Source organism: Dendrobium catenatum, unplaced genomic scaffold (genome assembly GCF_001605985.2).
Source record: "Dendrobium catenatum unplaced genomic scaffold, ASM160598v2 fragScaff_scaffold_1109, whole genome shotgun sequence".
Classification (NCBI taxonomy): Eukaryota; Viridiplantae; Streptophyta; class Magnoliopsida; order Asparagales; family Orchidaceae; genus Dendrobium; species Dendrobium catenatum.
In genome coordinates, this window is record NW_021319571.1 from 19,108 (window position 1) to 80,851 (window position 61,744).

The 61,744-nt window shown below is 34.1% G+C and overlaps 4 protein-coding genes across 5 annotated transcripts; 1 reads left to right on the plus strand and 3 right to left on the minus strand.

Annotated features, from left to right (window-relative positions):
* Positions 1–1,340: 1,340 nt before the first annotated feature.
* Positions 1,341–3,958, minus strand: LOC110100217 (cinnamoyl-CoA reductase 1-like). The gene is made up of 4 exons (XM_028698570.1): positions 3,686–3,958; positions 2,085–2,254; positions 1,795–1,987; positions 1,341–1,468 (listed from the first exon to the last, which is right to left on the minus strand). The coding sequence occupies exons 1-4, from the start codon at positions 3,810–3,812 to the stop codon at positions 1,341–1,343; spliced, it is 618 nt and encodes a 205-aa protein (XP_028554403.1). The 5' UTR covers positions 3,813–3,958.
* A 32,098-nt stretch (positions 3,959–36,056) lies between these two features.
* Positions 36,057–49,650, minus strand: LOC110100218 (cinnamoyl-CoA reductase 2). Its single transcript, XM_020827639.2, has 6 exons — positions 49,369–49,650; positions 48,968–49,137; positions 48,655–48,840; positions 41,435–41,597; positions 36,632–36,824; positions 36,057–36,545 (listed from the first exon to the last, which is right to left on the minus strand). Exons 1-6 carry the CDS (start codon positions 49,538–49,540, stop codon positions 36,392–36,394), a joined length of 1,038 nt encoding a protein of 345 aa, XP_020683298.1. The 5' UTR covers positions 49,541–49,650; the 3' UTR covers positions 36,057–36,391.
* A 5,753-nt stretch (positions 49,651–55,403) lies between these two features.
* LOC110100216 lies at positions 55,404–56,324 on the plus strand. The gene has a single exon (XM_020827637.1). It carries the CDS (start codon positions 55,404–55,406, stop codon positions 56,322–56,324), a length of 921 nt encoding a protein of 306 aa, XP_020683296.1.
* Positions 56,325–57,193: 869 nt separating this feature from the next.
* LOC110100221 (alpha-humulene synthase-like) lies at positions 57,194–60,435 on the minus strand. 2 transcript variants are annotated; one of them, XM_020827641.2, is made up of 7 exons: positions 60,269–60,435; positions 59,679–59,931; positions 58,846–59,215; positions 58,526–58,744; positions 58,293–58,431; positions 57,769–58,017; positions 57,194–57,655 (listed from the first exon to the last, which is right to left on the minus strand). In XM_020827641.2, exons 1-7 carry the CDS (start codon positions 60,395–60,397, stop codon positions 57,356–57,358), a joined length of 1,659 nt encoding a protein of 552 aa, XP_020683300.1. In that variant the 5' UTR covers positions 60,398–60,435; the 3' UTR covers positions 57,194–57,355. The 2 variants fall into 2 exon arrangements, with proteins under 2 accessions (XP_020683300.1, XP_028554402.1); XM_028698569.1 differs by having other exon boundaries at positions 60,248–60,411.
* Between the last annotated feature and the right edge of the window lie 1,309 nt (positions 60,436–61,744).

The following is a 61,744-nucleotide window of genomic DNA, read 5'->3' on the forward strand; positions in this document are numbered from 1 at the left end:
AAGGTACATGGATGCTTTGGTTTCAAGGTTCTACGCTTGGTGGTCCTCTAGTTGATAAATCAATCTCAACCGCTTTCCCTTCCATTCAAAGGAGTAGGTGTTGACTCTTCCATTATAAATAGCACCGATATCAAATTGCCAAGGCCAACCCAAAATCAGGTGGCAAACATTCATATCCAACATGTCACAAAGTACTTCGCAAGTGTAATGTTTCCCTATAGAGAATATAATTTCGCACTACAATGTCTATTCCCTTCTTCACCCAGCTTAATTTGTACGATTGTGGTGCTTGGTTGTTTTAAGGTGGAGGGCTTGTACCACATCATGCGATACTATATTTTTAGTACTTCCGCTATCAATAAGAAAGTTGCAAACCTTGCTATTAATGGTGCAACGTGTTCGAAAAATGCTATGGCATTGAGAGTTGTTTGGCTTTCGTGACGCTAGTAGTAGATTCTCTAGGACACGGATAAGTGGATCTCCCTTATCGCCTTCCAAGCCTTTGACATATGTTATTTGATCTTCTTCCTGGTTACCATTGTCTTCTTCTCCTTATACATTCAATAGTTTAAATTGTTGATGATTGGGGCACACATTGAACTTATGCCCCACTTGGAAACACTGAAAACAATAGATGACTTGTATTGGTGCAACAATTTTTTGGCTAGAATCTAGGCTCGGGACTTGGCTGGATAGAGCTCATGGGTGGATTACCTTTAGGCTTTACTTGAGTTTTTTTGGTGACCAGAGGTGTTTGTTTAGTAGCATAAATGTCGTGATCTTGGAAGGGGCGTCTTTCCAATTGCATCTCTACTTTAAGTACAAAGTTTACTCCCTCTGACAACGACCATATGGAGTTCAGCTCTAGCTTGTCCCAGATGCCGTCCTTCATCTCACCTACAAAACGGGCCACTAGCTAGTTGGAGGTCTCGTTAAGATCATTTCTAGCACATAACCTATAGAATTTTTTTGTATACTCGCTCATAGAACGACCACTCTATATATGAGCATTGTTGGTCTTTCATATAAAGCTATCATTCGTAATCAGTAGGGAGGAAGTGTGTCCGTAATATCTGTTTCATGTGTGCCCATCTATGCACTCCACCTCAACCTTCCCTTCTTCTAGATTGCAGCACCTGTGACCACCATGCACTGGCGCCCCCGCACACCCTACTAGCAACGTATTTGACTTGCTTATTGGGCTCTATATCCATGTATTCAAAGAAATTCTCCACAGCCCTCTCCCAATCAAGATAGTCCTCATTGTGTAATCTCCCTTCAAAGAAAGATATATCATGCTTCACCCAGAACCCAGGCCGTTGTCGGTCGTGAGCCATGGGTCACGGATACTGCAGTGCCATATTATCGCCATCCGACTCGTGGAAAACATCCGAAACATAGTCTCCACCCTCATCTTTTGAATCGAAGAACTCCTGTAAGATGGGAACTCGCCTTCTGATGTGATATACTATGGAAAAGCATGTTAGAGCAGGGAAATACAAAATGGAGAACCTACAAACCTTCTGTAATATGATATTTCCAAAGGTGTCATTCCTCCTCACAAAGGATAGATAAAACGCATAATGTCATGAGGTTTTCCTCATGTTGAAAATGGTTAAAACAGCAAGGGCTATTCTATACTATATTGCCTGAAAGAGCAACTAAGATAGTGGAGTAAGTATCAGATAACGGTAAACTAAGGAAGAGTAAATTAGAGTAAAATAAGCTATAGTTATTAGTTAACTATGATGCGCAGCATCACTCATCATATCCAAATTTTAAAAAATTGAGAACAAATTACCTCAGTCGACCTACAAAACTCCTCATTTGACCAACAGCTTTCGTCCATTATAGTTCCTTGTGCCCAATCTGGATTAAACATTATCGCAGCAGCAGAAGAAACAACCACAACTCGTTTCACACTTGTCTCTGAGCATGCTTTGAGTACGTTTTTAGTCCCCAATAGAGCTGGGCTTATTATTTCTTCCTGAGGTAGAATTTTTGTTAAAAATTTTGTCATTTGGCCTACAAATTCATAGAATTACTAGAATTGATATAATATAAATCTAACTCTAAATTACTACCTCTGGATTTGAAGCTCCACTTAAAATAACAGGACTAGCAACATGAAATACTCCTTCACAACCAGAAATGGCTTCCACAATAGCATTGTAATCAAGCAAGTCAGCCTTAAAGAGTTGCAGATTCTTTGTAGCCCGATCCAACTTCTTCAAATGGGCGTTCTTTTCATTACCTTAGACAATACATAATGTTTATCAAAATAATATACACTTTTAAATAAGAGACAGAGAGAGAGAGAGAGTGTGTCTAGAGAGAGAAGATTTTAACAAGTTATTTTCTCAGCATAAATCCTTTACTTCATACCAAAAATAATATTCATTTTCTAATAGCTAATGCAATCATCTAATAAATATTGTTTATCAACTTTTTATCTCAATTTTTTTAATAAAGATTATAAAGCATAATCATTTATACTACTTAAAAAAAATAGAATGTGATTCTACTCATTTATGATTCTTATTTTTATGTTTTAAAAAATAAACATAATTATTAATATGTTTAAGCAAAATGAATTATAATAGTTGCTTATAATTCTTATTGTTTGAATTCAAAGTGTAAAGAGTTATTCTACCTTCAAAATTTTTAATTGAAGTTATTTCTTTTCTTCTTATAGCTTGATTTCAGACTTTTGTATGTAGTATTATAGTCGACTTTTAGATGTGGTCATTTTTAAAAAAAATTCTTTTTGAATTAATTTCTTGTTCAATGCTTTCAATTGAATATCAAATCTTACTAAATTAAGAAATAAATGTATGGCCTAAAATTTCTTTCAGTGGTTTGTATAGCATTGAATTAATAAAATCATCATAAATAATTTAAAAAAATGAGTTTCTTTGTCAAAATTTATGAAAGACAAATTTCTATAAGAAAAAAAGATTTAAGAAAATAAATAGTTCATACTAACATCCATCAACCCCTTAATATCTTGGATCTTAAAAGGGAATTTTGAAATGGTAGAAGTATATAAACAAGTCAGAGAAGACAAATTTTAGCGTACGAAAGTTTAGTATTACATAGATTAAAAAATCTTTATAAGATGTCAAACTTTCAATTATGAAAAAAAAAAAAAGAATTTATGACAGCAAAATATGTTAACATTTTAATAATTTACATTATTATAATTTAATAAATAGGTTTTTTTATATATTATAATTTATTTCAACACAAATTATTTTATTTAATTATTGCAAATGAAAAAGACTGATCTTATCTTGTTTGATGGTGCTTCTGTGGTGCATAATCCATCTTCTCGATGATTAAGATTTTTTTAGGATGATTTTTTTAATAATTATTTAAGAAAAAAATAATATTTTATCTTTACTTATTTTCAACTTATCTTACGTTTGACGAATTTATTGCTATTCCAATAGGATGTAATATAATAATTTTGAAATACCTGTCAATGAAAACATAGAAAGAGATCCTAACAAAAATAAAAAAAAAAATAAAATAAATAAAATAAATAAAATAAAAAAAATAATAAAAAAAATAGAAAGAGATCCTAACATAAATATTTTTCAGAAGCACATAGATAACCTTTCAGCTTTCAAGGCTGAGAAGAGATCATGAGATAGAAAAAGGAAGAGATAAGCAGGAAGAGTACTTGGATCTCTGACGGTGCCATGAACCTTGTAGCCCTCTGAGAGGAGAAGCTTCACAAGCCAGGAACCAATAAAACCTCCTGCTCCAGTAACACAAACTCTTCTCAACTCGCTCATTTGTTCCTCCATTTTCAGCTCTCTCTTTCTCTCTAGCTGCTGTATCTCATATGGATTCGGATGCGATGAGGGTAAATCTGTTGGAAATGATCCGAATCCTATTCATGTCTTTATCAGAATAAGATTGAACGGTCATCCTTATTCGTATCGTACATTGCGAGTTTCGGTGTATGACAGTGTAGCACAGACTGTCTCGTCCTTACGTTAGTCACATAATTATTGTAGGCATTAAAAATAATAGCATCTGAATATTCCAATGAATTTTACCTTTGTTGAGCCCTTAACATTCACAGCAATAGAAAAATATAGAGTTTAACATTCAAATTTTGTATAAAAATCTAATACACCTATAGAGAAAGTGGTGCAAGAGTTATTAGAGATACTATAATTTTTACATGAAAATTTCTGAAAAGGAGAAAAAACCGAGGTTTTACCCAGTTGAAATAAATTCATTAGTATTTGTTGTTGATTTCAAATGATGCTCTTCCTTGCAGAAAGGCATTGGCAAATCATATAGAGCACATTAAATAGTTCAACTTAGAAGAATTCAAAGGCATAAGAGCTGTTCTCAAGAGAATATTGACATGTTCATTTGGTCAGTTGGAACATCGTAGACAGACAACGGAAGTCGATAGGACCATAGTCAGCAGACAACGGAAGTCAGAGTGACCATGTTGGCGATCGACAGTGGTTAGAGGACTATAGTCTGTGGACAACGTAGGACGTCGGAGAGACCATAGTCCATAGGATCGGAGAAAGATGCAGAGATGGCCACCGGACCGAGGTTCGATGATGATGTTTAGGTAGAGGTCCAGCAACAACGATCTGGTGGCAAGGGTTTGTCTAAAGTGGTGTTGAGGTGGATCTCAAGGATGCTTCAAGCCCTAAAACTCTTTTGAGTCTCTAGCCTAGGGTCTAAGTTTCAAAAAATACAAGTCACTCTTCATGTGAGAATAGGGGATCTATTTATAAATTTTGATAGTGACATGCTCCGTAAATATAGATAAGATCTATGATAAATTCAAAGTGGTCTATCGGATGACTCATACTAATTCCCTTGATCATGAAGTATTTGTTCAAAAATAAATTTCTTAATGACATATATATATATTTAAGACTACAATAATATTTGATGATATATATTATTCTTACCCATTTGAGAAGTTTTTATATGCACTTTTTAGTATGCTCTAACAATTTTTAAAAAATAAAGAGTAGATTATATAATTCTTGTAAACTAATTTTTTAAATGATATATTAATTTTGTTTTGTAATACTTTCATACACACCTACTAACGCTTCAATCATGAGGCTATTTGGCCTTAACTTAAGATTGTCTCAAAATAATTTGATCATATCTTATGCTGGGGTAGAACCAGCCAATTCATCCTAGGATGAAATGTCCTCTATAAAAATTTCGTCCATATGAACTCATATTCATCCCAGGACGAAGCGAACCGACTCTTAAAAATTTCGTGACTTCATACAGATTTTAGAACCGACCTATGGTATAACCGCTCGTACCAGACGAACCTTGTTTGTACGGGACGATTAACTTGTACGAAGTCAGTCCGTACCAATATACATTTGTTTCGTTTCCAACTGAATTAAGTAACATCGTCCGGGACGATCCACAATCGTACGAGACGATCAACTGCTGACATACTTGAATTTTAGCAGTTTTTGAACGCTTTTTTGTGTCTTTCCTATATAAAGTCCAATATAAACTACCACTTAATCTTTTTGCCTACTGATCTTCATGCCAATTGAAAGGAGAGTCAAGGAGAGAGTGTGAGAGAGTGTTTTAAGAAGAATTCTTACTACTGGAGTGTGAATGTTTCACTTGGTACTCAAAGGTAAGAGTCTCTACTTTTAGTTTTTGATTACTTCACTCTTTTCTCTCTTCCTTCTAGATTTCTTGTGAAGAAGATCTGTCAAGGAAATCCGGTTCTCTGCCGACACTTGGAGAGTGTGAATATCCGAATGGTTCTCTGCCGACACTTGGAGAGTGTGAATATCCGAATGGTTCTCTGCCCACACTTGGAGAGTGTGAACAGCTAAAGGGTTCTCTGTCCATACTAGGAGGGTGTGAAAGGATGAAGGGCTCTCTGCCTACACTGGGAGAGTGTGAAAGGATGAAAGATTCTCTGCCAACACTGGGAAGAGTGTAAAAGGATGACGGTTCTCTGCCATACCGGGTAGTGGTGGAAGAGAGTTTTGTAAAGGCTTATCCGCCTTGCTGTGGGTGCAAAAGGAGAGTCACTAGTGGTATTGGTGCAATACTCGGACGGTGCCTCCGAAGAGTGGATGTAGGTCGTATTTGATCGAACCACTATAAATCTCATTTCTTTTCTTTTTCCGCTGCTTTTTATTTTTGTTTTACTATTTCTAACTTGTGGTTGAAAAACGTTTTCTATAAAATTCACTAAATTTAATTTTATTGGTTCTAAATTTTGAAGAGGGATAAAATTTTTTAATTACCAATTCACCCCCTCCCCTTTTGGTTAGCCGCTGGGACATAAGCGTAGGTTTAACAACTTAATTCATATTGATCAAGTATCAACAGGAGTAGCTCCATTAGAAGATAAGATTAGAAGAAAAACATTTTAGAAATTCCAAAAATATTTATAACGGTGAAGAAAATGTCTTATAATTATAGAAAAAACATAATTAAGCGTTTGTGGTTAGAAGGAGAGTAGACGGGCGATGAAAATCGGAAGGATCGTAGTCAAGTTGTCAAGTTGCCAACTATTATCATCTCCTTACTTACATTATCTAACATCCATTACTCGATTTACGTCTGTCAATAATCTTTATATGACCATTGTCATAAAATCATTATAATCCATTAATTATCTACTCTATATTATATGAAGGTTATGGATATTAGAAATAAAAAAAGTTGGATGAATAACCGATTGGCGTAAGGACGAAAGATATTAACAGATAAATTCATTAATGGGGTGAACATTTTCATTCAGATAGCGAAACAACTACCCAGCTTCATATCACATAGAATGTTTTGATGTCCATATTCTAAACATAAAACTCTATTGCACCTAAAGACCAGATGATGTAATTATTGATCTGTATCATAGAGGGTTCATGCCATAAAATTGGTATTGGACTTCTCATGGTGAGTACGAGCCACATTTGGATTCTCAATATGGTCCATCTATCAGTAGTAATATAGCTGATGATGAAAATATTCGTCCAAATCTTAAGGAATTAGTTATTGATGCAACTGGAATATAATGTGAATAATATACAAAAGAGTTACCAAATCAGGGAGGTACAAAATTTTTATAATTTATTGCATGCTGTCCAACAACTAATATAGAAGGGGTGCACCACTCACTCAGAGTTATATATTGCTCTGAAGATGTTAAGCATCTAGGCATAATATAATATTGCTCATGAATATTTTAATCAATTCATTGGGCTGCTTAAGAAAATCAACCCAACAGATAATATAATTACAACAGATCTATATTGGATAAAGAAGTTAGTTTTCAAACTTGATTTGACATACACAAAAATAGATTGTTGTGTCAATGGATGCATGTTATACTTTAAAGATGATTTATTAGAGATTACATGCCGTCATTGCAATGCACCAAGATTTAAACCAAAATATGAAAATAAAATAAAGCTGAAGGAAGCACCTATTAGTAAGATGTTTTACTTACCACTAATTCTTAGACTACAGCGGTTATATGCATCCATGAGATTTGCTGCACATATGAGATGGCATAATGATCACATTTTGCAAGAAGGATTTATTACACATCCATTAGAATCATAGGCTTGGAGTCACTTTGATCGTATATATCCCACATTCACGGCAAAACTAAGAAATGTAAGATTAGGTTTATGCATAGATGATTTTACTCTATTCAGTTAGTCTGCTTCACCTTACTCATGTTGGCCCGTGATACTCACCCCTTACAATCTTCCTCCAGAGTTGTGTATGACTACTCATTATATGTTTCTGACACCTATCATTCCAGGGCCACATAATCTAAAAATAAAGATTGATGTATTCTTATAACTATTAATTAATGATTTAAGTTTATTATGGGAAGTGGGAGTAAGTACATATAATATCTCTATCAAATAGAACTTCATAATGAGAGCAGCATTACTTTGGACAATTGGTGAGTTTTCTGCATATGGTATGCTCTCAGGTTGGAAAACTTCTGGCAAGTTAGCTTGTTCATATTGTATGAAACATACAAAATCATTCAGTTTAGCATGTTCATATTGTCATAGCATGTTTTTACATCCAAGTCATCTTTTTAGGCGAAATAAAGATGCCTTTATTAAAAATAAAATGGTGATGTTTCAACCTCCTTCAAGATTAAATAGTGAAGAAATATTTGAAAGAGTAATGTTCATGCCCATAATAATGGATTCTCTAATATTAGCTGAGTGCAGATTGCCAGGATATGGTGTCAACCATAATTGGACCAAGAAAAGTACTTTTGGTCATTGCCATATTGGAGAACAAACTTTATTAGACATAATTTAGATGTCATGCATGTAGAGAAAAATATTTTTGATAATATTTTTAATAAAGTAATGGACATCAAAAATAAATCTAAAGATAATATAAAAGCATGGATGGGCTTAAAGGAGATTTGTAAGAGGAAAGTATTAGAATTAAAGGATGGTGGATGTGAAAAACTTCTCAAACCAAAAGCTCCATTCACATTAAATTTAGGACAAAGATGAGCAATTTGTGAATGGGTAAAGACCCTACAGGAACCTGATGGATATTCTTTAAATCTAAGTAGGTGTGTAGACATAAGATCAGGGAGATTATTTGGATTGAAAAGTCATGATTATCATATCTTCATGCAATATCTATTACAAACTGCTTTTAGTTATCTGCAATATCAAATTTTAAAGCCCTTGATCGAGCTAAGTGTCTTCTTCAAACATTTATGCTCTCCTAAATTAAATGTAGAGAGAGTAGCAAATTTCTTTCATTCTGTGTCAACTTGAGAAAATATTTCCTCCTAGAATTTTTGACTCTGTGGAGCATCTACTAGTGCATTTATAATATGAGGCTATAGTCGGTGGACCTATTCAATATAGATGAATGTATTCTTTTGAGAGATATTTAAATAAACTTAAGAAGACTACTAAGAATAAAGCACATCCTAAAGGCTCTATATGTGAAGCATATTTAATGTTTGAGACAACTCAGTTTTTCTCGTATTACTTTAAAAAAACATTACAATCAAGTAGATGTACTACACCTCAAATTGTTAGCAAATCCTCTAATATATTTATATTCAGTGAAAATGGTGAACCCGTAGGTCCTAGCATCGTACGCTATTTGACTGATAAGGAGATGATAGTTGACACATTGTATATCTTACATAATTGTGATGAAGTTGAGCTGTTTCTCAAGTAAGTATGAGTTAGTTTGTTCATATATTTATTATTCTTAACTTTATTCTAATCTCTAAAATTTTTAGGAGGTTCATTGATGGTTTAAGTACATTAGAATTAAGAGGTCCAAAAGATAGTGGAGAAAAAATTCACTACTTAGTTTAAAAATATGGTATATTTCTTGACTATTCATTTTGAATAATTTATCTTAATTAGTTAATACTACATATAATAAATATGCTAATAATATAATCTTGTTCATTGAGAGGTTCACACTGAAGACAGTGATTCGCAGTATCTAGGGCTACTTGACCTAGCTTGGGGACCAAATAGATTAGTTAAATGTTATCAAATATTTTTGATTAATTGTTATAAATTTCAAACAAAAAATTGGTGTGAAGGAAGGAAGACAAAAAATTCAGGTGTATGTTTAAGAGGGAACACCCATATAAGGGATGATTCTGAGTACTATTGGGTATTACATGAAATATTAGAGATGGAATATCCTGGTCACAAGAATATTGTGTATCTATTCAATTGTGAATGGTTTGGTCCAGTATAAAATAGAGGCACAAGAGTACATCAGATTTACGGTATAATAGAAGTAAAGCGGGGTAGGAGATATGCAAAGTTTGACCCATTCATCATTGCTAGTTAGGCATGCTAAGTCTATTATGCTAACTATCCAAGAAGATTACAAGGCAAACATGATTGGCTTGTACTTATGAAGACAAAACTAAGGGGAGTAATTGAGAAAATCACTTCAATACCATCAGCACATCAAAAAGAGTTTATGTCAAATTTAAAAAATCTTCATATCAATGTGGATAAACAAATTCAAATTAATGAGAGCTAGTTGCAGTTAAAGGAAGTAGATTTAAATATAGAGGAAATTCATGAGGAATCTGATAGTGCTGAAAATATATCATCATATAAAAGTGAATCAACAAATGATGAGTTAACATAAGGTAAATTTTTTTAACATTTTTATTTTATTATTGCTGCACTGTATTTAATTATTTACTATGTTATTTTATATTATATTTTTATTATAATTCATGTTTATAATATTTCTTATTTTTTCTGTGTGATGGGTTCAGGTGAAGAGCCTAACAGAGAATTGGTTAAAAATATTTTTAATAGGCACAACAAGAAGATCACTACAGCTGGACCATCTAGGCATGTACGTACTGAGGAGACCACATCATCTCAGCCTAGCACACATAGTCAACCTTCCACTCATAGTCAACCTACCACTCATACTCAGTCTACCACTCATACTAAGCCTACCACACCTTTACCCACTCTTAGAGCCAGTAGCCCGCATATGCAGAGTACGCCTTTTTACCCCTACTACCCACCCCCACCTTATGGTGCCTGCCCCTCCTTATCCATATCCACCATATATTCCACCATACTATCCCCCACCATCTCCTCAGCCCACTACAAGTGGACCTTCGACCCCAGCTTCACCAGAAAAGGTAATAGATGGTCGAATGTTGGTTGCACATGACAATAACACATACGTACATTCTGTTTTACTTAAGCTCACAAACATATTTTTTTATATTATATATTTTCCTCACCTAACATATTTTTTATAGGTTCTACCTGTCAAAACAACTAACACATAAAATATGGGACATAATATGGAGCATGTATGACAATCGTAATGTTTCTTAGAAGAAAGTCCTGAAAGATGTTTGAAAAATGTGGTTTAGAGAGTTTAATGTATTTGTATTTAATATATTTTTTTTATGTCTAAATAAATAGTATATTCTTTATTACTTAAGCTAATAAATATATATATTTTATATTATATTTTTTAAAATATAGAAAGATTTTTATTGGTTGCCCCAGCATAATGACCAAATTAGAAAAAAATTTGAGAAGCATGGGTCCACTCGGATGCATGACATGTTTACAGACATGAGAAAGACTAACGAGCAGTCATTGTGGATTGGAGAGACTATATGGGCTGAGTTGAACGCTTCTTGGGTAGTTCCCTTCATACTGGGGGCTCAGTTCCATATACTAAGCACATACAACGTTTGGTAATGAATTTTAAAAGTTTTTAATTTTTTTTAAAGAGAAATATTAATAGAATTTTATTATAGAAAGAGATGCTGGGTAGAGAACCAACTCCTGTGAAATTATATAGTCACACCTATAAGCGAGAGGAAGACCAACAATGGGTTGATGAGTGAGCAAGAAAAGCCCATATAAGTATCTATATTTAATAATTTTTTATTTTATATCTAAAGAAATTGCTTAAATTTTTATTAACTTTTACATGAGGAGTATACACGGCTTCGAGAGAGTCAGGCCGCAGTAGGTGAGGGTTCTTCTGGCGACTCTATAAAGTATTATCAGTACCACATCTGGTCGCAAGCCATAAGAGGGATGCAACATGACAGTGTTTATGGTTTAGGTTTGCAAGCCCAGACATATGAGGGGATGACCTCTACTGGATCCAGCTTTATAGCAAGTTCACATGAGTCCTTACATAATCAACTAATAACTACCCTTCAAGTAGAGCTAGAACAAGTAAGGAAATCATAAGTTGATTGGCAAGTGCAGTTGTAGGCACAGATATAGATGCAGGAGCAACACAATCAATTGTTGGATGAAATACACAAAATGAAAGAGAAGTTGAGTGGAAAAGAGGTAGTTCCAATTGAGGATGAGTCGACAGATTTAGAGTAGTTATTTAATTTTTTCAATTTCATTTAATCTTTTATTAGTTAACGAACAATTTGGTGAATTTTATGATGTTAATAAATAATTTGTGATGTTTTTGAATATTTATTTATATTAATGAATAATTTGTAATATTTATGTTTATATTTTTTAGTATTTGCTGAAGTTATTGAAATCTATACTGTGAAAATCTGTGCTATTGAGTAGTTTTTTCTAATTAGTGCTTGAAATATTTGAAATCTGTGCTGGAACTTTTTTTAATTATTTGTAGGTGTGGAAATCTAATTGCTGCTTGGGAAGGTTTTTTTTTGCTACAGGTTTCTGGCAGATAAATTGCCAGTAATCTACCAGAAATGATAATACAATAAATTTCATAATCATTTATGGCATCTTGGTTACGCCGATATTTCTGGTGGATACTGCGATGGATACCTTCGTCGTTTATGTTGCAGCGTATATAGCAAAATTTGTTCTGCTAATATTTTTGACGAAATAATACGCCAATAATTTTGGCGTATTTAATGCTGGAATAAGTTAATTTAAATCGATGTAACTAGCACCCACTTTTCTGCCAATTTTGCATCGGAAAGTATGCCAGAAAGTGTTCCGACATATTATTTATGTCAAAAATATTTTTTCAAGACATGAAAAACTGATGTATGAAATTCCGTCGGAAATTCAACATAAACATCCTCTTTCTGTCAGAATTTTCATTTTACCGGTAAATTTTATCCGTCGGTAATGACGGGTTTTCCTGTAGTGTTGTCTCATTAGTCCTATGATTAACCCACCTGGAATTGATCTCATTAGCCATGTCTCATTAGTCATCAATCATCGGTCTAATTTATCATCAATTTTATCATTCATTAGTCTCTACTTATCAATTATCAATCTTATTTATCATCAGTCTTATTAGTTATATCTATCATAAGTCACTCACCAATCATATATCAATCAGCAGTCATCCCAATCATATCTCATATGTCTCATCCAAGACATAAAGTCATTCATTTTGCTTGTTCTTATACACATTTTATAACATGTATCATAATATTAAACATCATGTACACTTCATATGCAATTATCATAACATGTAGATCTACTGAGTGTACTAATCAATATGTTATATAGGAGCTAATGTACTAAATCTGAATATGAGATATATGACATAAATATGGTTATAATTTATTTAGCATATCATGCATCTTAGCATAATACAATATTTTCTCGTATCATTTTGCTATATATATATATATATATATATATATAACTCATAAAATTTCAATATAAAATAACCAATATATTCAGAATGACAATATAAATCACCTACCAAATCTTACATGATTAAAGTTTATTAAAATTGGAGATATTGAAAATTTTCTTATTTAAGGAGGGAGAAAATGGACTAAACTCAAAATCATTGAAAATATATGTAGATTAGAGGTTACTTATAATGATGAGAATAACTTTCATAACATAAGAAATGAATGAGGAACCTCAAAATATCTTCTCTCTCCCCTCTCTCTCTCCTCCTCTCTCTCCCCTCTTCCTCCCCTCTTTTCTCTTTTCTTCCCCAATAAGCTAGAGAAATGAGGGGGAAGGCGGAAAAAGTGATGATAGATAAATATCATTGTGTGGCCTCATTAGCAAGAAGGAGGTTATTAATGCAATTTTTAAAAACTTGTCAATAAGAGGGAATGTCATATAAATTATACAGAGTCCTTATGTTTTTTTATTAGCCATATGTTTTGAAAATTAATAAATATCAGGGTTTCTCTTTTTCTAATTCTTATTATGCTCTCCATAACTCCTTTAATGAAAATTAACATTTCATGATCCCTATACACCCTGAAGTGCTAATTTATCTCAAAGGTTCTTGTTAAAGATAATACTCATATTATAAGAGTTTAGCCAAAGGGGGGTATGCACCCTAAAGGGGCTTTCCCTAAGGTGACACTTCTCTCTAAAGAGCTTTACTAATACAAACATGGTTATTTCCCCAAGAAAAATAGCCTTAGAAGGAGTAGGTCAACCCCTCAGGGGTTCACTCATAATTAAAATATAAGAAACTCTTACCTATAGTAGGCCATCCATAGAGATTTCACCAACATAATGCATACCATTGTTAGGGAGTATCATGAGAGGAACTCACTAGGATTACTCTAGAGTTATGCCACATATGGTAGCACAAGTTTATCTATTATAGTTAGACCATAAGTCTGTAGTAGCTACATATTACACTATTTTTTTAGAGCCTATCAAGTAGATTTCCCACCCCTAAAAATAAGGGGATGTCAAGTATTTTTTGGATGACTTTGAAAAAATCTTATGGCACACCAAGTATACACATATTTTAGTGTTTTTTTCATATTCTCCTTTTTGTATCATTTTCCTTAGAAAGGCACCATAGTAAAGTCAAGGTACTTTGCATAGATAATTTTAGATACAATATCCTCTTAGGTGAAGTGAGCCTCGATTGATGCCATTGGGAAGAAGTCAAGCACTACATAATAAAGAATGCGAGAACATAGAGAGACAAGTCAATATGGATAAAACTAAAACATATTGAACCATCATGACTTGATATAGATGGAAAAGGGAACCACAAGAATGATATATAGAGAACAAGAGAGTATCTTTAGAGAACCTAAATATGAATGAGACAAAAGATTCTTGAACTTCGTCACTTGGAGAACATGAGATAATGATAGAGTATTAGCCTCAACACCTTTGATGAATGAAACCCACTATCACACTAGTGGAGAAGAATCCACTTCACCACCTCAATGAGTGGGAAATAGAGCATTAAAGCTGACTACTTAATTCTTTAAATAATCACTAAAGGTGGGATACTAGCAAAATTCAAATTACTCCCACTATAAATGGCACTTAAGAGAGTTATATACTATTGATAACAATATTTACTTTGGGTTGGACACCTATTTCATGAAAAATAATGAAGTTTTTATGGGTCACCTATTCTTACCACATTCAAGGGGGTCAACCCTTCAATAGTTCTCATGCTTTTTGTAATGACTCAAAAGTTTGAAATGAGTTTATTTTAAAATATGGAAATATAATCAAGTAGACAGTGCTGAGTTGGCAAGCACAACGTCATAGGGAATGTGCACTATGGTGCTAGAAATGCACCACCATGACTCTAAGCTCTTTGTTCTACATTAACTCTGTCAGTGCAATGAAATGCAGTGGTATTGAATCTTGTGCACTATGATGTTATATATATATATATATATATATATCTTTCCACTTAGCCATTCCTCTCCCTCCCTTGCTTTAGTTTGCTTGCTGGGAAAGGAAAGAAAGAAAAGAAGAAGGGAAGGGGGTAGAGAGGATGAGAGAAAGTAGAGAGAGAAAGTTCTTTGAAGTTTTTTTTTTCTATTGCTTTGATTTTTAATTTTACTCTAACTAATATAAGTTACTATACACTTATTTATATTTTTGATGGTTTTGATTTCTTTGATTTCTATCTCTCTTGAATCTACTAAAAATATATTGTCTCATGATTTACCTAACTTTCATCGTATAACTTTTGATATATTATAGATATAACTCTTATAAGTATTTTGACAATAGAATGATAGTTATCATTTGTAATAAGTAGAATAATAGTTATGATTTTTTGAAGTTAATGCATAATGTATAGATTTTTCTATAATTTCATAGATGAATATATTTCATACCTAATATTGAAATTGCATATATTAGTGATATAACTGATATAAGATAAATATGAATTTTGAATATAAGCAAGGAAGTCTGGCTATTAACACTATAATTAATATGGTTTAGTTCTTAAAACATAATACCTTATAGAACAAGGTAGGCCGATGGGCTTTCCTTGAATAAAATATTTATGGTGTAATCCTGGTTATAACGAGTAACCAATTACCTAAATTATGTTAATGGGTAGAGGGTGATAACTCTTAATGATTTATTATAATCCACCTTTGAATATATTTAAGATTTACAAATAATTTTGAAAAGATAAAGACTGATGACCAACTAGTCGATTGTTGGGATTAAATTAAAGTTTAATTACCAACTAGTCAATAGTTGGGGTTGAATATGTTGAAAACTTGACATTAAAGTTGGATGTCAAACCTTGCTATTCATAAATATACCATGATTCTATTATATGATAACATATGAATTGAATGATAGATTGAATTGAAATACGACTATTGGACTTACATTGATACTGATACAACATGGTGTATCATATGAGAGTAACATAGATAGATATTAATAGATAGATTGATATGATACATTAATATACATCTATACATATCAATATAATATATTGATATGAAATATTAATATACATCTATACATCTACATAGATATTAAGATACCAGACTCTACTCAATGGATTGAGAATGAGTAATTTGACTTTATATTTAAGTGATGCTAACGAGATGACTAACTAAGGACTCTAAAATTTATCTTATTTAGATTACCTAGCTAATTTTGTTAACTACTTAAATTTCTTAAAAATTTTGGCAGTATAACAGACCTATAAAAAAAGGAAAAGTGCAGTATCCCTCATGTGTCATTTGGACCCAGCTACCTTTCCAACAAGAGGCATACACCTAAGCTTTACATATGTAACAAAAGTAAAATAAGCAAGTATGTATGTAGGAATAGGTAAAGATGTTGGTTTCTATAGTACCAAAATCAACATTATCCTAGAATTAGTATATATATTCCTACAAAGTCTGGAACATGCAAACAAAAAAAAAATCTAAAAAAATTTACTTCCTGCTAATGCGAACTACCACCCTCATGCAAGTAGAATATGGAACAATGCAAAGAAGAAAGTTATATAAATAAAATAGAATTTTAATCCTTTATAGATTTGAGTATTTACAACAAACTCAGACTCTATAGGAATGTAAGCTTGCCAGGCTCCACCATAATAACTTTGGTTTCCAAGCCTACAATATGTTTAGAATAAAATACATTTTCTTAAAGTCTTCGAGCTTTAGGTCTTCTATGAAATTCTAAAAGAGAGTATCCTCCAAGGGAGAGGATATCTTCTTTTGGAGCCAAATTTATATGTATAAGTAGGTGTATATGGCTCTTTTACAACCCATAACAATATACAACTCGATCTATATACAAACTATGATTTACAATAACTCAGACTTACAAACAACATCTCATAGATACATTTTACTTTGACTATTATATGAAGGTAAAGCATTTAAAAGCATATAATATAAAATGTGTAGAGTAGTTGTGTAATCACCTAATGCTTCTAATGTAGTACCTAAAGAGCTTAAGTGCACCAACATAAATATAAAATTCATGACATCCAGAGTATTGAAAATAAATTAATAAATACAATGTTCTCTCCAAGTAAAGCACCCGACAAGCAATTCACACCACCGACCTAATTACATAGGCTAGATTCGATTGTCTTAACAAACTATTTAAGTTTGTGAAGTAGGTTATGTGATTTTAGTATATTCTATGGGAGTTTAACAATGTTTAGGTTGCTTGAATTCAGAAGATTTGTTCATTAAGGCCAAAAGGGAATTTTAGTTAAACTTTAACTTGTTTGTATTTAAATTTTATTATTTAAAATTTTAAAGGCTAAATTTATTTATTTAGTTTTAAAGAATTTGTATATTAATAATGCCAAAGTGTGAGGCCTACTAATCTATAGATCCTAAGGCTTATAAATAAAATGTAATTATCTCTAGTATAGGATAGATGACCACATAAAGTCTTTCAAGATATTGTAATGATTTATTAAAAGATATGAGCGGGACATTGTAAATTAATACACATGCCCTCCAAATGGAAGTAAGCATGATGTATAAGGTCAATGATTTATTACTGTTTCATTAAGGGTTGTTAATATTATATAACCATACCTTCCACAAGTGGAGGCTTACACATGGTACATGAAGCCTTAATTGGTTATTCAATTTTTATTAAAATGCCTTAATAAAATATGTGTGCACCCTCCAAAAACGAATTAAGCACCACATAAAGAGATTATTGAATGTATTGAAGACCTTGAAAGTTAATACTAAAATGTCCTCCAAAATGAATTAAGCCCTAAGCATGAAAAACCGAATTATTTAATTAAGATAACTTAACAATTTTATTTGATTTAAAAAAATAATTAAATAAATTATAAAATTAATTTTGTTTTTTATGTTTTAAATTTTTATTGAATTTTTGTTTTTTTTATTGAAATTTTGTGATTTTTTTATTAATTATTGAATTTTTAATTAATTATAATTAATTATAATTTATTTATTATATTTATTTAATTTTATGTGAGATTAAATATTTATTAAATTATTTAAATGAATTAATTGTTAACATAAGAGGCATAATTTGGTTTTGATGTCAATGATTGTATTATAATGAAATTTTAACTCGGATTTTATTTTTCAATGATTGTAGTTTTGATTTGGAATTGATTGATTGTAATTTGATATTTTTGAGAATTTTATTTGATTTGTAGTGAATTATTGAAGGTTTAACCATTAATGAAGAGTTGATTATAATTTATGAATTCGTTTGGATCTAATCTCCCAACAAACTCAAGGAGGTCAATCTTTACCCCACAATCGTCCCGTGGCATTGGCCGTCCTTGCATGGGTCGTCGCCTTTGATCCTCATCCTCACTGGATGCTTCTTGGTGAAAGGGATTAACATCTTCATCAAGTGGAGGATTTTCTGCCTCCCTTTGATCCTTTCTTGTGAGTTCTTGCTGAAGTTTTTAAACTTCTTGTCGAACCTCTTCAATTACCACTTTGTGTACAGGAAGTTGAGGATTCCTTCAAGGTGGCATCTTTCTATGTTTCACTGAATCAACAATAACTACTCAAAGGAAAAAAAATTGTTGTTGCAAGAGGGTAAGAACTACTATAAGGAGGACTCAATAGCAACCATAATGTTCTTTCCCATAAGATCAAGGACTAAATCTTGTTCAGGACACCACCAAACTCAAACTATCTCTGCCCCATCAACAACTCCAATGTCTTGCCGGCTCTGATACTAGATGATGCCAAAATGAGATCCAAGCAACCTTTGTACCCACTCCATCACCACCTGAGATAAGCCCAAGATACATAGTAGAGCCTATAACAAAGTGTTGACATGTATATGGTAGCCGAATGAAAAAAACAAAAAAAAATTATGCACCTATTTGGATGTCAAGCCATGATCCTCGCACATCAACGTTGCTACTCCCTGTGATCTCCTCCCACGTCGCATGACCTCCCATTGTTAAATAGCCCAGAAGTAGGAGGACTTTCAAGATATTTTGATCGGAGGCAATAATGGGAGCTCTGCTCACTTTGAAGGTAACTCTCTCTTGATCGTATGCTTCTTCGAATCCTTCACTACTGATCTACTTCGCCCCTTCCCTATCCGACCAAAAATTATGACATTTCAATCAAAAACAACAACGGGAGCTGGCTAGCGTGAAGATAACCTTCTCCTTTTCGCAAACTTCTTCAACTCCTTCGCTGTTGTTTGACTTCGCCCTTTCAATGACGTTCCCTTACTGTCGGATCAGAAGTTAGGACATTTTGATCTGAAGCAAGGAAGCTAGCTTGCTGTCAAGGTAACTTTCTCCCTCACGTGAGCATCTTCAGCGAGAATTTTTATTGAGTCTGATGTCCTGATGTAGCTCTACATCCGGACACCAATTATCTGGCGCCACAGAGCAAGCCCGTTACCGCAGACCCACCCCAGAAAAGATTGGTTATATAGCACATGTGTATTTTGAATGATGACAGCCAGATGATGGCCCAACCAGCGGACCTGAAAATTATGATAAATTTTCAAATAAAGAACATCAACTATCACTTCACTTTACCATTTTCAAATACAAAGCTTTTTTTCTGCAACTCTTTATTTTTTTGCATTCACAAGCATTTTCCGGCATCATTCAGAGCGAGTTTTAGGTTGATTAACTTTAGAGAAATAATGCCTCAGGTTAGTTTGTTTTTTTCTCATATACTAGAATTTTTGCTATAAAACTTTTAATCTCTCGTGTGAAATAAAATGTTTAGGATTAGGGTTTACTTACAAACTATAATGGATGATGTAAAACTTTCAATCTTTCATGTGAAAACATATCTAATCAATCAGAGCTTCGTGGTCGGTATAGCTAAGTACTACTTAGTATTGATTTTTTCTTATCGCTATCACTTGGTTTGAACATGAAGAGATTTTTAAAGTAGTGAATATTTTTGGAATAATATACATAAATTGTTTTGTATTTTAAAATATGTTTTCTATAATAATCATTATTCAGTTTACACGATTAGTACTGCTCGGTACAACTCGGTACTACTCGATATTGAAAGTTAATACTCGGTATAAGATTAGATAAATCTTCCAAATAATGTTTATATCTATTATATAATATAGTATATATTTTGTACTGAGTGAAATATTTTGAAAAGGTTTGATATGAATCAGATAGAAAGATTTATTTTATTACTCGATACTGCTCGGTATTGGAAGTTAATACTCGGTATAAGCTTAGATAAATCTTCCAAATAATGTTTATCTTTGTTATATAATATATTATTAATAATGTACTGAGTGAAATATTTTGAAAATGTTTGATATGAATTGGATAGAAAAATCTATAATTTTGCTTGGTACTGCTCGGTATTCACAATTATTATTTGGTATAAGCTTAGATATATCTTCCAAATATTATTTATCATTGCTATATAATATATTATATATTTAGTACTGAGTGAAATTTTTTGTAAAGGTTGGATATGAATCGGATTTAAAGCTCTATAATATTACTCGGTACTGCTCGGTATTTAAAAATATTACTCAGTATAAGGTTAGATATATATTCCAAATATTGTTTATTATTGTTATATATATTTTTTATTTAGTACTGAGTAAATTTTTTTGAAAAGTTTGGATATGAATTAGATTTGAAGCTTTGTATTATTACTCAGTACTGCTCGATATTCAAAAATATTACTCAGTATAAGCTTATATATCCTCCAAATCATTTTTATTGTTGTTATATAACATATTATGTAATCGATATTGAATGAAAGTTTTTCCAATGTTCGGTATTAATCGGTATGAATACTTTATATTATTACTCGGTAATACTTGATATAAACTTTGGATATTATTTTTTAATTATTTGTTATGCAGGGATATTCTCCAAAGATTCATTTCAGATGCCGAACTTCGACTTTTAGAGAAGTTTGTAATCAATTAGTTTGGAAATTCGGAGATCAATTTGTTGAAAGACTGCGTCAGTTGCAAATAAGTCAATTCCTGATTGTGCCTACAATCCCTCAGAATGTTCCACATGTGTATATGTTGTTATCGAAGTGGGATTTAAAGACAGAGAGTTTTGTTATTAATGAAAAAAAGTTAGAATTTACATCTGAAAAGGTTGCTCACAAGCTTGCCTAATAGAGGAATTAAATTTTAGATAGGCAGTGCTAGAGTAAGTGGAAAAATAGCCAATGACATTCGGCATGAGATTGAGAAAATGGATTATTCAACTCCAATGGAAGAATTAGTGAAAGAATTCATCCTTTACTTATTATTCAACCTTTTTTTATCCAATGGCTAACTTTCGTATCCCTACTGCAATCCTGGATGTTGCAGACAATGTTGATAACTTTAGTACATACAGCTGGCCAGAATCCATTAGGCTATTCACTAGGATACGTCAATGGATTTGTCATGATTGTAATTGTTAGTACATACTTGTATTTTTTATTTAATTTAGTTAATGGTAAAGGTTAATTTTGGCATAATTAAACAAATTTATATGGTCTTATTTTTTGCAGATATGATTTTTTGAACATACAACGATCCACGCCGTAGAGGATGAACTATCATGTCCCCATTTTACTCGGTGGGATGGAAATTTTATGTATAGTGAGAAAGACGTGAACAATATATTTGTAGACTTTGAGGATCATCAGGTAGCACAACTACGTGATTTCATTTAAATATATAATTAAATTATATATTTCATTTGACTATATATAATGTTTATTCATATTATCAGACATTTACAAGGAATTACAGATGATGAGAAGTCTTTATTTCATAGTTCTTCAAATTATCCACCAGAAGAACATCTTCAAATTATACCATTTTCACGGACAACCATAAAGATCTCTTCTAAGTCCCCCACTCTATCTCCACATACTCCAGCCAGTCCAATTAGGATACCAAGCCCAACTAAAATTCTGAGCCATGCACCAATCAATACGAGCCGCTCATAAAAAGAATACACCACTGGACCATACCCATCTCCACCTACTCCACCCAATCCAATAAGGATGCCAAGCCCACCTAAAATTCCATCAAGTAGTGCACCTGATCCAACACATAGTGCTCCTGATCCAGCAAGCAGTGCTCCTGAACCAAGTCCTATTACAGAAGAAACAAACTTGAAGATCCTCAACCAAGCCATATACAAACTTTTTAGCCAGAATAACTTATTGATGAAAAAGCTATCCTCAATTGAAGTGTCAAATAGTTTACTAGAAAGATGTGTTGGGGCCTTGGAATAAGCAGTGTTTGATCTTAAAGAGAAGAGTAAAGTGAAATATGGTGTTATAGAGAAGTTCTTGCATGATCACTTTTCTGCTTCTTTTAAAACTTACAGGAGTGAAAGTTTTGTAAAATATACTTCATCAAGAACCATATCTGACAAAATAAAAGTCTCCCAATCTGCCCCATATGTTTCCCCAATACCTATGGATATTTTAAAATAAAGAGTATTGGAAGGGCGGGATCAGGCAGTCAAATTAGAAGAGAAATTAGATGATAAGGATGTTAGCCTAAGTGAGGATGAGGGATTTGCTTCATCCAGTCAAACATGCATTGCTAGAAGAGTTCAACAGAGGAATGATAGAAAAAGTAAAATTGTATCAACACCTTTTACTACTGGCGACAGGGAAAAAAAGAAAGAAAAATTGGCATCCAAGGAGAAGAAGATTGAGTCAACTAATGCTCCTACTGTTAAAATAAGTAAGAACAAGAAAAAACCAACAAAAGCATCAAAGGCTGCATCAAGCGTGGGTCCTGTTGCATCTAAGATTATTCATAAGGTTGATGATTCCAAAATAATAGAAATGCGACCTGCACCTGAAGTATTAGATTACCCTGGGCGACTTTTAATGGATTTTCATTGACAATAATCTGAAACAATTCAAGGATAAGTGAGTACAGTACTTATATCGAATTATAACTTACAATACTGACAAATGTAATTCAGTACTATATGGAACATACTCGATATTGGTCGGTATATTATGCAAAGTGCTGATTATATGCCATATCCTAAATAGTATCGAGCAATATCAAGCAAATGGAACTCGGTACTATGTGAAACATACTAGGTACTATATGAAACATATACGGTACTATATGAAACATACTCGGTATGTTACGCTAACAGGTGTTTGTATGAATTATACCGAACAGTACCGAGTTATACCGAGCAATATCAAGCTTTGTGTATTCTTCTGTTCTAATTAACATTTTTTAAATGTTAGTACACACAAGAGCAAATACAAATCTTCTAAAATTGTTAGGAGATAACTACACATTTGAACAATAATGTTTGGAATCATCAAAACTACATAAGATGCAAAAATGTAAAGCATTCAAATAGCAACTATCTTAACATCCAAGAGCAATATTATTTTCCAGTTTGGGAATATAATTATTTATAGAAGCCAATTTGATGAGTTATTACTATCATATGAGCTTGATAATAATCACGTTGATGCATTTGTTCATTTATTAGCCTAAAAGAATAAACTTTGCCCTAGCCTTAATCAACCTTTTTCTTTTTATTTCTAGTTTCCATTGGATTAGTAAACAATACTAATTTTATTTTGTTGTTTGAAACATATTGCAAGTTATCACCAATTATATTTATTCCAGGGTTACTATAAGGCTTCAACTGAAATGGACTCATCTGGCTTCGTCTCGCATATAACCAGAACTGTTATTATGAGTGTCAATTTGATCTTTGTTCCCATAATAAATGAAAAACATTGGACACTTCTAGTTCAAAATTTGAGCCAGAAATTATGGTAGTTTTTCAATTCATTACCAAAAGCAACTCACAAGGCCGTACTACCAAATATTATAATATTATTTAATTTGACTTTTATTTTAGGAGTAGCGATATTGTTTGTTGATTTCATTTACATTTTTCATATATCTCATTTGTACGAGGAAACATAAAATGCTTTTAACGATGACATAAGGAAGTGGCTTATCGAAATAATTCCAAACTTGCCAACACAAGATAACAACGTTGACTCTGGCATGTTTATTTGTAAATATATGAAAACTTTTGTCCAGCATGAACCAGTTCAATGGAATGTTCATAAAAACTGGCAATCTAGTATGGCATTATTCGGGGCTGAATTTGCATATGCCCTTTTATATACTAATATTCATTAAATTTAGAAATATATGGGGAAATTCATTTTTAGATATTTTATTTGTTTTTTAAGTGTAATCTTCATTCCTACTTAATATAATATGAATAATATAGTGGCAATACTTTGTAAATCATTTATTTGGTTATTGTATCGAATAATATCGAGAAATGCAACTCGGTCCAGCTCTATACAAGCCTAGTACTGAGTAGCAACAACTTATATGGACGAGTGCCGAGTAGTAAGTTATAATACCTACTAGTACCGAATATAAGATCCAAACTCAGTACTATTTATACCTACTTATACTGAGTAATACAAAACAAGAGTAATACCGATCAAAATAGTGCAATACCTAGTTATACTGAGTAGTACAAAGATCTCAAAATTACAAAATCTGCATACACAGTCAGGAATCCAAAATCAAATAAAACTTTCAAGGAAAATAAATTGATTAATACTAGGCATTAAGTACAATATCAAGTAATTTAGAGATCTTAAAATTGAACCACTAATTATAAAATTTCCATTCACCTTCCCTAATTACATAAAAGATGATTGACTCCCTGTTTCTCCAGGTGTAAATTGTATGCTTGTAGGAGGATTCCTGTCTGTGGGTTTCAATTTTTTTATCTTCCTTTTCACCCAATGATCCTTCATTCTTGCATTAGAGATGTTCTTATCGATCATACACTTTTCAGCCTCCTCATTTTCTTGTGCTTCTGTGTTAATTTGATATGCAAATTAGCAAATATAATTTCTGAACATCATGTTACTGGAGCCCTCAATCAGTTGACACGCATTATTTCCTATACATGGGATCTTCCCTCCACAATATAAATCTTTTTGAGCTCTGGATGGCCATCTTGGCAGTAAATATTTTACATGGATATTGATAATATCTAACTACCTCATAACTCTCATGTAATGAGAACATAATATACCCATCATCTTGAACTTTGCACAGTTGCATTGTATGGTTCCTTCTGAAGAATTAAAAGTAACAATCCACTTGTGTGACTCAAATGAGCTGTCCATATTCTTAATAGAAAATGTAGATAAATCCAGTGAAGAATGTTTAATACACAATCCACTTAGTCCATATAAGTACTCCTCTTCAAAAAATGAGTATAACTTTCTCGAATAAAATTGGGCAGCTTGCTTTAATATTGAGCTACTTTTTATATAAGGTTATATATAAGTTTGACTACATCTAAAATCTTCATCTTGTTCATTCCTACGCCAACTCTTTATTACCTTTTCCAACCCTAGGAAACACTCAGTGACTGAACTTGTTGTCTTGGAAAATCCATGGCATACATGATTGGTGGACTCACCACATTGTGTAGATAAAATGCCAAGGTTAAAATAATTTTTGTTGATTGTTGTAGACTGCTTCTTCCTAATTTGTTATAGATCTTTCAACTATTGATAGCTCTGGAGGTTCTCTTCTATGATCATTTTATCCCACTTTCTCTCAAACTCCTCTACAGAATCACACTTGCTGAAATAATTAAAAAATAGGCATTTCACTTTGTTGTTATTGTTAAAGCACCAGACTTTAAAAGGTGCCTTCTTGTACATATGCCATTGGCACAACCTATGTCATGTATTAGGTAATGCAATCTCTATTTTCCTAGCCATTGCTTGGTCCTAATCGATAAATATAGTTATGGGATGTTTGTTATCCATAATTCTTAAAAATATTCTAAATAGCCAGGTAAAAGACTCAATTATCTCCTCATATAAAAAAGTCACACCTAATAGAATATTTTACCAGTGGTTATTCACTACAATAATAGGGGCACTGGCTAAATTATATTTATTTAGATGATAGCTGGTATCAAAAGTAATCACATCCATAAAGCAATCATAATCAATTCTCTCCAAACCATCAACCCAAAAAAATTTAACAACATATCATCTTCATCAGTTTGCACATCCCATGCAAATATATTGTCAGCAGCTGCCCGTTCTTTAAATAATTGGATTAGTGAATTGGTGTCCCCATTCTCAACCTTGGCTCTTCTTTCTTTTTGAATGTAGTTGTATGCATCCCTCTTTGTGAACCCCAGGTTATCTTTACCTCCCACTTCATCGGATAGGTATGTAAATGCATTAACTATTCTTATCCTAGCTTCTCACATAGATTTCGGAACAGATGCATTCTCATTATTAATGTTCCTAGATGACCTGAGCAAATGTTGATCATCCGGCCTAGCCAGATTTTATCTCTCTATGGATTTATTCACCATCCAAATCCCATCTTCACTAACCAAAAATCTACCTGAGCAAATGCTGAACATCCAGTTCTTGGGCATGATTTTTGAAATTTAACCTTTATATTCTTGTCAATCTTCTTCTTGAATCCTGCTTTGGAACACACAAAATCCTTTGATTTTATTTTCCTTGAATTTGGCCAGAACGAGTGATGCTCTTTCCAAACACTAAATCCATGAGAATGGACGTAATGGCAATATTTATCATATGCTTCCTTTTCAGAGTTGTAAACACCTTGTGAAAAAAAAATCATGTTATTATAAATTCATATTGTTAGTTTAGCATTACATCTACATATCGATATAGAGTTTATACCGAGCAGGTTCAATGATCGGTACTAGGAAGTAATATCTTGGATTAACTGACTACCATTGTACAATGAGTTTATACCGAGCAATACCTATCAGTACTGAGCAGTGCAAATAAGTTCATACATCTTATTTTCTATCTACTAAGATTGGTACTACTTCCACCGATGTTTGATTTGCTTGATACTTATGTGCAATGAGTTCATACCGAGCAATACATATAAGTACCGATCTGTACCGAGTTGTGTCAAACGTTAGTCTCGGCACATAAATCGTTACTCATGATTAAGCTCCGTACAGGGTTGTACATAATTGAGTATTGCTTGCTTCAGATTTCATATACGTCGATACCAAGATATATCCGTAATGAAGCAACAAAAATTAGAAAAATATTCATCAATCATTATAGATAAGAAATTACTTATAATAAATCAGAAAAATCTTCATCAACATTATACATCCCTATAATTTCCTCGAAATCTTTGAAGACTTCTAAAGAGAAATCCATTTTCGTATCTTCCATCTCCTTGAACCCTCACGAAATCTTTCTCTGCGGTATATAAACCCTAAAAACTATATAACGTCTTTAAAATAATACACCAAATATTTAACTTGTAAAGAAGGTGCGTATTTTTAACTTTTTGCACCCAATTCATATACACTACGTCGGGCAGACCCGAAATAGTCTAGAACACGTGCATAATCTCCAAAATAAGATGGGTTTGTGTTAGCTTATCGGGTTGCAATGTGGCGCCTGTTTACTGTTGTCCGGATATAGAGCTACATTTGGACACTGGACCAAATAAAAATTCCTTCAGCGAGATCCCATAAATTATTATTATTTTTTAAATTAATTATAATTATTATTAAAATTATAGTTAATTATAATTAATTAATTGTAATTAATCTAATTAGTTAGAATTAATTTTAATTAATTATAATTTATAAGAATTATATATTATTAATTATTATTAATTAATTATAATTTATTAAAATTAATTAATATTAATTAGTTGTAAAATTAATTTTAACTTATCATTTTAATTAATTTTAATAAGCTATAAATAATTATTTTAATTACTTATATTTAATTATAAGTGATTAATTTAAAATAATTATAATTAGTTACTTAATTATAATTAATTAATGTTAATTATAATTATTTCAAAACAAGGGGGATATTAGTTTATAATTATCTTTTTAATTAAATATGATTAGAAAATAATTAATTATGATTAACATTTAATTAATTTTAAATTAAATATCACTTGCTTCGATTTACGTGCTAACATTGTAGACTCTTTTTGCTAAGGTATAAAGTTTTGAACTCTAAGATCCCTCCTTCGATGCCCATAGCGCTGTGAGTACCCATGCGTGCTTTGCTTAGCATGGTGGGAGGAAGCTCATCATACTACTCGCGGCGAGGTGGGTAATCCCCCTAAAAGTCCTATTTTTAAAGTTTACACCACATCGAAGGACCCTCTATGCACGCATTTCTTAGCGTGGGGGGTGAAAACTCAGTGCGATGCTTACAGCTAGGCGGGCGAGCTTTGTGCGTACTTTTATTAACACGGCGAGGAAAAAATATAAGACCCGTACGCGGGAAAAATTGCTTTTTCAAATAGATATTTTTGAAGACCCATGCATGCCTTTCTTAGCGTGATGGAGGACAAAGACTACGGTCACAGTGTCCCATGACACCTACCGTACACGACTTTTTAAACATGGCGGGCAAGCTATGACTCTTAGTTTTTTTCCTAAACGGGGGACACACTGTGAGGCTGCCGAAATTTGAATCAAATGACAAGGACATGGACTCAGACTTGGACATTAAATTTGAACATTGAGTTAACTAAACTCAAAGTTAAATAAATGAACAAAAGTTTTAATTAAAACTTAATCAAGAAAAACTTGATTTGAATAACAATTACAAGGATTCAATTGAACATAAAAAACTTGAACTCAAATGAACTTGGTGCAAGGAGTTTTGACTTGAACAAACAATGCAAAGGACTTGATTTGGACTCAAGTAAACTTGCATGATTTGAACTCAAGCAAACATTTAGTTCAGAACCATAGTGGACATGAAGTCGAGCTGAACTCGAACTTGAGCTTGAACTGAACTACAAGGAACTTGAATAACATCAAATAGAACATGTGATACATGACATAATATTTAAAGTGAGATCATGATTGGTGAGCTAATTTGTCCAAATCAAATGCAAGAAAGCATATACAAGGCTTGCAAATTCAAGCTTGACTTGAACGATCAAAAGGAATATGGACTCTAATCAAACTCAAATACCAAAAGACTTGAGTAGTATGCAAGGGATTCATAATAAATCAAGAACAAATAGATAAGTTATTGTAAATCATACAGAAATAATGACAATTAATTATGGCATTTGTATCAATCACATGGAAGAGATAGTGGTCCAATATAAAAACACACTAAAGGAAACCATGAAGAATATGATTGGTGTTAGTTAGCTCATAGCTAATGATGGCGAGTTTATGACTAATGAAGACTAGTATGCTACCAAGTTCAATGACCTGCTCGTAGTCTGTGATGATAAATGCTTGCAAAAAAAGTGGTTATTTCCCAATATGGATACATCAATTTATCTACAAGTAAAGGCTAAAGATACATAATAAATACCTACAATCCTTTATAGGAGATCCACTATATGCACCACATGTCATTTGTGGGCAGATACAAAAGGGACTACATCAACCACAAGCTCTTGTAAATCGTCATAGAGACCAGCCATATGAACTAGATGCCATCTACAAAAAAATGTCTAAGGACTACAATAAGTGCATCGACCACAACGACACATGATAATTAAGTCCAATGTTATTTTTCTCATCAACAACAATTCAACTCCAAGAAGATACAACAATGAAAGAGCTTAAATGCAAATAAACAAACAAGAATCTTACATCTCACTTGTTAGCAATGAGAAAGATGAAAGCATAGCTTGATGTCATGTAGCGCCATAAAATAGTTGACTTGTACATAGCCATTATGGAACTTATAATGCTCATATTAGTTAACCGGTGAGTCTATTTGAACAAGGTTGAAAGCATTACAAGGAAGCTATTAGTGGATGTGACCGCAAATCATACAAAGAAGATAGTTATTTTCCAAAAGAATATTCTTGGGAAGAGTATAACAAATATGACTTGTTCGCAATCAAAACCAAATGACTACTACAAATGCAAGTTCCTACAAGTTATTGTGAGAAACTCGCCATACACAAATATAGAAGAGTAGTGATAAATGCAGATTCCTACATGTCACTATATAGGACCCGTTATACATTCAACAAGCTGTGGTTTGAGAGCAAGCATGAAAGAACTACAGAGAATGCAAGTGTTTATGAGCAATTGTGAAAGATTCACTAATGCATAATAGCTCACTTATAAGGAGCCACAAGTAGCTCATAACACAATGCTATGAATCTCCTACAAGTGGTTGTAGAAGACCATTCATATACACAATATGCTATCTACAAACAATAAATGCAAAAGTTTTTATATAGCATCAAAAGATCTGCAATACATACGACCTCTCTACAAATACAGATATATGTACAACATACCACCTATGGGTAGATGCATAAAAGAATTTAATAAATGCAGTATCTCATAGTCGATTCCAGTCTACAAATGAATACATCTACCTGTAGTAGTAGTGGATGTATTATAAGGACCAAAATTACAGTGAAATGCATAAAGAATGCATCAAATGCAAGATTTTATGAGCTTATGCAGTAGATGGAGATTCATTAGTGCACTACAATCTACTTACAAAAAGGAAAAAAGTATTGCACGACAGTCTACCTATATGAAACAGGCAAATGACCTTAGTACGACACCACGCCATTAGATGTGAAACTTGAATAAGAGAAAACAAAAGGTGAGTTCCCAAGTATAATGTTCTATTTAAATGACAGTTGCTCATACAACTGACCAGTGTAAAATATTTTTAAATACCCCCACATATGCACAGTAATTTTTTTATACATAGGTACACAAAAGGGATAAGTACAATCAAAAGACCCGCATGGGCCTCGATGAGCATGTCGTAGGAACACATGACATCTACGGATGCTACGCTAGTCAATAATTTTGATCATGAACCTCCTAAGCAGGTAAATAAGAGTCAATAAGGTTTTGCAAATAATTATAAAATGCCCACAAATACCCGTATGGGACCCGACGAGCGTGTTGTAGGAACACATGTGACATATATGGATGCTGTTGAGGTCAATGAATGAACATAATTTGAGATTGATCCTTCTATACAGATGGATAGGAGTCGACATAGCTCGAATTATCAAATAGATATATAGTGAATGTGTCGATCGAAACATCTATTTATATGTTTATATAAGTCCTTCAAGGTCTTTAAGAAGAGAATTTCACAAAATAAAACTATAAAGCCGATGAACCCAATCCCCTATTAGAATGTTGATAGGGTCGACAAGGTTTAAACAATGAAAATGACCTCAAACACCTCGATGATGGCCGTGTTGAACATATATCTCAATCGGAGGTGTTAACTCCAACCATTTCAGATGCCTCCAAACATCCACAAAATACGAGCACTTTAAAATGACCCCGTAAACGTCGATGATGGCTGTGGTTGAATTTAAATATCAACTAGAGGGGCCCATTCCAACTATTCAAATGCCATCCAAAATATCTAAATATCCAAATATCTCGAGATCATCCAAATCCAAAATGTTTAAAATTGAAATTACCCATCAATGCTTAAATTAAAATTAATTCACTCTCCACAATAGTTTATTGAAATAATCTCTTGCCATTAAGGATATGGTACGTGTCCTCTGACTGGCAATTTTGCCACCAAATGGCACCGCATGATAAACGATTATGACCTGGGGCCCTTTGAACTGAGTGGTTCTACCACCAAATGGCACCACAAAATAATAGTTATGGCTAGAGCCAATATGTTCCTTAATGGCATCATATCCTTGAGATATGAATCAATAGGATATAATCGATATCGCACAAAGGCCTCTATTAGCTAAGGTGGATTTAAATTTGTCCCCTTAGATAAACACCCACCCCAGGTTTACAAGGTACCCTAGGATGATGCAACCCATGGCTTCCAACAAGGATCCTTCTGTCAAGTTGGGTCGACTACCTCCTCTAACTAAGTAGACCATGGACCATGATGGACCAAGATGACAAAACCATGGGATCTTGATCGGCCCCATCATCCATTCTCCTACCATCCGCTTTAAGTACAAGATGGTGATATTCCCAATTTTAAATATCAAACTTTCCACATCTTCAAATACCTCAACCCATGCTGCTACTATATGCCAGATACTATGTATCTCTTTGTATCTGAATGATGACTAGTCTTAATCAAAAGTTCTCTCTCATTATCGGGAGGGGTAATTAACTATTGGGGCTTGCGCCTATAGGAAACCAGAACTCAGATCATTAAGTCCTCGCAAAATGATGGCGAAATCTCTAGGTAGTGTCTTATCTACAAATCCATATGCCTTCCCAAAATTTATCCTGAAACTTAATCTGTTAAAATCTCCCCGAAGAAAAGCAAGGCGGGGAAGGCCGGGGCCAAATTTTCAGAGCCCACACAAAGGAAGAGAAAATACATTTCTGAGAACAAACTCAAAGGCCCCTTTATTCATAAAAGATATATTGATAGTTACAGGAGATATTAATTAATAAGGTTACAATACAACCACTAATTCGGCTATACAAAGATTGATAGTTATTGATCGAAGGTATAGCTCCCACATCATCAGTGTAGCTCCCGCTTGATTTTTCTTATTAAAAGTTGTTTGTAAGAGTAATTATTAAGATATTGTAGGAAAGTACTTGTGGCAAAGATGATTTTTGAAAGCCATTATGAATATTATAGAATTTTGTTAAAATAAGCTATAGATAGAAGGCTGAAAATTAAACGCATAATTGTGGATTCTTCTAAATTAGCACAAAAAAAAAATTATATTCCTTCAGATCATCCACTAATATTGAAATAATTTTATAATTTAACTGAGTGTATTTTACCTCAATTTCTTTCCTAGAATAAGAATATATATTATTTTATATATTTATTGTCTACAATATAGATATTGTGCATGCCACATCATGGAAAAAAGAGATGTTTTACTCTTCATGGTCTCAAAGTAATTTTAGCCCTTTTTTTCCTCAAAAGATCTTGAAAGGATTCCTACTCTCGCCATGACATTTTATGGATGAAAAGAAATCTTTAATGGTCTTCACAAAGATCCTTTAAAGATATCATAAGGGATTCAGATTGTTCTTCACCCATCTTATCCACTTTGTCGATCATAATCTACGAATTCATCGATTTTTTAACTTCATCAACTTCATAATATTCACAGGCCCAGCTGGTCTTGCTTTATTTCCCATTGAATCTACGAGACTTTGCATACTAGCTGACCTCTTCATGTCACTTGCTCAGCTTCTACTCTGCACATACTTGACCCTTTGGGTTTAGTTCTCCTATTCATTAATATCTCCTTTGGAGAAACTCCATCTATTACAAATTCATCTAAATAATCTCTTAAATTATAGGATTTGTAATGCTGGTAACTAGCATTAAGCTAAATGACAGCAACTATGCTCTTTGGATCTTGACTATGCGATGCATATCATAGGTCGGAATAAGTTGGGTTATGCAAATGACAATCTATTCTGAAAATATATCTTCTTTTACTAAATTTTTCTAAAGACGCAATTGAGGAAACCCATTAAATTAGGGCTCTATAGATCCAGAAGCAATCATGTGTCATAGTTGAATAACTATCAAAATCTCTCATAGAACTTACACACAACATTTCTTTAATTTTGTTCCAAACAAAGTGCAAGAGGCAGTGAATAACTCCAAATGGACCCAAGTAATAACATAAAAGATAACAACACTTGGAAGGAACCATGTATGACCACTTGCGCCCTACAATACGAAAAACGTCAACGCATGCAAAAGTGTGTTATTAATCAAATATATAAGATAGATGACTTAATAGAAAGATACAAACACAACAACAATAACATCAAGCCTTTATCCCACTACGTTGGATTGGCTACATGAATCTTTTTTCTTCATTGTGTCTTTTTAAGAGTCAAATTCTCATTTAAATATAATAAAGAAATGTCATTTCTAATATTTTCTAACCAAGGCTTTTTAGGTCTACCTCTAATTTTCTTAATACAGGCCAAATCTTATACATATACTCTCCTAACAAGATCATCGGAAGGCCGACGCTTTACATGACCAAACCATCTAAGGCGACTCTCTCTAATCTTATATGTCACTAGAAAGATACACAATAAAAATTACGAAGAGGCATTGAATAACCCCAAATGAAGCTAAGTAATCATATGAGAGATACAGCACTACAATGAATTATAGGTGGACTTTTGTACCGCAACCACATGGAAAATATAATCATTTGATTCATATGGGTTCTATTAATCAAATACACGATAGATGGCTCAATAGACACTACATGAAAATAGGTGATTATCGGCGGACCATATCCGTCGGTAACAATGAAAAACGCTGGAAATTACGTTTTTCCAACGAATTTCCGGCAAAAATCATTTGATGGTAATTCGCGCGTCGCAAATAACATTCTGAAGTAAACATTTCGCCGGAAACATTTCTGGCGGTACTTCCGGTGAAATACTGGCGGTAATTCTATGGTTCTCTTTTCTTTTAATGGCCAACATTCTACATCATAAAGCATTGCAGGTCTAATAACCATCTTATAGAATTTTCCCATAAGTTTGAGGGGGACTTTTTTATCACACAACAAGCCTAATGCATTCCTCCACCTCAACCATCCAACTTGAATTCTACTAATAATATCCTCATCTAATAAAACTATTATTACTAAAATTACATTCCATATATTCAGCTATAAATCTACTCAAATAAAAGAATTTAGACCTAAGGTTCACATCCATAATTCAAGATTACCTTCAACACCCTCTCTAGTCTTATCAACAATAAGAATATCATCATCAAATAGCATACACTAGGGAACTACCTCTTGCAAATGTCTAGTGAGAACATCCATGATTGAAGCAAAAAGAATGTAGCTTTGTATTACTGTAAGAGACGGACGGAGTCGCGAGAACCGATATGGGAGAACGAAGATCGGCTTATCTTAGTGGCGTCAGAGGCCAAGAACATCGACGGAGGCTAATAACGGCAGCAGAGGTCAAGAACGGCGGCAAACGGAAGACTGAGGTCAGCGAGGCGTCGGTCGCAGCTGGACGACAAACAGAGAATCGAACAAGAGCAAATCAGAAGGAACGGGACGAAGTTAGGAAATAGGGCTCGTTCCGTCATAATTACCGACGGATAATACGTTGGTTCGATTTTCGGAGAAATATACGCCGGTAATGAGTCATTGTGTTTAAATAAGCCGTGGCTAATTCGACGGTATACACGCCTGTAATTCCCGGTGCATTATTCATCGGTATAACAAACGCTCCGACAAATTAACCGGCGTCATATATGACGGAAATGTACCAGCGTAATATACGTCGGAATTATTCCGGCAAATTATCCGCCTGTTCAACCGCTGCTTTAAACGACATATATAGATCCGTCGGAACATCCGCCGAAAATAAGCAGTTTTTTGTAGATAGAGGCTCATGGCAAAAGGATACACTAAAAAATTTGAGATATATTATCAAGAAAAGTTCCTACTAGTGGCAAAAATTAACGCAATCCCTAAGTGTGTGGCTTGGGAGGTTTAGTGTGGCAAATAAAAAGCATGATTTCAAATAAAGCAATTCAAATTATACTCTATCTCTAAAACATTGTTAAGAGAAGGCAATAGCCTTAATAATTTATATACATTATACAATAATATTAATGATCAAAAGTAAATAACATACCAACAAAAATATATAGTTATTAAATTCGAAATAAGAAATAAATGAGTACTTATAAAATTTTGTTGTCATTGAGATAGCTCAAACAACATATTTTTATCACAAAGAAAATTTACATATTTTTATCACAAAGAAAATTTACTATTTAGTATCAGGATGATTGACTATAAGGAAAGTTACACCAATATCAAGATCAAGTGCTAAGACAATAGGAAAGTTACAAACATCTTGCGGGAAATTACAAAATTTTGAGACAATGTATCACCTATGACATAAGTTTGGTAAACCAATTCATGCATCATCATATTGGATTCCACATGAATGTAATACTATGAAAACGATACCTCGAACAGAACCCCAAATCTACTTGATTTTCAAGTTAGATATTCATAATAATACAACAAGGAAAAATATAACAAAATTTCAACACTCAGACCTTCATACAAAAAAAAAAAGAAAAGAAATGAGAACAGCACATAGCTGAAAGCACATTAAGATTGTTAAGTCATAACTATTCCACGATCTTCATGTCCATTCTTAAAAGACCAGCCTCTTCATAATATTTGACAGTATCAGAAATTGTCTCTTTCAGTTCTCTGCACCTCCATCCAATTTTTTTCAACTTCTCTGAAGTCATTTCGGAGTCTTCATCTAGCTCAGGGAGACTGCAATTTATTAATCAACAAATGACGTAGAAATAACAAGTGAAGCAAAATAGTATTTCTCGAATTTAGAAAACAGCAAGGCTTGCCTTGTTGGGGACTCGAAATAAGGATACATGTTTTTCAGCAATTCCATAAAGTCAGGAATTCGAATTGGTTCTTGCGTGCAAATATAACGACCAGATGCATCAGGCTTCTCATACAACAGAAGAAGTGCATCAGCTAAATCTCTAACATCAACAAAATGCCAGCTTCGATGATTCAGTAAAGAATCGATGGAGCCTGCGAAGGTTCATTAATGAATCATGAGCACTAATCAAACACAAAAAGGAATTATGTGGTTGTCGTATTTGCAAGCACTTGATATTCATTGAAATGCTCCAAATAATTCAGATTTATAAAGGTCTTCACCTTTGACATAGCTATACTTGCACTTCTACTAAGTCATCCTAAGTATGATCTAACTCTTCGGAAGGTAAAAGAAACGAGAGGTAGACAAAGTTGATAAGTTATTGTAAATATCTGCTACTTGATCTTCTAAGACGATTACTTCTTTGATCTTATCGTTAACTTATGTTCCTGCATGAATGAAAAGACCAACCCAAAATAAATTACTGAGTTCATATTGAAAACACTCAACATTGAAAATATTGAGAATCTTCAATCTTTCATCTTCTTAAGAGTGAAGTGGAATGGACAATTCTATTTATTTTCCCCATTTTGTTGAAAGGCCCCACTTATTTTTCATTATAAAGGTTGTTAGGATAATTTTTTAAAGAATCTTTTGGCTAATTATTTTTCATCAAATCTTTCAGGAAGTAAAACCACCAGACTGTTTAAATAGGATTTTTTTTGGTAAAAAACCATAAAACAATTATTAGTGATGATAGCTACCACATTCAATTGCAACTCCATATAATCATCTAAAACTATCACTACAGAAAATTCACAAAATACTTGCGGTTAAACTGGCTGTTTAACCGGCGGTTAATAGCCACAACAATTTCGGCGGTCATTTGCCCAATGGAAATGGCGCTGGTATTTAGTGAACATATCAATATTTACCAGCGATTTAGCCACCATTTTTAAGTGAAAATTTATCGATGTTTAAACCGCTAGAAAAGCCGTCGGAAAGTGCCCTAAAACTGATCACCCCCCATCCCCCAACACCGCCTCCATCTTCCTCATTTCTTTGCCTAGCTAATTTGTTTCGTCAAGAGAAAGCGATCGCTTGCCAAAATTTGGCCTCGATCGCCTGCTTTTTTTTTTTTATCCATATGAGTTGTGACATTTTGCTCTTGCTAAACCGACCTTGACCACCGGCCGAACTTGAGTAGCCGATTTCCGCTCACCTGCCTGCCCGCCTTAGTCGAAGGCATCTCCACGCATCTCCTTAGTTTTTTTTTTTTTTAATCTTCATGCTCAAACTATACATGCCTTTTAATCTCCATCCATGCCCTTGGTGTTTCTTTAAAGAAAGCCATAAACCCATATCTTTTTACTTTAGTAATGAACGTTCTCACCAGATATTTGCAAGAGGATGTACCTTGGTGTATGCTTTTTGCTGATGATATTTTTTTTGTTGATAAGACTAGAAAGAGAGTTGAAGGTAAACTTGAATTATGGAGGTCAACCTTAGAGTCTAAAGTTTTTCTCTTGAGTAGATCTAAAACTGAATATATGGAATATAATTTTAGTAGTACTAGAACTAGTGAGAGGATTGTGACTTTGGGCAATCAAGTCATTAATATGAGTACACATTTTAGATATCTTGGATCTATTGTTTAGAGTGATGGTGAAATAGATGTGTACATTATCAATAGAATTCAAGTTGGATGGTTGAAGTGGAAGAATGCATCAGGTTTGTTGTGTGATAGAAATGTCCACCTCAAACTTAAGGGAAAATTCTATAAGATGATGGTGAGACCTGCAATGCTTTATGGTGTCGAATGTTATCCATTAAAAGAGAAGCATAAGACAAAGTAAAGTGTTGCAGAGATGAGGATGCTCAGGTGGATGATTGTCTTTACCCATATAGATAGGAAACAAAATGACCATATACGTGAAAAGGTTGGCGTAGCGCTTGTGGAAGATAAGATTAGAGAAAATCTCCTTAATTAGATGGTTTGGTCACATAAAACAGTGGCCTTCCGATATCGATGACCCGATTAGAAAAGCATAGGTATTAGATTTAACTTATGTTAAGAAAGGTATAGGTAGACCTAAAAATACTTTGTTAGAAAATATTAAAAATAATATTTTTTTATTAGATTTAAATGAGAACTTCATTTTTAACAAGACACAATGGACAAAAAGGATACATGTATTTCTTACCTTGATGCATTTATCACACCTTTAAAGCTACACCTTTTTTAATAATTCATTTCACAACTATGTTGGAAACGTTTGCTTTAACATCCAAATGATTATCTAATAAGAGATATATTGGATATATAACAGATTGTTACCAGGTTGAAAACGATTGACAGATGAATTTATGGAGTGAGTTGAGACTTTTATTCATGTAGCATGTCTACTAACTTTATTTAAGCTCAAAGCATAAAAATTAATCATTCCTTAAGACCGATAATGTAAAGGTTGATTTATATCGTAGAGGATTTGTTCCAGAATAGTGGATTTGGATCTCATATACTTATGAGGACAGTACATCTACTTCAACATTTTATGATGTTAGTGGAGATGAAGAAAACTGTTAGCCAGAGGGTTGCTGCCCTGTCAAGAGAGATAGAGGATATGAGGAAGATTCAAGATGAGATGCAGGCAGAGCTATGATCATATCAAGTTGAAAATCATAAGAAAAATGAGCAAGAACATATACTTGAATTGCAGGACTCCGAAGACACGAATGATAATTAGTTGTTGTTACTTTTTTGAAGAACTAGTTGGTGTATTTTTAACATATGTATGTGAAAGAACTTGTTCTATATTTTAATCATTGTTTAACAAGTTGATTTTGACCTCTGTGTAAAGAACAAAAAAAGAGAGAAAAGATACCTCTGCTCTGTAGAATTCCTGAAATCCTGCTCACCTCGGATTATCAAACCAGCAAATCCCGCTATGATGGCGTCTCTTCCTGGATATCCTGCGAGCTAGCCTCGATCACGCATCCACTCACGTCAATAAAACAAAGACGAAGGAAGGGGCTTCGTTTTCATTTTCAGCTCACTCTATTCCCGTTTGAGTTCCTACTTCCTCTGATTGAAACTCGTCGTTTACACCTCAGCCCTCTTCTTCTCGAGTTTTTATTGGGTGCCGAGTGCGGACGTAGTTCTGTATGTGCAAACAAGTAGTATCGCGCCACGTGGAGCCCATCTTGACCCCACCGTATTGAGGAGAGCGTGTGCTCTGTTTACCTGATAACTCCTACTTCCTCTGATTGAAACTCGCCGTTTACACCTCAGCCCTCTTCTTCTCACACATCTTGCAAGCCCTCTGACACAACCAACCTCCACAGCTGCTTTGACTCTGCCTACACTCTTCCGATCTCTGCTATGGGAGCCGAACTCGACATTTCCGCACCAGACCTTGCTGACCTCCTATACTAGATCTAGCCGTCGACGCTGCATCCGACTCCATAGCATCTCTTCCGACTTAAGCCGACGCTCTTCTTAGCTGACTTGATCGTAGCTCACACGACTCCCCTCTGCCGACCCAACTCTACAGCTCACAGTCAGAGTAAGGTCATCTCCAAGCGATAACTCTATTTTTCACCCCAAAATACCGCAAAAAGCAAAAATGGCGTGGTGCTGCTCCAATCCAACGCCATTTTTTTGCTTTTGGGCCAAGGTAACGACCCTTCTCCTTTCCCGCATTTTTCCGGTTGACAGAGAAAAATGGCGTGGGTGAACAGTGCAACACCACCCGCAAGCAAATGGAGGATTTTTTGGCGTTCGGCTGGAGCGAAGGAATGACGCCAAACGCTCGTTTGACGTTCGGTTGGAGATGCCCTTAGGCATAACCTTTTTTATATTATTGTTGCGTCCAGGAGTATTCGCGGCGGTAGAGAAATATCATATTTAACGTCTTAGCATTGCACGAAAATCCGGCACGCAATCAGATAAGGAGAGAAGGTCTAGCATTTATGAGACACCAAAATTTTTACGTGGAAAACCCCTGTAAAAGGGGGAAAAACCACGGGGCTTAGCCCTGTTTGAATGAATCCACTAGTATTGCAGTTGATTACAAATGAGGTCCTTCCTTGGTGGAAGGTCTTAGCTTGATTGCAGCAGTACCTATGCGAAAAATGTGCATAGAAGCACCTACATCAGTTCTTACCCCTCAATGCTAAGAAAAACGTGCACAAGGCTCACCCCACTTCGCCGCAAGCATCACATTGAGCTCCGTACCACTACGCTAAGAAAAGCGTGCATAAGTGGTATGCTCGTTGCGCCAAGAGCCGAAAAAGGGATTTTGAGATTTTTTTTAGTTTTAAAAGTCATTATACGTTAGTGTCGAGCGGCAATAGTAATGCCAAGGTAAGGATGGCGATGACGAGGGCACGAGGACCGAGGCACGAAGTTTACTTTTTCATCTTTTCTTTTTTTATATAATAATAGTAATAATAACAATTAATAATACTAATTAATAATAATAATTAATAGCAATATAGAAAAGAAAAAGATTTGTTTTTTGGTCTTGGATGTATGAGGGCTGTTTGGGGAGCTGTAGCTTAGAATTGGTTATATGTGATTAGATGTATGTCTTGGTCACTAATAAATAGTGCCTCAAGTATCTCATTAAACTGTTATTTCACTTAATGATTGCTCGAATATAATTTATCAGCTGTGAGAAATATCCTATTAGAATAAGCATGCCTTTGCTGGCAAAATACTACAATGTCTTAAAAAACTTTGGAAAGGAGAGAAGCGCACCTTTCAAAATGTTAATGAAAAATAAGCTGCTGAAGTTAACGGTTGATTGCAGCAGCGGCCCCAACACTGTGCTAGGGCAAACGGTAACTACATCAAGTCCATGCTTCTGTCCATAATCTAAAGCGGTCCTCTCTGCTAATACTTTGGAAAGGCAATACCAGCTCTGCCAAACACCATTAATAATGAAACAATTTAGTAAAAACATAAAGTGATTTTAATTTGTTAGAGTTTTAGAACAATATGTGGTCATGAATGAAACAAGTTAGTACTCCTATGGCATAGTTATGAGCAGTAGATTTGAAGTTTGAGTTCACAAAGAAGCTTGTAAGGAGAAAATTAAACAGTAGATGTGACTTAGGCTTTGTTTGGGATGGCTTTCTTACTTCTTAAAGTAGTTTTTTAGCAAAAAAATTTAAACAATCGATTTGAAGAGCTGAGCTCTAGAAATATTTTGCACTAAAGTGTGCTTATTGAAGGCCATTGAAGAATAGTGCATAAAGTACTCCGAAGGCAGAAAACCAGAGACCTCTCCAACCCATAGTGGGAAAGGCCTGTTTGAGAGAGAGAGAAAAAACTCCATAGATAGAAGCAGATCTGAAACGTCAAGATTTTAGTATAGAATTGTACTTCACATGCTAAAACATTTTCGTCCAGTGTTGACCCCTACACATAAAATCATGCAAAAAGAGACGAGAAAGACGATTTAGGTAATGTGTGCTTTGACAAAATGCATCACTTAAGGGGTCAAATGACCTCCGAATGCCGAATGGATAATATCGTTGTGATCAGGACACTAAACTCTGCTAGGTCGAGGCCCCTCGCAATCGAATCAGACGAGATCGGTCAAAAGGGATGGCCGACACCCAAAATTAAAGTGCGAGGTTAATCAAACAATGTCGGATCGACAAACGGACTTCACCGTTGCGTCCGGAATAATGTCAACCTCTAAAAACTGCAATTTTTGTTTATTCAATTTGAAGCGCCCATATTGGTGGCACATATCTCGAGGCGATCCCAATATAATGCAATGACGCGCATATTGCGGAAATTCAACTCTACGGAGACGACATGACGTCCGATTGCCAAACGGATGGCACCGTTGCATCCGGAACATTGTTGGCATTAAGAGTCTACATTTTATTTGATCAAATTGGATCATTTAAGGTAGCATCGTAAATTTCAAAAGCGATTCAAATATGTTGCAAAGGCACGCATTTCTAGGGAGATAAGCCTCGACGATGATCAAACAATGCCCGATCGCAAAACGGACTGCGTCATTGGGTTTGGAACACCGTCAATACTATTAATGCAGTGCCAATTTGTTTGAATGAGGTTTTGCGCTCAAATCGAGACGACACGTATTTCGAGAGATTTAAGCCTCGTCGTCGCCCAAATGACGTCCGATCTTGAAGCGGACTGCGTCGTTGCGACCGGAACATCGACAATACCCTAATTTCACTATTAATTTGTCTAATTTTGATGTTCGAAGAATTTGACACGCTTAACGAGGCAAAAATACACACGAAACGAGGAAATTGCACATGAATCGAGGCGACCTTTGACCTAATTAAGACATTTTGACTATTTTGATTTAATTCAACAGTGACCAAGCACTGATATGGCTTTGATTTTTAAAATATTTAGTAAAAACCAGGTGCCATATTGAGGAAAGAGGGTTAAATCCATTAATGAGCATTAAAAATTTTACCTCGTTTGTCTCTCTGTCGCAGCTCGGCTTGGGTGTACGAGCTTCCCGTCAAAATGAAATTGAGTGGACACCTCCTCCTTTCCGTCAACTATCTTCGTTAAAATAAAATAGACGATGCCTCCTCACCTTCACGACTTCCACCTCCGACTGGCTTTACAAAAAAAATCTCGTTTCCAACTTCTGAACTCCACAACACCCCTTCTCTGTTTCGAAGAGTTTGTTCACAACTCCTGCAGCAAGTCAGCCTCTCTCCTTCTCAACTTCTACCTCACACAAGCCATAAATTTCACCTGCCACCCATCCGATTTCCAACCGCAGGTAAATGCCGACTCTCTGTCCTCATGCACCATTTCTATTCATCCCAGTTCATTGACTTCAAGCTAGTATCCAACCGGACTCCTCCTATCCCTGTTCGATTCTTCCTGGTTAACTGAGGCAAAGCTCTCCAATACTTCCTCCTCAGACGCAGGTCCCCAAATCGAGCTTCAAGCCACTTAAATAAACACTTCCTCTCAGGCGAACATCCTAGCTTATTCCCCTCCCTACTGTTCATAGTTGTAGCTTTCTCCTCTGTCATTTTCGTCTCTCTCACCAAGCCTAAAAAAAAAAAAAAAAAGAGAAGAAGAAATTACTTTATTCCTTAACAGCCGATAGCATGCTCACAACTCAATTACCTTTTTTTTTCTCACGGGAAATCCACAGAAATGTTAGCTTAACATTAGGGAAGATTCTTTCTGCCACTTTTCATTTCATTTCTTAAGTATTATTTACTATTACATTAGTTAGCTGCTAATGCTAGTTATCATTTAATTACTATTGGCTTTAGACGTTATTATAATGATTAACTGTTAATATTAGCTAATGATTAACTTTTTGTAATTGGTTGACAGTTGTCATGGTATTATATATATTCCTTTAATTTTATTTTATTTATATATTGCTGGAATATTATCATAAGAGTGAGAGATGTTTTAAACAATTAGACTTTTTTTTTTACTGTTTAGCCGCGACTATCATTGTAAAGACGCACCTTTTTTTTATATATATTATAACTGTTATGTATTTGTGTTATAACTATTAATGTATATGCACAAACTGTTATATCTACTAATTATCATTAATGTTTATAATAGTATTAAGTTATTTTATATATATTTGTATGCGTGTAAAAATTAAAATAAAAGAAAGTAAAAAAAAAAAGAGCTTGCCAAAAAAAAAGAAGTGAAAAAAAAAAGCAGAAAAAAAAAACAAAAAAAAGAGAAAAAAAATGAGAGAAAAGAAAAGAAAGAAAAAAAAAGAAAAGAAAAGAAAAAAAAATGCTCTCTTGATTTTCGAACCCTTTCACTCTCCCCTATCTCGGCATGCGTGTCGAGTCGGTGGTCTGCCCATGCACGCTTTTCTCTAGCGTGGTGGGAGGGGCAACCGGCGCGACACCTACAGCAAGGTAGGTGAGTGAGACTCGGTTCCAAATCCTATTCTCGACGTTAGTGTCGAACCGGGAAACCAACTCATGCACGCTTTTCTCTAGCGTGGTGGGAAGGGAACCCGGTGCGATGCCTACGACGAGACCGGGATGCCCATAAGTGCCCGCTTGCGGGGAAACGACTGCTTCTCTTTTGCAACAGGTACCGAAGACCCATGCACGCCTTTCTCTGGCGTGGTGGGGGATCAAAAATTTCATGGCCGCGGTGTCCTCGTACGAGGGCACCTACCGTGCACGTTTTTCTCTAGCGTGGCGGGAGGCCCAGTTTTCCGTAGTTTTCCTCTAAACGGGGGAGACGCCGGGAGGCTGCTGAAATTTTCACTGAAGATTCAAGGACTTGGACAGAATTTGGACATATTGAACTTGAACTCGGACTGAAACTTGAACTTGGACTTGTGCTTTGACTTGAACTTGTGGACAAAAATACAAATGACTATTTCTTGAACTTAATTAAAATAAAATTAAAATGAGAATTTAACTTGAGCATAAAAGTCAAATTTAAATCAAGTTTAATCAAATGAAATTAACATTGGAACAAAATGCAAGAGGACTCAATTTGGGACTGCATTGAACTTTGATTCAAACTTGGACAAGAAATTGCACTTGAAAGGACAGCAGGGGACTCGATGAACTGAAGAGGCTCGCATTGAGCCTGAACTCTCTTTGAACATATGAATGACATATGACATATGACTTGAGCTTGTTATTTGGGCTCAAGCAAGGACATGAATTGAGACTGAATTTGGTTGGAACATCAAATAAACCAAATATAAAAAATTTGAAACTTGAAGATTGAATTCAAATGAGCATTGAATAAATGATTTTAAATCCAATTTGGATTAAATTTTAATGTTTAAAATAAAAATCACCATGAATTATGTGAATGATAAAATCAAATATTTAAGCATGAATTGATCATATGCTTTTAGGTGAAATTTTGGACAATGAGAATTTGCAATTATCATCTCAATTGTGATTGAGATGTTGGTGAATATACAAAAAGAAAAAAAATGTAAGAAGGTATGGCTTGATTGTAAAGCCATCAATATGAGAACTTTGGAGCACGAAATCGATTTGTAATATTGGGCATAATTCACTCCTAAGTGACAATTGATTGAACAAAAATGAGGCATGTCATGAATAGAAGCAATGTATCTCTATTGTGCTCTTAAGTGATTGAAAGTAAATTGAAGATGATTGTTGCCAAGCAATCGACACAAAATGCTTAGTAAAATTATCATCCAAACAATGAAGTCTCTTTCAAACTATAAGTTATGTTCAAGGATAATGAAGATTGTGTGACCTCTAGCATTATTCACTCACAAATGATAGTGAAGGGTCATGCAAATTATTTGGCTTGAATAATATACAAAGAGCATGAATGATTGTAATGATTCATACACAAGCATATGCTAAAGACTTGTGGGCTTCAATGTAATTTACTTGAATTGATCTCGTTCAAATGAATTTCATGCAAGCAATGCAACTCAAGTGAAGGCGATGAATGTCACAACACCTTTACAATCAATCACCATCCAATATCGAGCAAATATGTTGATCCATTATAAGCAAAGATGGATGATAATACAATAAGTGCTAGCACCTACAAACTATGTAGCAAGAGCCATTGGATATTGCAATGCTTTTGCAGTCAACCATCATTCAGCATCAAGAAAAATATATTGAACATCTACAAGCAAGGATAAGAAGATCTGCAATACATACAATCTCTCGACAACTACAGATGTATGTATAACATGCCACCCTGGGTAGATGCATAAAAACTACAGTAAATGCAGTATCCTGTAGTCAACTTCATTCTAAGGATGAATACATCTACCTCCAACAATAGTGGATGTGTTGTGGGGACCAAAACCATAGCGAAATGCATAAAGATTATGACGAATGCAAGCTCCTATGAACTATCGTAGGAGATCTATTCTGCACCCAATATGTTTTTTGCAATAAATACAAAATATAAGATGACTACGTCAAAATGTAAATCTCTATAGGCTATTATAGAAGACCATTCAAGCATTCCAAAAGTACCCATGCACGTGCACCGTAGTTTGTATACACATAGGTACACTAAAAGGGAAAAATACAATCTCAATCCGCATGGGCCCCGGCGAGCGTGTTATTGGTACACACGTAACGTCTAGGGATGCTACGCGAGTTATCAAATTTTAAACCCGATCTTCCTTAACAGGTAAAAAGGAGTCGACATGGTTTAATTATAGAATGCCCCCAAACCCGCATGGGCCCCGACGAGCGTGTTATTGGTACACACGTGACGTCTAGGGATGCTGCGCGGATTAACAAGTGTATTCAGATTCGCACCCGATCCTCTTATGCGGATCAATAGGAGTCGACAAGGTTCGAACCTTCAAATAAATACACGGTTGCGTGAACTGGTGTATTTATTTTAATCCATTTAGATTAGGCCTTCAAGGACTATAATCAAGAGAATTCACTGATAAAGGCACGAAGCCTATAAGAAACCCGATCCTTTGTCGACAGTTGATAGAGTCGACAAGGTTCAATTAAATAAAAATAACCCCAAACACCCCGATGATGGCCGTGTTGAATGCTAATCTCAATTGGAGGGGTTCACAAATATTTCCAATGCCGTTCCAAATATCCAAAAAATCTCAAAAATCCCAAAAAATATTTAAAATTGAAATAAATCCATCAACGCTTAAAGCAAAATCCATTCACCCTTCGCAACAGTTTGCCGAGGTGGACAAATTAAAATTTACTTCAGCTCACAAAGAGCCAAATGCCTAATCGAAAATATCACTAGGATCCATTCTCAAACAATCTCTTGCCAGTAAGGACGTGGTACGTGTCCTCTAACCGGCAGTTTCGCCGCCAAATGGCACTGCAGGTAAACGGTTATGACCCGGGGCCCTCTGAACCAAGTGGTTTTGCCGCCAAATGGCATCACAAATAGCGGTTATGGCAAGAGCCAATACGCTCCTTAGTGACGTTAAATCCTTGAGATATGAATCAATAGGATATGATCGATAGGACACAAAGCCCTCTGTTAGCTAAGGTGGATTCAAATTTGTCCCCTTAGACAGACATTCAACCCCGGTCTACAAGGTTCCCTTGGACGAAGCAACCCATGGCTGCCGACAAGGATCCTTCTGTCAGGTTGGGTCGACTACCTCCTCTGACTAAGTAGACCAGGGACCACGATGGCCCGGGACGATGGAACCATTGGATCTTGACCGGGTCTATCATCCAATCCCCCACCATTCGCTTTAAGTGCATGATGGTGAAATTTCTACTTTAAATATAAAATCTTCAAATTCCCAACTACTTTCCAAAATTTCAAATACCCAAATTTATTGCTGCTACTATACGCCAGATTACACGTATTCTATACGTATCTGATTGACGACTAGCCTTAATCGAAAGTTCTCTCTCGTAATCGGGAGGGGTAATTAACTATAGGGGCTTGCGCCTATAGGAAACCAGAACTCAGATCATAAAGTCCTCGCAAAATGAGGGCGAAATCTCTGGGTAGTGTCTTATCTACAAACCCACCTGCCTTCCAAAATTTACCCCGGAACTTAGTTCGTTAAAACTCCCTCTCTCGAATAAAAAGAAAAGAGCGAGCGGAGGCCGGGGCTGATTTTTCAGAGCGCACATCCAGCAAGAAAAATTCAGAGGGAGAAGTCTAGAGAAACAAATAGATGGATGAATAGATAGAAAGAGAGAGAGATAGGGACAGAGAGAGAAAAAAATTCAACAAAAAATAGGATGATAACTTAATTTCGCATGGCATCTACATTAAGTTAGCAAGTTTTAGAATATTAATTTATTCCTTTTCTTAAAACCAATAGTTTATGTTATTAGCTAAATTTACTGCAAGCATGAAGCATAATTGGTCTTACAAGAGCTGTGTGACATTATAGAATCAGAAAGTGCTGAACCAAAATCAATTCTAAAAATAATCAAACTATCTGCTTATAGAGCTACGACTGCTGCTTAATACTAATACTGCAAAGAGAGGTCGAATACCTGATTTTTTCTGCATAACTCCTCATCTGTCCAGGAATTCTCATCCATTACCGTCCCCTTGGGCCAATTTGGATTAATAACTACAGAATCGGCAGAAGAAACCAGCACAACTCTTTTCACTTTAGTTTCAGAGCACGCATTGAGTACATTTTTAGTGTACTCAAGAGCAGGCCTTATTATTTCCACCTGCAAAGAAAAGTTATTAAGATAACATTTGCAGAGCTAATTTGCCTACACATCTGTATCTTAGAAGAAAATAGAATTGGTGGATAGGAGAAGAAATTTGGAGAAAAGATAGAATTGTTATCATTACCTCGGGATTGGAGACTTCAGTAAAAATCACAGGACTAGCGACATGGAAAACTCCTTTACAACCTGCAATTGCTGCTGCAATAGCATTGAAGTCATGCAACTCTGCACTAAAGAGTTGCAGATTCTCTGAGGAATTCTCTAGCTTCTTCAAATGTGCGTTCTTTTCATTGCCTTGAACAATTGCGAGCATGATCAGCACATTAAAAAGGATTTGAAGTTATTAATAAGCATAATCAGTACATCAACTCCATTTGCAAATATATTCTTTTCTTCTTATAGTTTGAGCAAATCAACAAATGAGTAAACTAAAGCAAATGTGAGAAATTGTCTGAAAGAGAGAAGGATCGACGAGTATAATAGAAGGGAATAGAGCAGACAGAAAGAAGAGGTAGATAGTGGTACTTGGATCTCTGACGGTTCCATGGACAAAGTAACCCTTGGAGAGCAGGAGCTTCACAAGCCAGGAAGCTACAAAGCCTCCAGCTCCGGTCACACAAACCCTCCTCTTCTCTGCCATTTCTGTCTCTCTCCCTCTCCTTTTCCTTGTTCTCTCCCTTCCCATAGATTCTTTCATATTTTTAGTATATAATATGTACAGCAATTTCAGTACAGATAATAAAACAGATAAGTATAATACAAAATAATTAGATCTGCTTCGTTTTTTTTTTTTGGATTGAAGAATGCTGATTCGCCAGTGGAAAAAAAAAAAGGGAATTTTAATAGTGAGGTAGGGTTTTTTTTTTTTTTTTTTTGATTGAAGAATGCTGATTCGCCGGTGGAAATCTTTTCCTGACGTCATGCCAGAGCAAGATGATTTCAGAACGAGATAAGCCAATCAAAGAGGATTAGATCTTCATCACACATCTCATCTGGTGGATCAGGTGATTTTGGGCTTTGGCTACCAGTCAAATATCTTGTATTCAAAGCTTGTGTAAGTATGCGTTGATGGGTTGATTGTAAGCTTGGCGTGGTAAAACCTTAATTGAGTTGGTATGCAAGCAAAAGTATTTAATTTTATTTTGGGGATTTACGTACAAACGATTAACTTTTTTATTTAATGTTTAATATTTTAAATTTATTTATTATAGCACTTAAATTTTAAAATCATAAAAAAATATTATTAAAATTAAATTAATTAAATAAAAATACATCTTTTCATATATATATGGTTGTTGACCCCTATACTTCAAACAACATGTGAAATGGACGAAAATGATAAATTTAACTACGCGCGCATTAGTAAGTCGAGTCACTGGAAGGGTCAAACGACCTCCCATTCCCAAACGATTTGCGTCGTTGCAATTAGGATGTCAAGCTCCCCTAAGTTGGCACCCCTTGCAGTCAAATCGAACGAGATCGGTCTAAAGGGACCATCGACACCACAAATTGATGCACAACGTCGCCAAAACGACGTCTAATCACAAAATGAACCTTGTCGTTGAGTCCAAAACATCGACGACATTCAAAAACCACTATTAATTTTTTCAATTGGAATCGCCCGACGAAATGGCACAAAACCCAAGGCAACAATGCGCAAACTTGAGCAATTAGCACACAACGTCGCCCATATGATATCCGATCGTAAAACGGACTTCTCCATGTCATCTGAAATTTCGACAATAGCCAAAAGTAATAGTCAAATTGATCAATTGCTAATTAGAAACCCAGTTGGCCGAAATGAGATCTTGGCTGAAGGATAAAGAATCGAAACTGACTGTATTGGCTGCAATAGATGATATGCTGTCTTCAACCGACCCATGCACCCGTTTATTCCTGCTCTTCCAGGAGAAAAAAAAACTGCAGAACAGTACAAATTGGCCATAAAAGGATTGGAACTAGATAGCTTAGAAAGCTAATTAAAAGAGCTCTCCAAATTGGTGAAAACAGGTATATCATAGCCCCAACTTTTTAATGAGTTGATGATATTAGTCATGAAAAAACAATTAAAAGCTAGATGACTTGCATCCTCTACAGCACAACATCCTCTTGGGCATTCATTGTGATTGATAATCCTTCTATACATTAAGAAATCATTGGTTGGAATTGATTTGTGAATCAGTTTCCACCAAAAGATATTAACTCTTGGCCTCAACTTCAATATTTTAAGCCATCTCCAGTTAGCGTCCTCTTCCTCATTTAAGTTGCTTTTTTCAGAAATCAATACTGCAATTGATTTCCCATAAAACTTATACATGATTTCCACTTCATCTTCATGAGCTCCAACATTTGAAGGAACCAAAGAAATCAAGTCTGCTAACTCCTTACCGAACGCCTCATCTTTGGATGTTCTAGTTTCCATCTTTAAGAAAATACTTCAAACAACATTGATCTTCATGTAAGTTGGACACAAACGTAGGCCATTTTTCTAAACACTTATCAAGGATCCAAATATCCTTAGTAGTGTTGATGTGCTCACCATTAAAAACCTTCCATCTAGTAATATGTTGAAGAAGTTTGCCTCCACAGTTTATAATTTTCCAAGTTGGTGAGCAACCAACTTTAGCTTCAGAGAAACAAAAGTTTCTTCCATATTTGGCAATGATAATTCTGTTCAATAAAGAAGAGGAATTAGATAACACACTCCAAGCAAATTTAGCTCTCCACAAACCAACTTTATTAGCAGCCGACATAACACCTTGACCTCCGAATTTAATCTGCTTACAAAGGGTTTTCCATTCCACATAGTGAATTCCTTTACTCTTGTCCTGTTTCCTTACCTTGGTAGAAGAAAAAAAAAACTAATAGCTAAGTATTATCCTATACATCTTGATAAAAACTTAAATGAGCATTAATCAACCTTAAGGCAAGGTAGTCTCCCAGGTACTCAATGTTTAAGCACCTTAGGAGACCTTAGTTTCTTTGGACTATTATGGTGATAATAATTGGGAACTACCCAACAAATATATCATTGGACTAGTTACTAATATCTTATTCAACTATTCGATCCCCAAAAGTTTATGAAGCCTTACATTATGCATCTTTTGTTTAAAAATATAGGAAATATACTCATCTTTATAAAATTATGACTTAAACACCTTCTACTTCATCTCACAAGTCTAATAATAGACCGATAACACCTACTCACTCAATCTAGTTAAACAAAACTTCTATTGAAGGTAGTTTCAAAATTAATTAATAAATAATATATTTTAAGACTCATAGGAGAGTCACATCAAAATCAATGCAAAGATCAAATTTTATTCTTAGAATAAATTGAGTACCTTTTAAATGATGATTTATAAGAGGTTCATAATGACACCAATAGTCTGATGAAGAATTTGAGTGTATAAATATGATGATATGCTTAACTATAGCTAAGAATGTGGCAGATAATAAGAGAAGGAATAATATTTTTAGCATGTATGTGTTATGAAATGAGAAAAGATGTTGATTAATTACTAATATAATGAGTGCAATGAATGTCATCTCCTCCCACACCTCTACTAGAACCAATCTTAAGATTTAAGCATACCTATAGAATCAATTCTTGTTAGTTGAGTCAACCTCACCTCTCTTCATATCACCAGCAAATGCCTATTTTAAACTAATATTTCTAGCTATGAAGATCAAATAAGGTGTAATTTTCTTACCATGGATAATGCTCACATGGTACTATGAAGACTTGGGTGTTTTGACATGAGTTTTACTTATAACAGTTGAGAAAAAATATATTTTTTCAATATAATAAAAAATATTAAACTCCAACTAGTCAAACCAATAGAGAAGACACATGACAGTACCTCATATGATAAACTCTAATTTTTAACAACTCTCTAAACATAAGCCTAAATCTCCACTTATGGCAATGAATTGAAAAAAATTACTTCAATTTATTTGAAATAGGTTAAAGTTGCTCATTGAGGTTCTATTGGGCACCATAGATGTTAAAAGTTATATTAAAATGATGAAATATAGCATCAAGGGGCCCAAAAATGTTAGAATTACTGGAACCACAAAATAAGCCTAGGCACACATAAAACACTAGGCCAGCTTTCCGGCAACTAATGGTGGTGTCATCGATAACTTTGCTTGCACTTATGATACCGGGAAGCACTAACAAATGTTGCCCAGTATTCTTATTTTATGGTAGATTTGGAAATCGAGAAATGAGTCCAAGCATGGTGATACTAAAATGGAGGCTTCTATTATTATTTCTAATATTAATCATAAAATCAATACTCTTTCGTCTTGCAATATGATTTCGTATAAGAATTGCAATAATTCTTTTAAGTTTGCCAACGTGCTCGGTATTAAAAGGAACTTGAATGCTACTAATAGAATTTCTAGAATGGTTTTTTGGAGGAAACCGGATATGCCTTATGTTAAACTTAATACTGATGGTTCGGTAAGGTTGGGTTATGCTGGTACTGGTGGCATTATTAGGAATCATGAAGGTAAGGTTTTATCTGCTTTTGCTTCCCCCTAGCATTTTTGTTCTGCTTTGACTGCCGAACTTACTGCTACTGTTATGGGAATTGAAAAATGTATTTCTTTGGGGTATTGGAATGTTTGGATTGAGGTGGACTCTCAGACTGTGGTTAATAATGTGAATGATAAATTTCAGGGGAATTCCAATAATTTTTATCTGATTAGAAGGATTAAATTGGCTCTCTCTAATATCAATAACAAAATATCTCATATTTTCCGTGAAGCTAATAGTTGTGCTGATTGGTTGGCTAATTTAGGTTGCCAGTTGAGGAACTCTCAAGATCTTAATGTCTTAAATTTTAATACTGTGTTGAAAGGTATGATTTTTCTGGATAAATCTTCTCTCCCTTATATTAGACATGGTTAACACTTTTACTGTCGGTGTCTGTGTCCGTTTGGTTATTTACTCTGTTTTCTGGTTTCATCTTGCCTCCTTATTTCTTTTCAGCTGTGCTTGGATCTTTGTCATGTCCTCTATTTATATTTGCTGGAGCTTTGCTCCTAATTTTGCTAATATGACTGTGATGATGGTTATTCTCTCTTATTTTTATTACTGGGAAGAGCTTCTTTATTTGCTCAGTTCTGCGTCTTTTAGCCTGGGAAGAGCTTCTTTAATTGCTGGTGTCGATGTCTATATTAGGTGGGGTTTTTATCTTAATGTGTTGTTCACCTGGGTGGTAATTGATTTTGATTTAGAGGATGTTGAGTTGAGATTCTTGAACAATTGCTACAATGGTTACTGCTGGGATTGGTTCTATGTTAGTCAGGCTGGGATTTTGATGTTAAAGAACTTGTTTAGTCATTATTCGAGCCCTAACTTTTATATTGACTGTGTTCACAAGTTGGATTATAAGGGGCATGATTTTCTGGCCATTGTTGTTTCTCTGGATTCTGGTATTTCTGGGTATCATGTTCATTTGCTTTTCAACTTTTTAGGGAAGAATTGGTGTAACAGGTTTTTCTACATTTTTCGTGGACCAACCTTATCTGCTTGCAAGGTACTTTTATTTTGGTCAGTTTTTTTGGGTACCTGTTATTATTATTCTTTTTGCAGGAAGACCGAGCTGAACGCTATCATTTTGAGCTTCCTTTTTTGGGATCTGTTGACTCACAGACCTTCTGTTAATTTTATCTGCTTTTGTAATCATAGTATAAGGAACCACTGGGTCATAGGTTTTAAATTTTTTTTTTTTGAATGTAGCTCTTTCGAGCAGTAGTGAGCTGGAGATTTCTTTTAAGGACCTTGTAACCACTTTTTTGATAATTAATGCGTAGGCCCCATGAGTGGGTTAAAAAAAAAATGTTTGCCCAGTATGCATTTTGGTGGGTTCCTTTTATTTCTATCTAAATAAAGTATTATAAATTTTTCAAGGGTATAAAAAACATATTTGGGTGTCCTTATGAACTACTTTTATTTCAAATTATATATATATTTTTTAATTTAATAAAAACTTCAAGAAAGCAACATGAAATATGTCCATTTATTGATTGCAAAATTTGAAAAGTTCCGAAGATTAATGAACTGGCTAATTTTTTTTTAAAAGCCCTCCATGATATGTAGTTCCATTATTAAGATTTTTTAAGAAACAATTTTCTCTAGAAAATTTCTTATGTGTGACTTTGTCAAGTGAATGTAGACTGCTTCTTTATTTAAAAAAAAAAAAATTGTTGAGGGGTTAAGATACTTAATTTCAAATTATTTTTTTATGTTGTTGGATGGAGAATTCGTTAATCTATCTTTCTATTAGTAATCCTAATTAAAATATTTTTTGGTGCTGTTGGAATCGGTTTTCGAATAGTCTGGAGCTATGTTTTGAAAACTTTCCACTTCAATTTGTAACAACATTCATGCCCAATCAAATTTGTCTTTCTAAGACATAACATTTAGATTTGATCATTCAAGCCTGTCAATCTTATAAAAAACTTAGTGTCTGCTAGGGTTTGCCCCTTCTTAGGGTTTCTCATGCGGCTTTCTCTCCGCCGCCTTTGGCAGCCGGAGGGGTCTTTCTATGGCAAAAAAACTTTTGGATCCTGGGTTCCTCGCGGGTAAGCAACCTAAATCTTTTAGGGATGCTTTATCTGGCTCAACTGATGCTAACCTATTTCCTGATTTTCGCATTTCTTCGCATCGTGGTATGCCCTCTTTATGGTTTTCGGAAGAGGAATTTCTTCATCTTGCTAAGCCTTTTGAGTTTGCTTTGGTTGGGAGATTTCCACTCAAACGCCCCTCTTTGGATTCTATCTGTAAATTTTTTTTCATTTTGAAATTATCGGGGGATTTTTCCGTCACACTTTTGGATCAAGCTAATGTTTTGATTAAGCTTGATAATGATTTGGACTATGCTAGGGTTTTTGCTCACAGATCCTATAAGATTTTTGGTTGTTTCATGAAAGTTATTAAATGGTCCCCTGTTCTTGATCTGTCCGAGGAGTCTCCGATTGTGCCTGTTTGGCTCTCTTTCCCTGGTTCACTCCCTCATCTATTCACTTCTCGTATTCTTTTTAGATTAGGCTCTATTTTTGGTAGACCGATTCACACTGATAATGCTACTGCCTCTGGTTCTAGACCATCCGTAGCTCGTGTTCTTGTTGAAATAGATGTCACCAAAACTTTTCCCGATTCTGTTTGGTTAGGGCCGGAGAAGTTGGGTTATGTCCAAAAAATTGTTTTTGAATGCATGCCTAGTTTTTGTTCTTCTTGTAAAGCTTTAGGTCACAAAAAACTGGTGTGTCCTAAACGTGTATCTAAATCTCCACCGGCTGACCCTAAAGTTTCGGAATATTTCACGAATCCTGTTTCGACTGTAGCCCCTGTTACTTCTCGTGAATTTGGTATTTCTGTGAATGGTTCTGATGATTCTTTAGCTAAAGATGGTCTTGATTGTGAAATTCCTATTATTAGCAATGTGGTTGTTGCTGATGACGAATAAGTTGAATTGGCTGGACTCGTCAGAGGGGGAACTAGTTTCTGATTCTGATGATGCTTTTATGCTGTCGTCTGATTTTTGTGGTAGCTCCGATCCTGGCCGTGACTTTACTCTTGTTAATGTAAGACCGGGTTCTGTGGTTGGTATTCGGGCGAGGCAAGGGTCGCCGTCGCCGTTAGCTTATTTCTTTTATTTATCTGTGCTTTTTTCTTTTCTGTGGTGGGTTTATATTCTGTGGGTTTATATTCTGTGGTGGGTTTAAATTTATTGCAATGATGCGTGCCCCAAACCAGCACCATAGCTGAGGGTTCGAGTTGATTTGGGGTGCTTTAGGACGGTCCTGGTGACGTGTTGTTGGTGCTTGTGCCTCAACCGCCTACTGAGCCCGCTTTTTATTATATTTTTCCTTTTTCTTTTTTTCCTCATCTCTATTTCTTTGTAATGTTTTCTTTTTTTATTATTAATATATTGTTCTGTTAAAAAAAAAAATCTTATAAAAAACTTTAATTAGGATAGATGCAATAAATTTACAATAATTTAGTATAATTTTAATGATGTTTACAGGTTTAAGAAATCATTATATAAAATTTTTAAATGTTAATGTTCTTAAGAGAAAGTTGAAATTGTGTGAGCTATTTATCCAATTGAGAAATTTGTTTACAAATGAACAAAAATATTAAAGATTTGTATAAAATTATTTTGATTTTATTTGCATCAATTACCATACAATATAGCAATAACACAACAATGCCAAAATAATGCAAGGCCTATGGCAGATCATTAAATTTTTATTTAAAAAACATAAAAAATAAAATTTCAAATTGTTCATAAAATATGCAATGGAAAACACTATAGGATTAATGTATGAAATGTGCACAGCTCTATTATTTCGTGGTCAATTGCCCAATAAATTTAGAAAGCAGCTTATCCATCTTTCCATTATAGAACTTACTTTTATCACAGCACAATAATAATTAAGTGCTTAATGAGATAATTATTAGCATGTGGTTCAGGTAATCATTCGTATGAACAATTTATTCCAAATTGGACAAAATAGGGTCCACCATTAGTAATTTGATCTTATCTTTTATAAAGCCAAAGGGATTAGTGTAATTGTCTTTATCCTTGTAGAAAAGCTCGAGCATACGTGAGAGCTTGATGACAATTTGAACTATAAAGAGTGGTAAATTGGACAGTAGATACTCTTGATTCAATGTTTTCCATGCATCCTCCACCATTACCCTTAGCTTGTCGCGTGCTTCTTCTTTTGTGCATTTTTTCTCCTTTGTGTAGCTCTCAACTATGGTAGCAAAATGATTGTCTCTCTCTTCATGCTGTAAAATTAGAATATGACAATGCATATAAATTAATAGCTAAATAAATGCAACACATTAAACGAGCATTTATATAAATTTCACTACTTAAATTTTTTTTATATAAAAGATACCTCATCGGAAGTAATATCATTCATAATTCTGCAGATAATACAAGAAGCTTTGACAATCTCAGGAAATTCTGTCAACCATTCATATACATTCAATGGAATCACCTCGTGCATACCAAGAAATAATGCACAAAATACCAATGGATATGCACAACTGCAAAGAGAGATATGCAAGTGTTCTTGTATATTGGGAATATAATGTTCATTTCCCCATCTTGCTTCAACAAAAAATGCATGCGCCAACTTTTTCATCTGAAATAAATAAATAGATATAAATTAAAATAATATTTTTATTTTCTAAATAAGAAATAGTTTTAATTTATTACTATAATTAATTAACTATTTAAAAATATTTTTACATGAGAATGTAATTGAAATAAAGTTTTTTGCATATTTCATTACTTGGTAGCTTTTTAGAGAAATTATATACAGGACAAAAAATAGAAATGAACATATAAAATTGGCATTAGCTATCTAAACTTTTTAATTGAAATGTGATTATACATGTCAGTGCTATAAGGCCATACCTCATTTTCAAGGAATCGCACGCGAAATGAATTTTGCTCAAATGACAGCTCGTCGTCGAAATCTTTGAATGTTTTATAAAGAGACATGCAAAAGCATTGCAAATACTTCGGTAACTGGTCAACTCTCAGTAGTTCCCATCTATGTTGGCACATATAAATTTTCACAATAAATATAAATTACATCATATTGGTCATTAATTAAGACTAACTAATATTAAATTTGTTTTTATTACCTTTCAATTTTCTCAGTAAGCAATTCAAGATCTTCAAGTGTTCCGTATTGATCGTAAATATCATCAAGTATTGATGTTAATACAATTAATTTTGTAGCCATTATTCTTGCACGAGAATAACTTGGTTCAAAGTATGTGCCGGTCATCCAAAAGTTTAACTCAACCAATCTATCTCGTGCAAATGGTAGGTTTTCAGAAAGAGCTATTGAATTCTTCCATCTACATGATCATAACAAATCATTTTCAGTTATTTTCACTATGCGGGCATACACACTCAAAAAGAAGGCATACAGAAGAATTTTGAAGTAAACTAAACTTACAAGGTTAAGTGTAAAAGTTCCTCCAAATGAATTGATTGTACTAAATGGAAGTCCAATTTTGCAAACTCTAATAGAAGTTCACTTCTATTTTTTTCTTCTTCAAAAATTGATATGTATTCTCTTGCTTCTAACCTTTCAGATCTTCTAAACCTTGGTCTTTCTAAAGCTCTTGATGTTATTGTTGCAAAATTTTTGTCCATATTGCCTAACATCAATTTGAGATGAGTTCTTGCAAATTTTACAGCATTTTCTAATATTTTCTCATTTTGTGTTCCAAGATGGGCAGCTTCATAGAGGCTTAACAACCCTTTTCCATCACGCTTCAAGCTTTCATCGAAATCTCCTTTTTTCATAAACTTGTTGAATATGTCTGTTTTTCAAACACATAAATAGATTGTGAGTTTTCTAAAGGCGTGCTTTGAATAAATTTTTTTAATGAAAATAGCCTAGAACCATTGTTGAACCTTTTGTTATCATCACTCGCAAAAACAAAAAAAAAAGCTCGTATTTAATAAGACAAAATAATTTTTATTTTGAATCAAAACAAGAACATAATAGAATAAAATTAAATATTTAAAAAAAAAACTGATCAGAAAGTGATCCCAAACTGCACAAAATATTTCTATACCTATATTAAAGTTCAGGTATTTCATCATTATTTTTATGTAATTTATTATAAAAATAAGGATAAAATGGTAGTAAAAAATTGAGCTATGTGAAGCTACTTTTTTTAAACATTATGATCTGATATCATACTTTACATTTAATTATTTTAAATGTTTTCATAAAATACTTTTTTAACATAAAATGAAGGCTGAAGGATAATTTAGTACCAGCTGAAATTAGAAATCGTTGCTGCCTCAATAGTCGAAATCCCAACGCTATAGTGTGTAGATCTTTACTCTCTTCGAAGCCATCTCTATGTATTTTCTTCAAAGTATCGTTGATCTCCACTTCAAAATGATAGGCCACTCCCAGATGATGGATTGCATCAATCATTTCTAAAGATTCAAGTTCATCACTTGTGTCTCTAAGCTGCTTCTTTATCACTTCCTTAAGCTCGTCAATCCTTTTCTTTATCTTTTCCTTTATAAATAAATAACATTTATCAAAACTTTCATACAAGTAATTATTAAGAAAACCAAAAACCACTATTCTTTGATATCTGCAATAATAAAACTTTTTTTCTTAGATGCGTGAATTTAATTTCATAACTGAAAAAAAAAAAAATTGCTCAAAGTTCTCTATACTCAACACTTTATCAAAAAGTTTCATTGAATAAAAATATATTTCGCACATCGCTATTACGGCTGAGAAAAACTTCTGTTTTGCAGTTCGTATCAAAGCTGAAACTATCAAACTCAAGTGGTCAGAATAGATTTCATGTAAAAAAAAAAATTGCCTGTTAAAAGCTCAATCGTACAAGCTCAGAGGAAGGCATTGGCGTATGGGTTATGAAGAAATCTCCCCAAACACTTGGGTGAAAAACTCCGACAGGCTGGCCAACAACATCTACAGGAGAATGAATGCCAGAGGATTCAGCATATGCCATTGCTCCTTTTTCTATATGGCACAGGCAATGAAAAAAGAAGTGAAGAATTGTGAATTTCTTCAGCTTAAGGCCCGTATTTATAGTATTTTAAAGCAGAAAATAGGGAAAAGTATGTGTCTATTATTCAAAATGAATTGTTCTATAATTCGTTTAGTTTATACATATATTAGTATGTTTTAAGTTACAATAATGTTATTAAGAAAAAGTTGAAATTGTGTGAGCTAGTTTATCCTAATTGAGAAATTTGTTTACAAATGAGAAAAAATATTAGAGATTTTTATAAAATTTCTTTGATTTTATTTGCATCAATTATCATACAATAGGAATAACACAATATTGCAAAAAAAAAAGGAAGGCCTAGGGAAGATCATTAAATTTTTATTTAAAAAACAGAAATAATAAAATTTCAAATTGTTCATAAAATATGCAATGGAAACACTATAGGAATAATGTAAGAAATGTGCACAACTCTATTCTTTTCATTATAGAACTTACTTTTACTTATGCTGAACATTATCCCAGCATAATAATAATTAACTTGTTAATGAGATAATTATTAGCATGTGGTTCAGGTAATCATTCGTATGTACAATTTATTCCAAATTTGACAAAATAGGGTCCACCATTAGTTATTTGATCTTATCTTTTATAAAGCCAAAGGGATTAGTGTAATTGTCTTTATCCTTGTAGAAAAGCTCCAGCATACGTGTGAGCTTGATGACAGGTTGAACTATAAAGAGTGGTAAATTGGACAATAGATACTCTTGATTCAATGTTTTCCACGCATCCTCCACCATTACCCTTAGCTTGTCGCGTGCTTCTTCTTGTATAAATTTCACTACTTAATTTTTTTATATAAAAAATTCCTCATCGGAAGTAATATCATTCATAACTCTGCAGATAATACAAGATGCTTTGACAATCTCAGGAAATTCAGTCAACCATTCATATACATTCAATGGAATCACCTCCTGCATGCCAAGAAATAATGCACAAAATACCAATGGATATGCACAACTGCAAAGAGAAATATGCAAGTGTTCTTGTATATTGGGAATATAATGTTCATTTTCCCATCTTGCTTCAACAAAAAATGCATGAGCCAACTTTTTCATCTGAAATAAATAAATAAACATATGTGTGTGTGTGTATATATATATACCATCTTATAGTACTTTCCCTTAAATTTAAGGGGTACTTTTCTATCACACAACAAGCCCAGTGCATTCCTCCACTTCAACCATCCAACTTGAATTCTGCTGATAATGTCCCCATGTATTACCCCATCACTATCAGCAATAGATACAAGATATCTAAAATGTGTACTCTTATTAATGACTTGATCCT

Excerpts from the sequence above, each read along its gene's own strand:
- LOC110100217 (XM_028698570.1), bottom strand. The coding sequence starts at position 3,812 with ATGGAGGAACAAATGAGCGAGTTGAGAAGAGTTTGTGTTACTGGAGCA. Across the intron at positions 2,255-3,685 it reads TGGCACCGTCAGAGATCCAA|GTAATGAAAAGAACGCCCAT; the intron begins GTACTCTTCCTG and ends GTATTGTCTAAG. Across the intron at positions 1,469-1,794 it reads TAGGTCGACTGAGGTAATTT|TATATCACATCAGAAGGCGA; the intron begins GTTCTCAATTTT and ends GCTTTTCCATAG.
- LOC110100218 (XM_020827639.2), bottom strand. The coding sequence starts at position 49,540 with ATGAAAGAATCTATGGGAAGGGAGAGAACAAGGAAAAGGAGAGGGAGA. Across the intron at positions 41,598-48,654 it reads AGTTATGCAGAAAAAATCAG|AGCTGGTATTGCCTTTCCAA; the intron begins GTATTCGACCTC and ends GGTGTTTGGCAG. Across the intron at positions 36,546-36,631 it reads TATTTCGAGTCCCCAACAAG|TCTCCCTGAGCTAGATGAAG; the intron begins GCAAGCCTTGCT and ends AATAAATTGCAG.
- LOC110100216 (XM_020827637.1), top strand. The coding sequence starts at position 55,404 with ATGGCAAAAAAACTTTTGGATCCTGGGTTCCTCGCGGGTAAGCAACCT.
- LOC110100221 (XM_020827641.2), bottom strand. The coding sequence starts at position 60,397 with ATGGCATATGCTGAATCCTCTGGCATTCATTCTCCTGTAGATGTTGTT. Across the intron at positions 59,216-59,678 it reads ACGATTTCTAATTTCAGCTG|ACATATTCAACAAGTTTATG; the intron begins GTACTAAATTAT and ends TTTGAAAAACAG. Across the intron at positions 58,745-58,845 it reads GAACTTTTACACTTAACCTT|ATGGAAGAATTCAATAGCTC; the intron begins GTAAGTTTAGTT and ends ATGATCATGTAG.